At 44.0% G+C, this 65,147-nt stretch overlaps 1 protein-coding gene across 1 annotated transcript; it reads right to left on the reverse strand.

Moving 5' to 3' along the window:
* Positions 1 to 485: 485 nt before the first annotated feature.
* On the reverse strand, positions 486 to 38,028 carry SORD (sorbitol dehydrogenase). Its single transcript, XM_081105384.1, has 9 exons — positions 37,854 to 38,028; positions 24,995 to 25,028; positions 21,107 to 21,271; positions 16,880 to 17,039; positions 12,705 to 12,823; positions 7,118 to 7,183; positions 5,983 to 6,158; positions 3,189 to 3,310; positions 486 to 2,280 (listed from the first exon to the last, which is right to left on the reverse strand). Exons 1-9 carry the CDS (start codon positions 37,914 to 37,916, stop codon positions 2,115 to 2,117), a joined length of 1,071 nt encoding a protein of 356 aa, XP_080961510.1. The 5' UTR covers positions 37,917 to 38,028; the 3' UTR covers positions 486 to 2,114.
* Positions 38,029 to 65,147: the final 27,119 nt, after the last annotated feature.

Genomic DNA, 65,147 nt, shown 5'->3' on the forward strand with positions numbered 1-65,147 from the left:
GAAGCTGTGAAATCACAGCAGCTTAGAGCCCCTGGGGGGATTTGGAAATGGAAAGTATTCCTCGAACTGCTGTTTCATTTTCCAGAGTTGCCCGTGTGGCAGGCATCGCAAAGCCCATTTAACAGGCCAGGAAACCGAGGCTCCAAGACATTGACGTAGAAGACCCAGCCCAATTATTATTGTGTAATAAGTGACACGTCTTTATCCTTGGCATTCCTGGCTTTCCAGGGGTCCCCTCTGAAGCTCCTCAGTCCCTTGCAGTGTGGTTCAGTGGCTGAGCATTGGCCCATGCACCAAGAGGTCAGGGCACAAGCCCAGGTTACTAACGGCTCAGTCCCCAGCAGGGGCCATGCAGGAGGCAGCCCATCGTCGTTTCTTCCTAGTCGACGTTTCTATCTCTCTCCCCACTTCCCTTTGTCTCTATCTAAAATCAATAAAAACATACATATATTTTTTTTAATATATTTTATTGATTTTTTACAGAGAGGAAGGGAGAGAGATAGAGAGTTAGAAACATCGATGAGAGAGAAACATCGATCAGCTGCCTCCTGCACATCCCCCACTGGGGATATGCCCGCAACCCAGGTACATGCCCTTGACCGGAATCGAACCTGGGACCCTTCAGTCCGCAGGCCGACGCTCTATCCACTGAGCCAAACCGGTTCCGGCAAAAACATACATATTTTTAAAAAGCTCTAAAAAAAAAAAAGGTAGTGTGTGATCTGAGCAAATTAACCAATTTCTCCATTTCCTTAGCTGTAAAATAATCACATGTATTTGGCTTACTGTAAGAGATCATTAATGTTAATTTCTGACAGTCAATGAAATTATATTCAATGCACAAAATGTGTGGCTTTCAAAAATCTTGGACCTCCCCTTTGTGAAAAGATAAACCTAAGCCCATTCCTCCTTAAACAAAGGCAGAAATTATGACAGCAGCCTGGCACTACAAGCAGAATTTATTGCCCAAAGCAGTTTGAGGAATTCCTGGTCACAGTTTTAAATGGTCACAAGAAAATCAGAACCTCTTCGAAGCCACCCTCCATCCCCAGCTGGAGTGAGGGATTGATGGCTGCAGCCCAAGTTAAGTCACAGCTGCTATATCCTCATTCCTGAATAATAATCTTAAAGTCACAAATGGGCATAATGTGATTGACTCTTACACAGTAAACTTAAAATAAGGTCACAATTTTAGAGAGATTATTCAGATAGAAAGACATCAAGAGTCTTAACTGGCTGAGGAGGGGACGGTTTTCTGTTTATGGTTACCAGAATTACATGGAATTGTATAATAATCCTGTGGGAGTTTGAGCCTAGAAGGGGATGCTATTCCTGTGGTGCATCAACCAAACCCTCCTGGCTGATCAAAGGCATGATTTAAGGTCTCCTGTGAGGGCCCCTGTGACTCTCCTTAGGCAGGCATCTCCTGGTTGCCTGTGACAAAGAAGCCTGCAGTGGCTGGGGGTGGGGGTCGGGGGGCGGTTAGGAAGGTGGCTATTCACCTTGCCAACACAATTCTCAGGGGTTGAAAATAAGGCAGACTTCAGTGTTGAGATGTTCCCTGACTATTTCTACATTTGAGGAATACAAGTTGGTTTGACCTCATGTGGGATTTTGGTTTTATAATTACCCTAGACCCAGAAGGCTAGTCCCTTATTCTCCCTTTGACATCAAACCAAATAGCACCTATGTCTAAAAACACTGTGCTCTCAGCTAAAACTGCTGACAGCCCCTCATCCCAGGTCCCAAGGTGCAGATTTTCCTGAAAATCAGCTTCTGGACCAGTTACGTCTTGATAAAGTTGTCTCTTCATAACTCAGCCTCCCCACCCCCCACTTGACCAGTCACGATGGAAACAGGAACTCAAGGGACAGATTTCTTCCCTCACTTGACTCAGCAGAAACAGGTCATTCTGATTACAAGTTTCTCCAAACTATCCCTGTTTGTGTGTTTAAGGCATACCAACTGCTCTGGGTAAGGCTCTCTGCTTATAATGAATTATTTTAATCACCCTTACTACTTGAAAGAAACTTCTGCCTTAAAGCCCACCCTTGCCTAGCCATTTAGCCCTGAGATGCTGAGAGGGTGGGAATGAGGGCAGAGCCCAATTAACATCAGGGATTCTGGTCATTGGGGTCGCACTTGATCATGACTTTCAGCCCCAAACCCTTTTTGGATGTTTCAAAGGCCTCCAGCGCTTTCTCCAGAGGAAACCTATGGGTCACTAAAGACTTCACATTCACAGACTTGGATGCAAGCATTGAAATCGCCATCGGCCATCTGTAAAAAAATCGCAAGTGTTACATTCAACCTTCAGGAGGAAAGAGCCAGGCCCCCAAATGTATCAAGCACATCAGCTTGGCCATATTCACTGACGGCACTATGGCTCTGCCAGGCCAATTCTACAAACCAGAAATGGAGGGCGTGATCTGAGAACTTATCAGTCGGGAGTTCAGAGGCTGTTCCCAAATGCCCACTGGCCCCTCTTCAGTGTCTGCCGTGAAGCCTAGGACTCTTTTGGCTGAAGGCATGGGCACATGGAGGCCACTGTGAAAAGGCAGATAAGCCTTAGGGAGGCCGGCCAGGATAATCCAATCACACCCCTAGCAGCGCAGCCTGAGAGAGTTTACCGGAAAACTGGCACTCTGGTGAGGGAATGGTTAGACTCTAAAGGTGGGAGTAAGGGACACCGAGGAACATGGTCCTAGACAGAGCTCCCCGGGGGCGAGGGCGCAGACACAGAATGTGGGCTGAGGCACAAGAAGTCTCTCTCACTTCCCAGAGAGGACCCTGGGGCTCTGGAGTAAGAGGCAAGGGACTTGAGGAGTTCTTGCTGTTGTCCTTTCCCTCCTTCTTCCCTTTGAAGAGGGAAAATGGTCATCAGGCCACTTAAGTAAATGGAAAATAGAGGGCCTGACAGATACCCAAGAAGAGCATGTTTTAAAATCCCCCTCCCTCCCTCCCCCCTCCCTCCCTCCCTCCTTCTCTCCCTCCCTTCCTCTGCCATCTCTGCCCTCCTGTTCTTTTACCAGGAAGGAATCCTCTCTTTGGACCTCTGTCATGTCGCATGGCTATCCATGTGACCACAGAGAGCTCGTCATGAATAAATAGTCAGAGACTCTTAGTCCCAGAGGCCTGCCCTGGTCTTGTTGGCCACTCGCCACCCCACTCACCCACAACATACTCACGTGTTGCAGTATCGAAACACGCCCTTGATATCCACTTCTCGGATGGCTGCATGCACTAGGGGCACATTGGCCATCTCGGAACCCAGTCCTACAAGCATCAGGGTCCCACCAGGACAAGTGGCCTGAAGAGGAAGTAAGAACAAGAAAACCTGAAAGATAAGAAAATGCAGACTTCCTGCTCATGGCAGTGTTACAAATATCTTCTAACTGCATCAGGCGAGTATCTAGAAATTACAGGAATGATTTTCTCTATTCTGCTGAACTCTTCAACATGGTGACCAAACTCAACAGAGCAGCTGAGTAAACATCATCTTCCTTAAAAATCCTGAAATAATACACTCCACCACTGGAAGACAAGCAAAACGGGAGCATTTTCGCTGTCCACAACGTCCCGTGAAATAGCCAAGGTCCTCCAGACCCCAGTGAGAATCTCCCCTACAAACAACATTGATCTTTAGCAACCCTGGCATGTTTTTCAACGCTTTACTAACTCATACCAGATGTTGGCTTCAGCTACTTCCTCATCTCAGCACCTGCTCCTCCTCCAGTGTGCCCACCCACAGGACAGGACTTTTGTCAAACCTCTAAGGAACCACCGTCTTTGGGGCGGGGGGGGGGGGGGGGGGTGTGGACTATTAAGCACTATACAAATGAGGAGGACTACTGGAAGTTTGTGGTTTAAAAACTGCCTCATACGTGCAAGCTGGCATTTAGAAATATCTCTGTTCCAGAAACATTCATCCCGATAGTATTGGTCATAAAGGATTTTGTCTTCCTTGAACATCTATCTGCCTACCAGTTCCCTCCTGGATGAGGCCAGAGAGTGCAATTTCTCTTGACAATCTCCACATAACTCCTGCGTTGTGCCTGCTCCGGAGAAGCAGGGAAATGTTGCTGTATCCACTGGAAAAGTGGGAGCGAGAGGTCAAAGTTGTGAGTGAGGCACAGAAAACTGAGAAATGTTCTAGGAAAACTGCTTCCCCACTATTTCCTCTTCACCTGGTGAGGAGGGAGAACACCCTCACACTGGCCATCCCAGTTTGCTGGCCACAGACGAATGCTTGGGCTACCTGATTGCTGTTTCATCGGTGTGACCTCTGCCCGGAGGAGGTGACATCAATTCTACCCTACGCATTTGCCACTTCTCCTCATGAACATTACCTAGTCATGATCTGGCAGGAAAAGGACGCTCAGGTATGCCCATACAAGGTGCCTCCACCTAACCTGCCTGCTGATGGGGCAGCCTGTAGCATTCTACAGCACCCGTCATGCCTGATGGCTCCACCTCCACTCAGGAGAGGCTCAGGCCTCAGGCCTGGTGAGGCTCTTGGGTCACATTTACCTTCACGCTCACCTCAGGTAGCCTGGTAACTGGGCTCCCACTGTGAACAGCTGGAGATGCCAGCTGTTCCCAGATGCTCTTCAGGCAGGAGAAGAGGAAGGAAAGCCTCGAGTTGAGAAGCCATGTCTTTTACTGCCTCTCTGTGCATTGGGGTGGGGGTGGGGGCGATGGTGTGCCTGATCTGCCAACAACTTGAAGACAATAGACGTACCTCACTCACTATCATAGACCTCGAAGTGCCCAAGACATGTCATGAACTGACTGATCATACCCATCACCTCTGAGTTTTGGTTTCTCTGGGTCCCGGTGCGAGGGTGCCACCTGTTCCTTCCTCCTGTCACCATTTAATCTGTCCCTGATGCCATGGGCATCTTGGTAGGAGGAGGGCTTGGCAGCTCTGCCAGGTACCGGGCCGGAGGGCCATGCCACACTGACCTCAGGGGCCAGCTTTCCCTGGGATGTCTTGCGTGGTTCGAAGTGCCCTTGTGTGTGACCCAGCTATGACTCAGAAGGAAGGAGGAAGCCCCGCTGCTGTGGGGAAAGAGTCTGGGAGGCGGCAGGAGTCCCAGTGGTGGCAGGTGCAGCCGTGCTCTCCCCAGCCCCACCCCTCCCACCTGAGCATGACTGCCCGCGGGCTTCTTGTCCTTTCTTTCCCTTCCTCTCCTAAGCAGTGGACAGAGTAAGGAACGCACAGGCATCGGGGAGTGTGCTCAAGGCAAGCCACTAGGCTTCTCGTAAAATGATGACTCATTTCAAGGCTTCTGTGCAGACTGGGGATGTCGCGTTTATAAAACACTTAGCAGAAGACCTGGCACACGGCGAGGCTTGGAACCTGGAACGTATTTTTCGTCTCCTCGTTTCCTCATACTTTGACATGTCAATGCCACTTCCCCTCTCCACCTCCCTGCCAACTTCTCATAAATTGCAGGTGAGTCCAAGAGGGACTTACCAGGTATGGATGGCGTATCCCCTCCTAATTCTGGGAGAGGACATCAGTAGCCAACTGTGACTCTGAAAACTCAACTTTGCGACTAACTGAACTATTGGCTGTCACTTTCTGAATGACTTAAAGACCACAGTTTCCCTCAATAAAACAGTATAAGAGTTTCCCGCACTTAAGACACGCTTCCCCGTTCCTCCTAAGGATCCTTTATCAAGAGTACAACTTTTATGATCACAGATATGGTCGGGACAGAAAACCCTGACGTGTGGGTCACTTATCTTCCAAGGACTGTATATCTGTTACCTTGTTAACCCTCACAAATACCCAATGAGAATGCTAGGCAAGTGCCACTACCTCCACAGGAGAGATACGAAAACAGAGATACAAGGAGATCACTTAACTTTGATGGGGGACCACAGAGCAAGGCAGTAGAGAAGCTTGATCCTAGGACCCCTGACTTCTCAGTTCACCACCCCCATGGACTCCCGCCCTGCCCGCATCCCACTCACGTAGATGCCCGCCTGGATGGCGGCCTCCGCCCCAGTGCACTCGATGGTGACTTCTGGCTTGCACCCCAGGAGACCTTCCACTTTACTGGCGATTTCCTGCGGGCTCTCCTTGGTGATCTGGAGGACAAAGTCAGCCCCGGCTTCCTTGGCTTTAGCCAACCGAGAGGCAGACAGATCTAAAGTCGAAAAAAGGTTTTCTTCAAACTGAGAAACGGATGTCGGATTAGGAAGAAGATGAAGGCGGAGGCACAGCCCTGGCCCAGCTGGCTGAGCGCAGCCCCGTGCGCTGGGCTCCACCCCAGTCGGGGGCATGCGGGAGGCGGCCAATTGACGTTTCTCTCCCTCTTTCTCTAAAATCAGTAAAAACATATTTTTCACACACTCCCACACACACACACATATCTACTTACACGCGCACACACACTCTCCTCAAACACACACTTTCACAGATGCCTTCTATACACTCTGATAGCTTCTCCTCACACCCTTCTGCATTCCCTCTACCCTATTCATCCACACACCTGCACACCACACAACTCTACACACTCATCCTCACATACTGTGATAACCTCTTCTCACACATATGCACACTCTCAGACACCTTACACACACAAATATTCTAACAGAGGCCTTCTCCACATACACACACCCTTTGATACCCCATGTGCTTCCAAACACACTCTCACATGCTGTTGGATACCCTCAGCTCACACATATACACTCATGTCTCTCACTCATAGCACACACCTCACACACAAACATCCCTATAAATATATTATACTTCCCACTAGCTTCACATCACATACATACACACAAACACACCCCCTGTCTCCTGGACTTAGGCAAATGAACCAAGGGCTGAGCCTCGTTTTAGGACTAAGTAGGCAGTATGGGCATCTCAGGTCCATACATAAAGAGCCAGGTCTTCTCCCAGCAGCTTCAAAGAAGAGTGTCCTCCTGAGCTCTGACTTGGTCGCCCCCTGAGTGGGCTTCTCAACCTTGGGACCCAGAGAAAAGGGGAGAAACCCCTTCAGAAACCTAGTACCCACTGAAGGGAATAGGTCTTATGCTTCTGCCTCAAACTATAGGCCCAACTGTTTCCCCCTCGAGGATATTTTTAAAAAGAAAACCTTACCAGTCACCACCACTTGAGCTGCGCCCATTGCCTTGGCCACCAGCAAATTGACCAATCCAATTGGCCCTAAATAAAGCAGGAAATGGAAGACGTTTGTGAAAGATGAAGCATCAGTTCTTCCCCCTTTGCATGCCAAACAAGAGCCATATCTTTTGTATACCTCTAGCATCTATCCTAGTGCCTGATACATAAATGAGATCTTAACAACAGTTTACTGAATCATGAGTAAATAAGTACATGAGGAATTATTGGCTTGTAGGGTTGGATTCTGCTTGGTATTCTCCTTAACAGAGTTATAAACTTTCCACTTACTCTTTGGTACTGTGTGGGGATAATGTCAAAGAACCAGAGGGTTCAAGGAAGCATACATTTTCTCAGAGGTTATCTCAGGTCTGGATACATTTTCCTGTTCTCTCTTTGGCCCTACCTCCCTAGAACCCATCACACCTTCCCAAGGAGAGATATATTGTTTTATGTGCCCTGCGAGGATCAGCCTGGAGTATCGTTAAGTGAGCTGGCTCCCTGAGTTGAGGCAGCTGTTCAGGCAGCCCCAAGATGTTCAGCCCTAAGAATCAGCTTGGAGACCACCTGCTTCCCCACAGTATCTACCTGCTAGATGGCATGATGGTTTTAATACAAAAATCCACAAAATAAGGCTTTTCAGAAAATCTTTGGGAATTTTCTTTTTGGAAAATAATTTTGTGAGTTCCCCTAGAAAGCAAAACATTGGAAAATACCTGAAATGACCAACAAAGGGATTAATTAAATAAACTACTGTGGGATACTACAGAGTTAATAAAAAAAATTATGTCATAACTCTTTTATATCTGACATGAAAAAAATGTTAATATATATTTTTTAAAAGAGTAGTTAAAAAAATAAAGTATATTGAACATGATCTCAGTGAAAAAAAGAAAAGAAAAGCTCTACACCAAAATGTTAATAGTGATTCTCTTGGGCTGATGGGTCTATGGGTAAATTTCTGTGTATGCACATATGGTGTGTATGACTTGTCTTTTTTTTCCTTTAATCCTCTCCTGAGGACATGTTTAGAGAGAGAGGGAGAGAGGAGAGAGGGAGAAAGAAATGATTAGTTGCCTTCCATATATGCCCCAACCGGGGATTGAACCAGGTATGTGCCCTGACTGAAAATCGAACTGGCAACTTTTGGTGTACAGGATAAGGCTCCAACCCACCTGAGCCACTCCAGCTGGGCTGACTTATCTTTTCTGCCTAAGACAAAAGGTATTTTAAAAATCTGTCACCTGAATCTGACGGCCTGCTCGCATACTGAGGCAAGTCTGTTCTATACCCATCACCGTACTTAGGAAGCACTATGGTCATGTATTTGGCTCTGCCAAAGAAAAATCAGCGCCCAGCCAGTGTTGCTCAGTGGTTGAGCATTGACATATAAACCAGGAGGTCGTGGTTAGATTCCTGGTCAGGGCACATGTCCGGGTTGCAGGCTTGGTCCCAGTGTGGGGTATACAGGAGGTAGCTGATCAATGATTCTCTCTCATCATTGATGTTTCTATTTCTTTCTCCCTCTCCTTTCTTCTCTGAAGTGAAAAAAAATATATTTTTTAATAAAGAAAAGAAAAATCATTCACAAAATTGTATGAGGATTAACTCAAAATGGATTGAAGTCTTGAACATAGACCTGAAATTATAAAACTCCAAGAAGAAAATATAGGCAGTAAGCTCCTTGACATCAGTCTTGGCAAATTTTTTTGGATTTGACACCAAAAGCAAAGGCAATAAAAGCAAAAATAAACAGGTAGGACTATATCAAACTAAAAAGCTTCTGCACAGCAAAAGAAACTATCAATAATTTAAAAGGCAATCTAGCCCTAACCGGTTTGGCTCAGTGGATAGAGCATCTGCCTGTGGACTCAAAGGTCCCAGGTTCGATTCCAGTCAAGGGCATGTACCTTGGTTGCGGGCACATACTCAGTAGGGAGTGTGCAGGAGGCAGTTGATCGATGTTTCTCTCTCATCGATGTTTCTAACTCTCTATCCCTCTTCCTTCCTTTCTGTAAGAAAATCAATAAAATATATATATATATTTTAAAAGGCAATCTACCATATAGAAAAAAATATTTGCAAACCATATACTATTTTGTTAAGGGGTTAATATCCAAAAGATATAAAGAACTCATACAACTCAACATAAATAAATAAATAATTCAATTATTTCCTGGTCAAGGGCACATACCTGGGTTGCAGGTTCAATCCCTGGCCTGGTGAATGTATGGGAGGCAACCAATCAATGTGTCTCTCTCACATCAGTGCCTATCTGTCTCTCTCTGTCCCTTGCTACTTCCCTTTCAATCTCCCTAAAAATCAACAGAAAAAACTTCCTCAAATGAGGATTAACAATAACAACAACAAAAAGTGGGCAGAGGATCTGAATACACATTTTTTCAAAGAAGACATACAAATGGCCAATAGGTACATAGAAAAAGTTGTTTAACATCACTAATTATTAGGGAAATGCAAATCAAAAAAACAATGAACTATCACCTCAGATCTGTTACAATGGCTGCTATTATAAAAAATAAGAAATAGCAGGTGTTGGGAAGATGTACAGAAAAGGGAACCCTCATACACTATTGGTGGTATTTTAAATTGGTGCAGCCACTATGGAAAACAGTACGGAGATTCCTTAAAAAAACTAAAAATACAACTATTAAGTGATCCAGCAATTCCACTTCTGAGTATTTATCTGAAAAAAAGAAGAACAAAAAGAAAAGAAAATACTAACTCAAAAAGATGTGTGTGCCACCATGGTCACTGCAGTATTGTTTACAATAGCCAAGACATTGAAACAACTTAAGTGTCCATCAATGGATGAATGGATAAAGAAGATATGGTATATATACAATGAAATATTACTCAGCCATAAAAATAAGGAAATCTTGCTATTTGTAACAACATGGATGGCCTTTGAGGGCATTATGCTAAGTAAAATAAGTCAGACAGAGAAAAACAAATACCATATGGAGAAAGATAAATACCATATGATTTCACTTTATGTGGACTCTAATACAAACAAAAAATCCCAAGCTAAAAGATATAGAGAACAGGGTGGTTGCTAGAGGAAGGGAGTGAGAGGGTGAGTGAAATGGGTAAAAGGGGTCAAAAGGTACAAACTTTCAGTTATAAATAAGTCCTGTGGATATAATGTATAGCATGGTAACTATCCTATATAATCAAAGGATAATATGCAAATTGACCCTAACAGTAGAACAACTGGGAATGACTGGTCATTATGACACACACTGACCACCAGGGGGCAGATGCTCAATGCAGGAGCTGTCCCCTGGTGGTCAGTGCACTCCCACAGGTGGAGCTCTGCTCAGCCACAAGCCAGGCTTATGGCTGCCAGCACAGTGGTGGTGGTGGGAGCCTCTCCTGCCTCCTCAGCAGTGCTAAGGAGCTGACTGCAGCTTAGGCCTGCTCCCTGCTGGCAAGTGGACATCCCCCGAGGGCTCCGGGCTGCCAGAGGGATGTCTGACTGCCAGTTTAGGCCCAATCCCCCCGGGGAGGGGGCCTAAGCCAGCAGGTGGACATCCCCCAAGGGGTCCCAGACTGCAAGAGGTCACAGGACGGGCTGAGGGACCCCCCCCCCCCCCCGAGTGCACAAACATTTGTGCACTGGGCCTCTAGTCCTATATAATAAAAGGTAATATGCAAATTGACGGGAACAACTGGTCGCTATGATGTGCACTGACCACCAGGAGGCAGACGCTCAATGCAGGAGCTACCACCTGGTGGTCAGTGCGCTTCCACAGGATGAATGCTGCTCAGCTAGAAGCCAGCTCATGGCTGGCCAGCACAGGGGACCAGGCCCAAGCTGTTAGTTGAACATCCCTCAAGGGGTCCCGAGCTGCCAGAGGGATGTCTGATCTCTCAGTGCGCAGGCCTAAGCCAGCAGGTGGACATCCCCCAAGGGCTCCTGGACTGCGAGAGGGTGCAGGCCAGGCTGAGGGACACCACCCCTGCCCCCCCCTCCCCCGAGTGCATGAATTTTTGTGCAGCAGGCCTCTAGTAGTTAATAATACTGTATTGCATATTTGAAAGTTGCTAAGAGAGTAAATCTTAAAAGTTCTCATCCCAAGTAAAGGAAACTTGGTAACCATCTAGTGCAGGGGTGGGCAAACTTTTTGACTCGAGGGTCACAATGGGTTCTTAAACTGGACTGGAGGGCCGGAATAAAAGCATGGATGGAGTGCTTGTGTGAACTAATATAAATTCAAAGTAAACATCATTACATAAAAGGGTACGGTCTTTTTTTTTTTTTTTAGTTTTATTCATTTCAAACGGGCCGGATCCGGCCCACGGGACATAGTTTGCCCACGGCTGATCTAGTAATAGATGTTAACTAGACTTATTGTGGTGGTCATTTTGCAATACTGTTGACCCTTGAACAACAAAGGTTTGAACCAGGCAGGTCCAACTTATATGCTGATGTCTTTTTAAATAAATACCTACAGTACTAGAAATGTGTTTTCTCTATCTTATGATTTTCTTAACATTTGTTTTTCTCTAGCTTACTTTATTGTAATACATGTAACATGAAAAATATGCTTTAATAGACTGTTTATGTTATTGGTGAAGCTTCTAGTCAACCATAAGCTATTAGTAAAGTTTTGGGGGAATCAAAACTTATATGTGGATGTCCCTAACCCCAGTGTTGTTCACAAGTCACCTGTATATACAAATATCAAGTAATTACATTGTACACCTGAAACTAACATTACATGTCAATTATACACCCTCCCTCCCAAAGTGTATGAGGAACACCAGATCATACCCAAGAGGAGTAGGAGCATGTTGTCTAAGTTACCAGCAGTTAGAAGTCTAGAGTGATTCCATCTGAGGCTACTAGGGTTTGTCGGGTGGAGGAGAGAAGGCAGCTTCCCAGCGCAAGCAGAGTGCTGGCTCATGGAGGGGCTGGGCTCTACTCCTTTCACTGGTGGTGAGCAGGGCCCACCTCGCTCCTGGATGGACCAAAGGCCACTTCTCTGGTATGATTTGGAAGTTCCAAAGTTGTTCTTTCCTTTACTATCAAAAATAATTCCCTAGCCAGTTTGGCTCAGTGAATAGAGTGTCGGCCTGTGGACTGAAGGGTCCCAGGTTCAATTCCGGTCAAGGGCACATACCTAGGTTGCAGACTCAATCCCTGGCCCTGGTTCGGGTGCATGCAGGAGGCAACCAATCAATGTGACACTCTCATTATTGATGTTTCTATCTCTCTCCCTCTTCTTTCCTCTCTGAAATCAATAAAAATATTTAAAAAATATTTCCCTTGTTTCCTGTCAAGGGTTGAAATGTAACCCAGGTTGCATTCTTTAAACAAATAAAAGGGTCCTGTTGCCTAGGAAATAACATCATTTCTGCAGATATTCATTTATTTAGCAAAGTGCTAGCCACCGGGGGAATGGGACATTATAATCCTTTCCTACCCAGAAAGATCCCAGGACCAATTTCAAATTTCATCCTTTGGAGGGGGAATGAGATGGGCAGAGGTGCCCCCACATTCTCCCTTAATGAACTCATAAGTAGGGTATCATCTGTTTCTTACCAGCTCCACATACAAAGACCTTGTTCCCCAGGGTGACTCCAGCTCGCCGGCAGGTATGGATCCCCACAGACAGTGGCTCAATCAGGGCCCCTTCCTCAAAGGTGACATTGTCAGGAAGCCTGGGGAGTCAGCCGTTCAACACACTCAGTTAGTCCCTCTGGGTTGACAATCATTTACTGAGCATTTATGTATGTGGCGGGCAATGTGCTAAGCAATTCATGTAAATTCACTCCTGTGAACCCTCAGATTACATGTGGTAGGTAGTATTATTCCTATTTTACAGACAAGGACACTGAGGCTTGGAGGATTAAATAACTTGCTCTAAAGGTTCAAAACTAGTGGGAGGCTCAAAGGGTTTGGAATTGAAACCAGATACAGCATACCCATAAGCCTCCTCCCAGCATCTCTTTTTTTCTCAAGCAATCCCGACTATCAGCAGCTTTGAAAAATAGTGATTTAGAAGCTGGCGTCACTCTGTTCACTGTTTCCCCATTACACGTTCCAGAAGAACCACATCAGACAGCAGCAGCTGCCTGGCTGTCCCGGGCCTGGTTAAGGTGGGGAAGGCCCCTGACTGTACACAGCTGGTTAAATGCTGTGTCACCTTCCTTCACCACGGGGTCTTGGTTTTCACTTCCAAGACCACTGGTATCTTGATCCTTTTAACCATCCTACTGATGATGACAGCAAACATTTGCCTAAGGCTTTACAGGTTAGCCAGCTTTCTCTTCCATTATCTCATTTAATCCTCACCATGACCTTGTCAGGTGAGAAGGACAGGCTTTATTTTTACCTTCATTTTACAGAAGAGAAAACTGAAGCTCAATGACATTAAGAGACTTGCTCAAGGTTAAAATGCTAGTGGGTGGAAAACGCAAGGTCTGAACCCAGGGCTCCTGATTCCACATTCTCTGCCAGTCCCATTATTGGCTGACTCTTGGTACAAATAGCTCTGTAGTTAATATTTAATTTCTGCTAGTTCTTAACCGTCCAGTATTTATTTATTCAGTGCCCCAAAAAACTCCACATAAAAACCCTCAAGTTAAAAAAACAACAACACCAAAAACAAACCCCTCAAGTTCCAGCCTTGGCTGGTGTGGTTCAGTTGGTTGGGCAGCGTCCCATGCACTCAGAGGTCACTGGTTTGTTTCTTTGTCAGGGTACATGTTTGGGTTTCCGGCTTAATCTCCAGTAGGGTGTGTGCAGAAGGCAGCTGATTGATGTTGCACTATCGCATCAATGTTTCTCTCCCTCTCCTTTCCTGTCTCTCAAAAAATCAGTAAAATATCTTTAAAAAAGAAAGAAAGAAAGAAAGAAAGAAAGAAGGAAGGAAGGAAGGAAGGAAGGAAGGAAGGAAGGAAGGAAGGAAGGAAAGAAAGAGAAAGAAAGAAAGAAAGAAAGAAAGAAAGAAAGAAAGAAAGAAAGAAAGAAAAAACAAACAAAACCCTCAAGTTCCAAAAAGAAATAACAGTGGCAGCCAAACCATGTGCTCATCCTCATTACCTCTGTCACTGTTCACAATCCCCAAAGAATAAATCGCAAGGCCTGCAGATGGCCTGGCTGCCACCCAACACCCTTTTCTTCCCTCCCCTCTGCTTCTCTTACATCATTTCCCTACTCCTATCCACCCTCCTGCTCTGAGTGCTGTCATCACCCCTTCTACTCACCCCGTCAACTCTATGGAAAAAAGTTGGAAATGGAATCATGAAAATTCCCACTCTCATGGACTGCCAACCACACCCTCTCAGACCCATCTGCCCCTTCCCAGTTGGGCCTTCCCTAACGCTTGCATTGGATCTAAGCGGAGGATGGCCTTCGGTCAGGAGCTGCGTGCTTCTCTCCTCTTCACTCTGACTTCCCTTTGGAATGCGAACACCAAGGATAAAGGGACTGGGGATGGTGCAAAGAGAGGATTGCAATCTGGGAGATCTCACACATGCAGCCATAGCCAGCAGCATGGAGGCAGAAGCGCCAGGGGAGTCCTGGGGCTCAGCCCCTTTGCCACTGACCTTGAGAGAGTTACTGGGTCATCCTTCCCCAGCTTGTTCACTGGGGGTTGAGGGAGGAGGGGGATGAGAAGGAAAGATGAGTGTCTTCCCAGCCCTAATCTTTCATGACTATAAACACCAGAGAATGACAAGGCGATTTGGTGGTTTTCACAATAGGGTTCAGGGAACAGGCAAAAGGGTTAAAGAATAATTAAGCCAAGGAGGAAGCAGGAAGATAAACTGAATAAGGTGGGTAGGAAAATAAAGAGACTGGTAGAGAAACCAGCGAGAAGGGCTTGGGCCCATGGGCTGGGGACACAGCCAGAAAGAACCCTGGGAGGAGAGGAGAGGCAGGGGTTGCATGTTCCCTAGAGGGCCTCCCCCTTCCGCCCATCACCATCGCCATCCGGAGCACCCTCCCACAGCATTCCCTACAAAGCATCCCTCACCCGTCCCCAGCCCAAGGCTGTCTTTCCAGGCTAACCCTGTTCTAACCCCTGGACTCAAGGCCATGGCTATGACATATGATGGCACCATTTATTGAGCACCTCCTTTGTGCCAGGACTCATGTGGAGCACTTGATATACTTTTCTCATTAAATCCTGTCAATTCTATGCATTTCATCAGATTGGTTCCATTATCATCTCCATTTTACAGGCAAGGATACTGAGCTTACAAAGTTTAAGTAACTTGTTCAAGGTCACGCTGTTGGTAAATGGCAGAGATTAGTGGTTAGTTTCAAGCTTTACCTCTTTGTTCTTCTGTCTTCAACAAAAACTTTGTTTGGCGCCCTGAGTTGGAAAGGGCCCAGGAAAGGTGGTTCTGGAACCACTTGCTAAAAGGTGGACTCTGCCCACAAAACCTGTTTTCTTCTAGAGCAGGTTTGGATGTTGACTTAATTAAACTCATCATGAGGCCTCTGGCCTGTGACTCCTCTCAAGGTTTCCAGTGGGCACTTGAAAACTCAGATCTGTCAGGCTGCCCTTGTGATGGGCATCAAGCCTCCATCGGACAAGCCCATCCTGGCTGACAGCGCCACCGCTGGGGCCGGGCTGGGGTGGGAGGAGTCAGAAGGAAAGTGGCACAGCAGCACCCCAGAGCTCCAAGGGCTGGGCCATGTAGGAGGTACAGCACTCTGCTCCTGCCAGCCAGACACAACTTCTCACCCCGAAACCATTTTGAATGTTGGGGTCGTGCAGTGAACACAGGGCAGGAGTTCAAGAATCACAGCTTGACTCCTGGTTCTGCTCTGTGCCAAGTCTGTTAGCTTCCTCCTGCCTCTGCTAACTCTTGCAATAAACTGCACAACTGGGCCCTAGCTGGTTTGGTTCAGTGGATAGAGCATCGGCCTGTGGACCAAAGGGTCCCGGGTTTGATTCCAGTCAAGGGCACGTTCCTTGGTTGCAGGCTCCTCCCTGGCCTGGGCCCTGGCTGGGGCTCGAGCAAGAGGCAACCAATCGATGTATTTCTCTCATGTTGATGTTTCTCTCTGTCTTTCCCTCTCTCTTCCACTCTCTCTAGAAGATCAATGGGAAAATATCCTCAGGTGAGGATTAACAAAAAAGTAAAAATAAATAAATAAATAGACTGCACATCTGGTGCCCACCTCATCATTGTCCTTGTGGAGGTAAGATAAGGCATGCAAATGGCCAGGCACACAGTAATAATAACTGTGACATTACACGCATTGTCTTAATCATCTGAAGCAGAGGAAGGTTAAGTCATTTCCCCAAAGTTACTCACTAGGAGGGAGTGAATCCAGGGCCCAAAGTCATGTGCTGGCTCCTTGCCAGGCCTCCTCAGTAAGCCCCCCACAAGGCCACTGCTGTTAAAAGCTCTCCCTCCTGTAGCTGCAGTGGAAACCAATAATGGAAGATGAACCACAACAAGTTATCACCAGGATGGCTGCAAAGGAGTGAGCGACTTTAGCGACCATTTTCTACTGCTGCTCTGGGTGAGGGAGAGCTAGACTGAAAGGCTAAAACCAAGCACTGTGAGTCAGCCCTAGTGCTAGTCAGCTGCCCCCCCCCCCCCACCCACCCAGGAGAGCAGGCCCACTATGGAGACGCCTCATGTCTGGAATTAAGAGCTAAAAAGAACCAAGTCACCACAGGAAAGTAGAAGAAAGAACACCAAACAAATGGAGGGAGAGAGGTGCCAGGTGGCAAGGCTGGGCTGGGCACTGACTTGTAGCAGAAGTTGGCATCGTGTTTATAGAACCGGCAGAGGTTCCCATCATCGGGGGGCGTGGCACAGAAGAAGATGGTTGGTGACAGGTTGTATCGGCCAATCTTGCAAAATTCATCGATTTCTCGGGGAGCACCAGGCTCGATGGCAACGCGATCGCCTGGAGAGGAAAACAGGAGCAGGCACAGAGGTGCTGTGAGGGGGCACAGGCTCATGGGCAGATACCAGAGAGGAATACCCAGGGTGTCCTAAGCAAGCCCAGGCCGTTAGTGCTTCCAAAGGAAACACAGGACACAGCACAGACACACTCTGGGAGAGAATGACCATCCCACTTCTCCACAGATGGGTCTGGCGTGCCCTTTTACTAACTCATGGACCAGACCAACCTTCCCTCCAGCTCCACAGCCACCTCCCAGCTTGGGGAACACAGAACCAGTCCCATCTCTAAGGCAAGCCAGCTCCACTTCCCGTCTCAAACTGCTGCAAGAGAGGCAGCTAGTGTGTGGAGTTTGCAGACACTTTTTTCTTGACCTGTTTTGAAAACATGGGGCAAGGCCTTTACAAAAGCCATACAGTCTGGTTGTGTTTAGACAATAACTAGGAATCAACTGATTCCTGGTTAGCAAAAGCATTAAGGCAAACGAACCGCAGAGGCCTCCGACTCGGGTACAGCGGAGAGTGACACTCAGGCTTGTGAACCGCCCGCTCTATGGTACTTCTACTCTATGTCTCACTGGGTCTGCTTGGAAACCAAGCATTAGAATTGCTCTTCTCTCTTATTAGGAAAAATTTCAAGCACATCGCAAAGTTGAAAAACCTGTGCAGTGAACACCCAGATATCTTCCACCTAGATTCTTCAATTAACATTGAGCAACATTCACTTTATCACATACCCATCCATCCATCCATCATTTCAAAATAGGTTGCAGACATTAGTACACTTCACCCTTAAATACTTCGGCCTGCATAGCTGAAGGTAGAGTTCAATACTTGTTTATGGTTGTTTTTTAAGATAAAATTTTGATGTTGATGAAATGCACAAATGTTAAGTGGATCACCAGATAAATTTTGATGGATGCATTCACCTGTGTGATGTGAGCCCCTGTCAAGACACAGAACATTGCCACTGTCTTGGAAATGTCATTTCTTTGTGTTCCTTCCCAGTCAATCCCCACCTCCCCCCAAGAGGGGTGTACTAGTGGTATTAGGGCCCTCCTGAGCCTGAACAATGTGCTGTTAGCAGCCAGAGAAGAGCCCTGGGAGGTCTGCCTTTTACTAAGTGGTGATACATTAGGCCATTTCTTGTGTTTTTGTGTTAAATATACCCAGAGAATAGTGTAGAGTCCAGGTATGTAGTTAATGCTCATTAAAATAGTGTTGGTGGCCGGGCTGGTGTGGCTCAGTGATTGAGCATCGACCTATGAACCAGGAGGTTGAGGTTTGATTCCCAGTCAGGGCGCATGCCCAGGTTTCAGGCTCGATTCCCAGTGGGGGCATGCAGGAGGGAGCTGATAAATAATTCTCTCTCATCATTGATGTTTCTGTCTCTCTCCCTTCCCCTCTCTGAAATCAATAAAATAATATATTTTTTTAAAAGATAGATGGCCTGTCCTGACTGGTTTGGCTCAGTGGATAGAGCATTGGCCTGAGGACTGAAGGGTCTCAGGTTCGATTCCGATCAAGGGTATGTACCTTGGTTGCGGGCACATCCCCAGTAGGGGCTGTGCAGGAGGCAGCTGATCGATGTTTCTCTCTCATCGATGTTTCTAACTCTCTATCCCTCTCCCTCCCTCTCTGTAAAAAGTCAATAAAATATATTTTTTTAAAAAGATAGATGGCCTGATTGTATATAAATTAGGAATTCTTCCATGCCTTAGATTTATTGATTCTTTAATATTTATGTTTAAATTTTATAAACAAGTATATCAAGAACTACTCAAGGAGTGGTTTTATTCTTTCTAGATTAGTTGATGAGAGCTTCAAGTCAAAGTTAGCAAATGAAACAATTACATAAAAATTTTGTATACTAAAAGACGGTACCCACAGAAATCCCTGTGACCACTAAGATGTGACCTTCTACCTGTATGTCTCTTCCTTCTATGCCCTCTACTTTCTCCGCTGCCCAGTGAACTTTCTCCAAACTATGCTTTTAGTGTTGACAATGAATTCTCCAACTTAGTACTCAAGATCTTCCATGATTAGGTGGAGTTTATATTATTCAGTTTTGTCTTCTAATTATTATTACATAATAACAACAATAATACAACTCACAGTTGTATGGTGCTTTTTAAAGAGGGACTTTTGTACAGATTATGCAAATTATCATCCCACCTAACTGCCCAAGACAGAACCTCTGCTCTGAGCAGCACAGAGTTTATTAACAACAGATATAAAACTCTTGCCTCCGTAATTTTATTATGTTGTTCCTCTTAACTGGAATATTAGCTTCTGATCTCTTCAGAAATTCAAATACAAAACCTTGCTCAAGTCTCCACATGCTGGGCAGCCCAGTGACTCTGCACACTTTTTCTAGTGTCAGAAAGACCAAGGCAGGCATCCTAGCTCTAAGGCTAGCTAGTGTATGACCCCAGGCAATCTCCATGCTTCACTTTCTTCATTTGGAAAAATAATGCCTATCTTTTAGAGCTGTTTCAAGAACAAAGTAAGTAGTTTTATGGGCAAGTATTTAACATGGAGAATAACAATATTAAATCAATAAATGTTATCTGCCCTTTCAGAATTATTATTGTGGGTTTTGTTTTGTTTTGTTTTTGTTAATCCTCGCCCGAGGATATGTTTCCATTGATTTTTAGAAAGTGGAAGAGAGAGGGAAAGATAGAGAGAAACACATCAGTTGGTTGCCTCTTGCACCCACCCCAAACAGAGCCCGGGTCAGGGAGGAACCTGCAACTAAGGTACCTGCCCTTGACAGGACTCAAATCTGGGACACTTTGGTCTGCAGGCCGATGCTCTATCCACTGAGCTAAACAGGCTAGGGCTCATAATATTATTGTTAAATGTCTGGCTCAAAGACAGACCTATCTGCTCCATGAACCTTCCTAACACACTTGTGTCCATGACAAATGCCTTTCTTTGAACTTCTAGAGCCCATTCTTTACTGGTTTCACCACTTCACCCTATGGGCTTGTTCTCTAATTGTTGGTATATATATCCTGATGTCTGGTCTCCCCAAGTAGATCAAAGCATCCAAGGATCTTATCTTCTCCTTTTTCTATAGCCCTCAAAGCACCTGGTAAAGGCTGGATCTATTGTCGACACTGACTAAGCACCTGTTATAACTTAAATTTAGAGACACCCCCCCCCCCCAACACACACACACACTTCTTGTTATGACATATATTTAGAGACCTCGTCTCACAGGTGAGAACCAATCAGTGACTGTTTAGAAGCTATGAACCTTCCACATTGGAAGAACCCTGCAAAAACTCAGGGGGTTTCTCAACTTTACCGATGATAGAGGGCCTGACTTAACATTCCTGAATGAGACACATGTCTAGCTTCTTCAGAGCTGGTCTATCTCTCCCTATGTAACTGGGCTCAGAGAGCTTTCTAACTAACATAGGACGGCACCTCCTACCAACCTCCCCCTTCCTCCAAATAATCTAACATTATCTCCAGACTATATAGTGGCCTCATCAGGAAAGGAAGGTTAAAGCCAACAGCTAGCTATGCTAAGACAGCTTGGATTTAATTCACTGTGTTGGGGAATATATCATAGTCTGCCTCAGCCAAGAATTCCTCCCTCTGAGAGCATGAATTAAGCAAATCTAGAAACATATTGGTGGTTTTCTAGTTATCCAATAAAATCAAAGATTGCTTTGCAGGCCCTGGTTGTTAGTATGTGGAGGCATATTGTGGTTCCTGGGCCTGGAACGCTTTCCCCACCCTGGTACCTGGCTTATTTCTTACTTGCCTGCTTGGCTTAATTGTCCCTTCCTCAGACAAGCCAGGGGTCTGAGTAAAATACACCAATTGCACCCTGTTTTCTTCTCTGCTGTCCTCAACACAATTGTAATTAAGTAACTATCTGTGTGTCCCAGCTCTGTCTCCCACTTGGAAGATTAAGGTCCATGTGTTTCGGGACCAAGGCTGTCTTGCTGACTGTTGCATCCCAGTGTTTAACAGGGACCCCGGCCCCGAGAAAGCATGCATAGATATTGATGTTGAATGAATAAATTAATCCATTAGCTGAAGGGCTTTGCTCACCTTGTTGTAGGTGCTTTACCAATGACCCCACTTTTACGACTGTTCCTGATGCTTCATGACCCAGAACCATTGGCTTTTTCACAATAAAATCCCCAATTCGACCATGCTGCCAGTAGTGGACATCTGAGCCGCAGATTCCAACGGAATGCATCTTCAGCAGCACCTCTGATAAGAAAAAGGAGACAGAGAAAACAAGTGAGGGCGGGAACAACCCTTCTATTACCCCGAGGCGATTCTCTAGAGCAGTGGTTCTCAGCCTTCCTAATGCAGCGACCCTTTAATACAGTTCCTCATGTTGTGGTGACCCCCAATTTCATTGTTACAAACTGAACATAATTAAAGCATAGTGATTAATCACAAAAACAGTATGTAGTTATATATGTGTTTTCTGATGGTCTTAGGCGACCCCTGTGAAGGGTCGTTCGACCCCCAAAGGGGTCTCGACCCACAGGTTGAGAACCACTGCTCTAGATGAAGGAGAGGGCTTGGCTTCAAAGGCCAGGTACACAATTTAGGCCACAGAGGAAGGCAAGCTAAACAGCAACCCTGATTGAGTCTTGCAAGGCAAGAAAGCTTCCACACCGTAAAATAACTGCATATGAGGGTTAACTCTACGTGCCAAGCTGGCTAGGCTATGGTGCCCAGTTGTTTGGTCAATCGCTAGATGTGGCTGTAAAGGTATTTTTCAGTTGTGATTAATATTTAAGATATGGAAACAACCCAAATGCCCATCAATGGGTAAATGGATAAAGAAAATGTAGTACATATACATAACAGAATATTATTCAGCCATAAAAAAGGACATGTTGCCATTTGCGACAACATGGATGGACCTTCAGGGCATTATGCTAAGTGAAGTAAGTCAGACAGAAAAAGGCAAATACCAAGTGATCTCATTAATATGATATTGTAGAATCTAAAAAACCCAGGAACAACAACAACAAAAATAAGCTCACAGATACATAGAACAGATTGGTGGTTGCCAGAGGCAGAGGGTAGGGGATAGATGAAATGGGTGAAGAAAGTCAAAAGGCACAAACTTTCAGTTGTGAAATAAGTCATGAAGACCTAATGTACAGCATAGTAACTATAAGTAATAATCGGTGTTTTCTGAAAGATGCCAAGAGAGTAAATCGTAGAAGTTTTCATCACAAGAAAAAACTGTAACCACATGAGGTGATGAATGTTAACTAGACATTGTGATGATCACTTCACAATAGATACAAATCTGAATCATTATGTTGAACACCCAAAACTAACATAATGTTGTATATCAATTATACCTCAATTTTTAAAAACAAATAATCATTAGACTTTTTGTAAAGCAGATTACTCTCCATAATGTGGATATGCCTCATTCAATCAGTTGAAGTCCTTAAAAAGACAAGATTGAGGTTTTCTGAAGCTCAAGACTGTGACATTTTACCTAAATTTCCAGATTGCTGGTCAGCCCTACAAACTTCAGATTTGCCAGCCCTGATAATCATGTGAGCCAATTCTTTATTTTTTTATTTTTTATTTTATTGATTTTTTACAGAGAGGAAGGGAGAGATAGAGAGTTAGAAACATCGATGAGAGAGAAACATCGATCAGCTGCCTCCTGCACACCTCCTACTGGGGATGTGCCCGCAACCAGGGTACATGCCCTTGACTGGAATCGAACCTGGGACCTTTCAGCCTGCAGGCTGACGCTCTATCCACTGAGCCAAACCAGCTAGGGCATGAGCCAATTCTTTAAAATAGATCTTCCCCCTGCCCTCTGCATACATGTACAGTAAATCTATATAACAAATCTCTCTCAGTTCAGTTTCTCTGGAGAACTCTAATACACTGCATAAATAAGATATTATTAGGAGGAAGAAATTTATTAATCATGTAAGAGAAAAAAACTGTTTTCTAGGAGATAACTGTTACTAGACAATTAATAGACTATGCCTGATTCTTATCTTACAAAAGGGAGACTGGCAGAATCTAGGCTTGGCAACACTTCAGGAGCTATCAAGCTATGTTTTCATGCGTGTGGTTTTGTTAACAATGGCCGTGTTAATTTAAGCCACTCAAATATTTCAACTGGCATTTCAACCTTAATAGGTTTGACTATAGTGAGATTTGGTGGTATTGTTGTTGTCCGGTTTCCAAGTTTAAAATAATACTACTGAGCCCCTTTGCTAAAATAAGTCCTAAAGGATTACTGGCCTAGTCTGACTGAGATGACCATGTTACAAGTATCTCCCTGAGAAAAACAAAGAGACCCACAGCTGTGCTGTGCACTCAGGTGTCTTACACTGTCCTTGCCACCAACCTGAGGTGATCCACCAGGTGTGGCTCTGCAGAACTTTCTCCACTTTTGGTTTGAGTGAACATAGTAAGAAATGGCAGGGTGAATTCTGAAATCTAAGGTAGGGAAAGTCATTTGAGTTAGGGAAATTATCTCAGAATTTCCTCTCTTGAAGTTACCAATTTGTAATAAGAGGTTAAATTCAACTTGCTAGCCCGGTTAGTGTGGCTGGTAGTTGAGCATCAATCCATGAACCAGGAGGTCACGGTTTGATTCCCTATCAGGGCAGCACATGCCCAGGTTGTGGGCTCAATCCACAGCAGACGGTGTGCAGGAGGCAGCCAATCAATGATTCTCATCATTAATGTTTCTCTCTTTCCCTTTCCCTTCCCCTCTCTCTCAAATCAATAAAAACATTTTTTTTTTAAAAAAACTTACTTGCTAGAACTCTAGATGAAATGTACCATTGTTTCCCCTTCCAATTCAGGGACAGAAAGAGGCAAGAAAGTGAGAGCAGAATGCTGCCTCCAGGAGAAAAGCAGTACCAGGATCCTTTGAGTCAAAGGCAGCCCTTGTTTGGCCACCTCTAGAATCAACACCAACTTTTCAAGACACAGTGAGCTGTCTCTTTCACTTCTCTAACAATGATATCTTGGTGAAAACACATAAGTCCTAGATATACATTACTTGCTAAATACTGATAGAAACAGCTCTTGTCTGTAAACCAATAACCCAACTGAACTTTGAGTAGCAAAGCTCTGGGAACTCCAGGAACACTTCCTTCAATCTGATGTTCACCCAGAAGCTACAGTTGTGGGGTAAAGTGAGACAGCACATCCGAACTCAATCAAGGACAGAAAGGGGACCCGACTGACTGGATGTGAGATCAGCTACCTGTAGACACCCTGCCCCTTGCTCTCAGCCTTACTGACAGATCACCAAGTGGAAACTCCAGGGATGGGAGGGATTGGAAAACTGTCAGCAGGGATCTGCCTTAGTCAATAGGGTGGCATGACTTGCCCAGGTAGACACCACCCAGGAAACATGTGTGTCATTTCAGCCACAAGCTTGCACAGTGAGAGGCTAGAGTGGAACAAAGGTGGTGGAACCCTGCCCCAGTGTGCACACCCACTTTCGGCACCTGGATGATTAGGGCAGTGGGGCAGGGTTCCATGCAGCCCCTCCCATCCCCACTGGACAGGTCCTGGTCTTCCTGGCATGATACTCCCTTTTCTGACCAAAACATTAAGTTCTGCAGTCTCATTCCTTTTCAAAATTTGGATTCTGCCACCCAAATAGTAGCTTATAGTGGGTATAGAGTATCCCAAGGTCAAAAGAACAATTCTGCGTTTGGTCCATAAGATGTTTTATGCTCAAAAGTCAGTAGTCTGATATGGTAACTCTTCTCATTCTACCACTGTCTGTTTTATTGCATCAGCCAAGTGGAGTGTATCCAATTACGCTGTGGACAGTGGATGAGGTGGAGCCTAACAAAAGCATAGCTTTAAATAGAGGCAAAAGTATAAATTGTAGCAGAAGAGGGTGAGGGAGCAATGCCCATGTGACTCCAGGGGAAATAAGAAAATATGTTGAATATTCCAAGGACCTACCATTTGGGCCTGGTTCAGGAATAGGGTAGTTCTCCTAAAGAAAATAAAACAGAAAAATCACTTAGTATGCATAATAAATTTACCTTATGAACATTTTCATTTTTTAAAAAATTAAAATGGAGTTTCATTCAAATGTTTCTTTTTAGAGTTAACACAGGCTCAGGCCATACCGTTGCTGGGCGGCTGCCAGAGGGGCTACACTGAATAGTGCTGCACTCACATCACTCAACGATGCACTTTGCCTAGGGCTCAAAGAAAAGTATGCTGAATGCATCCCCAGGTGAAAGGAAGTTTGGGCTGCCACCTAGATTTGCATTCCTTATCAGCTCCTTCCCTCCTGAAAACACACTGTTAGATACAGATTTGTTTGGTCTGGCAAACTAGGGCAGGGAAAGTGAGAGGGTGTTTCCAGCAGCTACATGAGAGCAGCTCCGAGGGCTGGAAAAGTGTGAAGCTACTCTTTTCCCGCTCCACCAGGGCACAGACCAACGCTCGGCCCTCTCTTTCAAAACACCCTTTGTGGACTTTTAGAGGCCCTCTGGGAATACACGGGACCTGTTCACAGGTTCAAAAAGCAATCTGATTATTTCCGTGTTCACAGCTATTATTTATTTTAGAGAGAGGAAGGGAAAAAGAGAAAAATTGATTTGTTGTTCCATTTATTTATGCATTTCTTGGCTGATCCTTGTATGTGCCCTGACTGGAGATCAAACCCACAAACTTGGCATATTGGGACAATGCTCCAACCAACTGAGCTGCCCAGCCAGGATACAGCTATTATTATTATTTTCCCTCAATGTCAACTGGCTAGGAAATTCCTCGTGATGAGGAAAGAGAGTGAGTGGGCAAATCCAAGTGGTTATTTTATTAACTAGAGGCCCAATACACGAAATTCGTGCAAGGGTAGGCCTCCATGGCCCCGGCTGCCTCACGGCCCTGCCCCCCTCCCACAGGTCATTCCAGGTCATTCTGCCATCCAGTCTAATTAGCCTATTAGCTCTGTATTATATAGGATTCTTTGAATGCAGCCTAAAAGAGGAAGAAGGGATATGAAATGTTCACAGCACCTACTATGTGCCAGACAGTGTTCTGGGCTTTACACACATCATGGCACATGGTCCTCACCGTAGCCCATAATTTGCAGATGAGAAACCTGAGGCTGGGAAGTTCAATAACTTGGTCAAAATCATACTGCCAGAGTGGATATATCAGGGCTAACCCCAGGTGTGTCTGATTCCCAAGCCTGCTTCAATGCATCCCAGTGCACCCCCAAGGTGGAATATGCCTTTTCTCCTTCAGGGGAGGTGACGCAAGGAGCCATCTATTGGGCGCCGAAGGAGGTCGGGGCTGGGCCACACACAGAGCACTCTGGGAGGGACACTACTCAAAGCTTGTCTGCTGAAAGCTTCCCCAAGATGCTTTCATAGGTAAGCAATACACAACATGCGGCTATTTAGCTCACAAGATAATAACCTTAATGCCAAAGACCATGCCTTCAATCTCTTCAGAACCAGGTAGTGTGCTGCCCCAAACCTGGTGTTCTTGTACTGGTTAAATATCTATTCTCCCTAACAGCGTTTCCAACGGAAGGTCTGAGGTTCTCGCTCATCTCAGATTACCAGCCCTTTCTGTTGAAGTAGCTCAGTGCTACTTTGAACTCCTTGTCTCCAGTGAAACCAAGCCCAAAGTGATCACGCTAACGCTGACCAACTGCTTTGTATCGGGTTCTGTGCTAAGTGCTGTACATGCATCACCTCGTTTAACCCTCACAGCAGCCTATGTGGTACCTTCTGTTATCATCTCATTTTCCATATGATGAGACTGAGAAGGGTGAGACTTAGCAAACTGCCCGTGGCACCGCTAAGGCAGTAAATGGTAGGGCTGCCTGATGTGGGCAGAGGGGCTCATGGCAGTTTTTCATCTCTTCATAATTTAAACCTGCTACATCTGCAAGGAAGGAAGACAGGCGTGAGGGAGGGAGGGAGGGAAAGAAGCGGGCAGAGAATCCATTTAGAAATGGGCAACTCAGGATAGCTATCACCAAAATCTTTTTCAAAGAAGTTGCTGGTCCCACACCTGACATTATACAACAACAGGGACTGCTGTATAGTTGTTTCAGTGATACTGAGTGAAATTTTTTTAACTGCAGGTTAAAACAGGCCTTTATTTCAAACATGGAAATGCACCCCACTCTGCCCCCTAAAGGCACTAGTAGGAAACTTCTCAGGTATAGAGAAAATTCCTCAGCATACTTTTCGTAGCTTGCCTCCAGCCAGGCTAGGCCTGAACACCCCATTTGAGAGTGGAGAGGGGGTAAGGTTCCAGCTCACAGCAACTGCTGGGCACACCGAGCAGGCCCTGGGTGTCACTGACATTACTACCGTAGATATCTGCTGGAGTTAACAGAGGGGACCAGCTTTGACCTTCCCACAGGAGCAAGACTGCAGTGACCTTCCAAGACACTAGGGGGTGCTGCGCCAATAGCCTGGTTTTTCTTGAGTAGCAAAACACACTTAATGATGAAGCGATTATTATTTTTTAAATATTATTTTTTATTGATTTCAGAAATGAAGGGAGAGATAGAAACATCAGTGATGAGAAAGAATCATTGATTGGCTGCCTCCTGCAAGTCCCACACTGGGGATTGAGCCCGCAACCCTGGCATGTGCCCTGACTGGGAATCAAACAGTGACGTCCTGGTTCATAGGTTGATGCTCAACCACTGAACCATGTCGGTTGGGCTTTATGGAGAATCAACTTTCCTTTTATGCCCTTTTTCTTGCTGACTCTCATCACCCTTACAACTCAGCTTGGCTCCTGACTCCCCTCTCAGCAGGAGACATGCCACCTGAGCACAAGACCATGTTAAAGATCAGCCCTTAAGTTTGTAAGTATCAGCCCAAGCCCAGCTGTGGCGCTCACAGAGTATTAGAAAGTTATCACAGCATGGTTACTAACAAAACCTTGCTTTTTGTTCATGGTTCCTTGTTTTTTGTTGGTGATGTTGGCTACAATCCTGTTTACTCAATCTCCTTTTCTTTCTCAGGTTTTGATGGTGATATTCTTTCATTTATCCTATTTCCCATTTACCAAAGTTCGTTAGGTCCTCTGATATCTGGAACTTTCACTCTTATTCCCAAGGCCCAATCAGGCACATTCAAGATTTCCTAAACCCAATTTCTTATCTGTGAGTCATAATAGCAAGAGATGAGTTGAGTAACTGTTCTTTATTGTGGTTATGTCAGTTTTCCAGCATTTTTTCACTTTAAGTCATAAATAGTTCACTGCCGGAATCCGGTCCACCCTTGCTGCTTGACACAGTCGCTGCAGGGAAGAAACATCTGCACAGCTTATGTTTCAAGGGACCTGGCGTATATGGCATATGTTTGCTCCCCCTCTTAGCGCTGTGTGTTTTAAACAGACCACCTCCCCGAGAAAGGTTGTTTCCCCAGGTTAGGGGTTAACAGGACTAAGGAAGAGAATAAATCAGTAAATCCCCCTAGTGTTACAGAAATACCATGTACTACTTATGAATAACTTGGACTAAGACTGTTGGCAATAAATTGGGGACTTGTTGGGCCACATCCCCAGGGGTCTGCCCACCAGGGAAAGCACCAAAGCCTATACCCCTGGAGACCCACCGACACAGGGCAGTCCCAGGGAAGGCAAGCAGCGAGGCTGGGAGGACATAACCTTTACTGGGTAGGATAATCTCCTTCAGTCACTTCCTCGTAGCTTATCAGTAGATCAGTAGAATAGGGACCTTGGAATAGCCCTTATAATGGAACACAGAGATTAACCTAGACATTATTAAAATCAACAGAACTAGATAGAGACAGGATTATGAAAATGAAACTAGGAACTGTAGAAGGTTTCCCGAAACATACCATGATGTAATTATAGAGGCACACTTATGGTATCAAATAGTATAAATATAGATGATATAGAACAATAAAGAGAGAACCCAACCATGCTGATCAACTGAACGCTGCCTCTGTGTCCTTCCTTCTTCGCCGACTCCGTCCACACCTTTGGGAACCCCTGGACCTGATGGGGCTGGACCGCAACAGTTCACATACATATTCTCCCTTCTATCCCCTTGAGGTCTTCCCATTTTACCCTCTTCCCCCGCGGCTCCCCCCCCCTCACCTGAATAAATCATGGAAATACTGGGGGAATATGTAATCACCTCAGGTGCCTCTAGCATCCTAAATGTTATCTTGCCTTTCCTAAATATAGTTTCTCAAATTAGCCTAAATATGTTTCTAAATATATCTTTTTTTTTTTTTTATATTTTATTGATTTTTTACAGAGAGGAAGGGAGAGAGATAGTTAGAAACATCGATGAGAGAGAAACATTGATCAGCCGCCTCCTGCACATCTCCTACTGGGGATATGCCCGCAACCCAGGCACATGCCCTTGACCGGAATCGAACCTGGGACCTTTCAGTCCGCAGGCCGACGCTCTATTCACTGAGCCAAACCGGTTTCGGCTCTAAATATATCTTAATGGTCCCCTTTCCTCTACTTCTGCCGGAACATCTGAGGTCACACCCTTTGTATATTTTGCATGGGGTGTAGCACTGGTCTCAACATGAGAAGAAATCAGAAGAAAGTGCCTTTTCCCTCCTCCAGCCAACCTGAGTGGTGCAGTGCAGACCCTAGAATCGCCTGTCCATGTACAAACCCAGGCTCCCTGCCACCAGCTCTGTGACCTCGGGGTAATTACATAACCTCTTTGTGCCCTGAATTTCATCCTCTGTTTAATGAAGATAATCATAAAAGAGAGTGCCCAACTCAGAGTAAATAGACAGCTTGTTACAAAATAAAACCAAAGTTCTTTTCCTATAATTAGCTCCCAGTATGGTTGAACCAGCTCTAGACAACCTCGTCCTTTTCCTTTTGAAAGGGCAAAGCTTTTATTGTTTGGGAGAAAAGTTGTATTTCCCTTGTTTTCTTTCTTTTAAAAAAATATTTTTATTGATTTCAGAGAGGAAGGGAGAAGGAAAGAGAGAAACATCAATGATAAGAAAGAATCATTGATCGGAGATCATCTGGCCCCCACTGGGGATCGGGCCCACAACCAGGGCATGTGCCTTGACCAGAAATTGAACCACAATCTCCTGGTTCATAGGTTGACACACACTGAGCCACGCCCAGTCGGGCTGTGTTTCCCTTGTATCCATGTCACTACTAGAGAATTTGACTGCTCCTTTAAAGGCTGGGATATAGCCCCAACCGGTTTGGCTCAGTGGATAGAGCGTCAGCCTGCGGACTGAAGGGTCCCGGGTTCTATTCCAGTCAGGGGCATGTACCTTGGTTGCTGGCACATCCCCAGTAGGGGTGTGCAGGAGGCAGCTGATTGGTGTTTCTCGCTCATCGATGTTACTAACTCTCTATCCCTCACCCTTCCTCTCTGTAAAAAGTCAATAAAATATATTTTTAAAAAATAAAAATAAAATAAAATAAATAAAGACTAGGATATGAAAGAATGTGAGGTTAAGACACCAGCAATGTTTTGGGCTTCATTCTATCTATTGTAAATAAGATGTAAAGCCACACCCCCTGCCTCAGAGTGAGGGGCAACAGGCATGGCTCGAAGGTGGTCATCCATGCCCCAGGTCCTCAAAGCCCACCTTCTCCCACCTGCCAGGTCTCCTGTCAGCCAGTTGGCTGGCTGTCCTGCACACTTAAGGAAAGCAGAGCGGGAGGCCTTATTTTTGCTCTCCTGCCCCGTCAATTTCCCTCTCTTAGAATGCCTAAAGGGTGTTTTAAGGGTGGGAGGAAAATCCAAAGGTTTCCCAGTTGGCCATTTTGTCCTAAGAGGCTTTGTTCTTGGCACTGGTCCTGGCAAATGGGATCAAAGTAGAAGGGTCAGACATGCTCCCAAAGTCCACCCAGCCAGTCTCCAGCCCAGGCTGTCAGTGCTCCAAGCCTCCTGAATTCTCAATCTCACTTTGTGCTCATTTGCTTACCTCCCAGGAACCATTTCACTACTGGGTGATCCCTCTCCTTCTTCAAGATCCCACATGAGATGAGAAGTGAGGGGAAACAGGCATTTGGAATGACTTCCTAATTCCCGTGGGAATTGGGGGAGATTTAGGTTGGGATTGTGGTATTTGGGGACATCCAGGTGGGCTGCCTAGTAGGCATGAATCATGAACTCAGAATGAAACAAAAACCTGCAAGAAGGCTTCTCTATCCCCACTAGCTGGGAAGGTGACCCCTTCCTCTCTGAGCTTCCCCAGCACCTAGAACTGAACCCATGCAGGATGGGTAAAGGATTATTTAATCCTCAGCTGTGATGAATAAATAAAATAAAAAATAATTTCCTCCTAATTCAAAATGTGTGAGCATAACCATACATGAACTTGCTAGACAATTATTTTTTCTTTTAGGTACAAAAATGGTTATTTATTTAGAATGAGAAATAAAACCACAATGAATCACAAATGTTAAGAAAGCTGATAGTGATTGTCGAAGAGAAACCAAGATGGCAGCATAAGTAAACACCTGAAATTGCTGCCTCGCACAACCACTTCAAAAATACAATGAAAAGACAAAATGGACATCATCCAGAACCACAGGAAGGCTGGCTCTGGAAAGAAAGAGAAAAGCACAGAGACTCAGAGGAGGTGCGGAAGTAAAGTGCGGAGGTACGGAGGTGCATGTGGAAAGGGCTGGCAACTGAGGACGTGGTTGTCTTTTTCAATTGGGAGGGAATCTCAAGCTCCTGACTGCTCTAAACTCCAGTTCCAGGTGAGTCTCTGGGGACCCAGACTCATACAGGGAGAAACTGGACTGTCTGGCATCAGTCGGAACTCGAGGGCGGCTTTCTCTCAGAGGTGCTTGCAGTGATTACTGGGACACTGAGACTCGGGGCCTTCTTAGGGTAGGACTGAGGATCAGCCATAGCTGTTTGCTCCACCCTGTTGATTCCCTGAGACCCTGCCCCACCCAAGCTGTGCACAGAGGTTTTTGCATATGAAAGGCCTGGCCCTTTGTAATCTGAAAATTACCTAACAAACTGCAGCTGGGTCAGAGAGACCCAGAACATCCAAAGAAGGCCCAAGGCCCACAGCAGCTTGAATTGCTTCACAGCTGGGCCTCATCTGGGCACCTCCAAACCCCAAACAAAGAAGAGGAATCTGCAGATCTCTCCATAGCTCCTGCTGGGTAGCCTCAGGAAGAGGCTAAATTAGCATCTCCGTAGAGATCCAAGAGCCAGTGTACCCAGTGGTCAGAGTGGGACCATCCAGATTACAACTCCTCAGATCCATAAGGGACTCAAGGGGCAGACTCAGTGAACACCAAAGCCCCACTGAAGCAAGTCTTGCCCCAAAAGGGTGTCTCCAGCACAGAAGTTCTCCCACTGCAGACACAGCTGATTCTCACGGCCAATTGGCCTGGAGGTCAATTCCTCCCAGTGATACCTATAACAATCAAGGCTTAACTACAATAAGACTGTGCACAAAAGGATGCACCAAGAGTGTCCACCTCAGGTAATTGGGGAGGCTGAGCCACTGGGCCCTATAGGACACCTAGCACACAAAGCCACTTTATCAACACAGGGAAGCATAACAAAAGCAGAGACAAAGAAACAGGTCACAAATGACAGAAATGGAGGAAAGCAAACTACAGGATATAGAGTTCAAAACCACACTTTTAAGGTTTTTCAAGAATTTTCTAGAAACTGCCAATAAATTTAGTGAGACCCTCAAGAAATCTAGTGAGACCCTCGAGGTTATGAAAAAGGACCAACTAGAAATTAAGCATACACTGACTGAAATAAAGAATATTATACAGAGTTCCAACAGCAGACTAGAGGATCACAAGAATCAAGTCAAAGATTTGAAACACGAAGAAGCAAAAATCATCCAACCAGAAAAACAAAAAGAAAAAAGAACCCAAAAATATGAAGATAGTGTAAGGAGCCTTTGGGACAACTTCAAGCAAACCAACATCTGAATTATGGGGGTGCCAGAAGAAGAGAGAGAGAGATATTGAAAACCTATTTGAAGAAATAATGACAGAAAACTTCCCCTACCTGGTAAAAGAAATAGACTTACAAGTCCAGGAAGTGCAGAGAACCCCAAACAAAAGGAATCCAAAGAGGACCACACCAAGACACATCATCATTAAAATCCCAAGAGCAAAAGACAAAGAGAGAATCTTAAAAGCAGCAAGAGAAAGAAAGCCAGTTACCTACAAGGGAGTACCCCTAGGACTGTCAGCTGATTTCTCAACAGAAACTATGCAGGCCAGAAGGGAGTGGCAAGAAATATTCAAAGTGATGAATACCAAGAACCTACAACCAAGATTACTCTACCCAGCAAAGCTATCATTTAGAATTGAAGGTCAGATAAAGAGCTTCACAGATAAGGAAAAGCTAAAGGAGTTCATCACCACCAAACCAGTATTATATGAAATGCTGAAAGGTATCCTTTAAGAAGAGGAAGAAGAAAAAGGTAAAGATACAAATTATGAACAACAAATACACATCTATCAACAAGTGAATCTAAAAATCAAGTGAATAAATAATCTGATGAACAGAATAAACTGGTGAATATAATAGAATCAGGGGCATAGAAAGGGAGTGGACTGACTATTCTCAGGGGGGAAAGGGGTGTGGGGGGTGTGGGAAGAGACTGGACAAAAATTGTACACCTATGGATGAGGACAGTGTGTGTGTGGGGGGGGGCGGGTAAGGGCAGAGGGTGGGGTGGCAACCGGATGGAGAGGAGCTATGGGGGGGGGGGGGGAAGAGGAACAACTGTAATAATCTGAACAATAAAGATTTAATTAAAAAAAGAAAGAAAGAAAGCTGATAGTATGACAAAATTCAGAAGACAGAAATAATAACAACTCATATCTTCATGGAACTCATTAATGTTTAAACTTGATCCTGCTCTTTATAATTAAAGATCAACCCATAATCCTAAAATTATTTTCCCTTTAACTTGTTCTCTTCATATACAGCTAATTATAAAACATTCAGGCCTGAATCAAATGCCTGGAGAGGTATATGTAAATTCTATAGATAACTCTCCATAATATTCAGCTCCCTGGACACGAGGACTGTATTGTTCCTGTTCTCCCTATCCAGATGCTTGTGCCCAAAATCTGGTAGAGCTGGCTATCAGGAATAAGGGAGATAAGTGTTATCTTATCAATGAACTTTTATTGATATGTGATACAATATGTACATAAACTAACAGGAGCTTTAGAAATGTTTACAGCATTTTGACATTACTGTAACATCCAAAAGTAGCAATACAAATAAACTGGCCCATGGCCAATTGAGAGAGAAAAATAAAATTGGTCCATCTCAGAAAGTTTGTGAAGCACCAGGCCAGTGTCGCTCAGTGGTTGAGCATCGACCCATGAACCAGGACATGGTTTGATTCCTGGTCAGGGAACATACCCAGTTAGGTTTCTGGCTTGATCCCCAGTGGGGGGAGGATTTAGGAGGCATCCAACCAATGATTCTCTCACATCATTGATGTTTCTATCTCTCTCCCTCTATCTCTCTCTGAAATCAATAAAATCATATTAGGACCCCTTGGCAATGGGCAAGGAGACACCTGACTGGTGGTGTTGCTCTTATGTCAATCAAGGACAAAGCAGATGTATAGTCCTTAGTTTATCCTAGCTTGATGCCTGTGTTGGTGGCCAGAGCTGTTTCATGCCTGAAGCACATTGAAACAAATAAATAAATGCTTCGTCCACAATTTAAAAAAACATAGTGGGGAAAAATAAAAGTTTGTGAAGCATTGTGAGGACTGAGTATTCTAAAATTCTCATAAATATAGAAACTAACTCATGCTTTGAAGTTCACGTGATCTGAGATTAATCCTTAGTAAATAAAAGTCAGCCTAACTTACTTGATTTAAGTAAAACAGACATGTCTTTTTTTTTAATCTGTGTTTTACAGAAATAAGTTCATGTTAATAACTGACTTCGATGTCTATGAAATATTTCTAGAGGTTAAGTGATTTTTTAAAAAAAGAATAGTGGAGGCTATGGGAAACCCAAGAGTGTGACTTGGTTCTTCCCTGCTCCCTGACTTCCCACTTTCCGGGCTTTGCATTTCTCCAGACATCATAGTGCATTTAAGCTGGACTTTGATGAAGGAACGTAGGAGTTAACATCTTACACAATGGCCAGTGTTTGATAGATAAAAGTCACTTCAAGCAAATGCCAAGTTTTTAACTGCTTGCTTTCACAACAAGCTCCCAGCAGACAAAGACTTGAGATATTGTTTAGAAAGGACATAAAATAAAAGAAACACTACAACTTCATTGAAAGGGACCTTACCAGGCGCCTAACCATGGACATCTACCCCTGTCTCTGATATGCACCTCTGCCTATAGGTGACATCAAAGACTCCTCCAGAATGAGAAGCTGCTGACATCAGAGGAAGGCAGCTGTCCCAAGACATCGACAAAGCCTGTATAACTATGGATTGGCAGTGAACTCATAATTCATTATTTGATTGTCTTTACCTGTTTGCTAATGTTATTCATCAAATACCTATACTTGTCCTTTGGATTTTTCTATATAGTTCCACTGCTTAAGATTACTGAACATATGTAAAATAACTGTTAATACTCTTTTCATGGCTTATGTAAATGTTATACTAGATGCCAAACACAGAAAAATGAGACAGAAGGCAAACCTTGGGTCATAATGGTTCAGAGAACAGCAATAATCTAGAGTGCTTTTTTTCACAACCAAAGGCCATAAGACCTGACTGCTTTCCATTGACCTGCCTTTCCCTTTTTGGGAAAATTCCACTCCAACTCATATACCATGGTTATGGTATTGCCCCGTCCCCAATGGTCAAGACAATGTAGATACTGAGACTTCCTAGGAACAAGCCTTCCTAGCTCTGGGAGACTGACCACACCATCAGAACAAAAGTTTGGTCATCAACGCATCCTTCAGATTGATACGTGACCAAAAGGGGAAATTGTAAATGAAAAAGGACTTCTATGGAAAGTAACCTCACAGGGTGATGTGATCCTAAATTCCTAACTGGGAAGGTCATGGTGAATAGTCACACTGCAGGTATATAACTTCTTTTTAAATACGTTTTTGTTGATTTTAGCAAGAGAAGGAGAGAGAGAGAAACATTGATGTAAGAAACATCAGGCTGCCTCTTGCACACCACCACCAGGGATGGAGCCCACAACCTGGGCATGTGCCCCAAATCGAACCGGGGCCCTTTGGTGCACGGGACTACACTCAACCAACTGAGCCACACCAGCCAGGGCTATAACTTCTTTAGTAAAAGGCTTATCTTTGCCTTAAGTAAGCCCTGGCCATTCTTTCTATGCATCTAGGTTAACACACCTTCAACATACACTTTCAGACCCCCTTCTTCTAATATATATCCACCCCTTTCGGACCTCTCCTAAAGCAGACCACCCTCAAGAGAGCACAAAATCTCATTTCTTGTTCCCTGGCATATGTTTTTTGGATGTTTCTTAAACCAACACCTTCAACAAGCAGCTCAAGCAGCATCCATCTCTAGGACCTCCTTCCTGGGCCAAGGGCCCTTCCCTGTAAGGCTTTACTCTCTCTGACCTCCATCAAAGCCCTCACACTGTGTTATTGTTGCTGCATCTGTCTATCCCAGGGGTAGGCAAACTTTTTGACTCGAGGGCCACAATGGGTTCTTAAACTGGACCGGAGGGCCGGAACAAAAGCATGGATGAAGTGTTTGTGTGAACGAATATAAATTCAAAGTAAACATCATTACATAAAAGGGTACGGTCTTTTTTTTTTTTAGTTTTATTCATTTCAAATGGGCAGGATCCGGCCCGCGGGCCATAGTTTGCCCACGGCTGGCTATCCCCTAAAGCAGACAGATGGTTAGGGGCAGTGTCCTCCTCCTCTCTGCCCACCCAGCTGAGTAATCTGCTGAGTCTCTCCAATCTCCATCCTGGTGAAGCATGTTCTCTTTGAGGGGGAAGGATATGTTAGCGAAAGGGCTGGCTGGCACCCGGCCCACTTACCCACTGCCATCCTAAGCCCATCTGAGATGGACTTTGTCAAGGGAGCCCTGGCACACTCCCAGAGCTGACTTTGCAGCTCCCCAAACTCCTAAACTTTGGCCTCAGGAGCCAAGGAGCAGAGGCAGGGTCTGGGTGAAGGAAAAATATACATAATCCTTTTAAAGGGACAGGGAGCAGGGTCAGAAAGGGAAAAGGCTGGAAAGTGAGCCAGTGGACGAAGGGAGGTAAGGAAGAAAGGAGCTTTATAGATATGGAGACTTTCAAGACCCAGGAGTCTGGCAGAGGCACAGGGAACGCCAGGAGTCCTGGGGATGCAGGCTTGTACTGGAAGGAAAGCGGGGAGGAGCTGAGTACCTAGTTAAGTGCCGGGCACTCTCCTGATCATAATAATCCTGCAAAGGAGGTTTTATCAGCTCCAAGCAAAAGGGGTTAAATACGAGCTCTACAGCTTTTACATGTCCCCCTGGCCCCCCTTTCTGCCCTGCACTGTCTGCCCAGAGAAATTTAGGGCACGTCCTAAGTCAGGCAGCCTCCCGGTATCCCTGCTGAGAAGCGCAATGACCGAGGTGTACTAGCAATCACCTCGCAACCTTCCCGGGCTCCAGCCACGTGCCGGCCTCGGGCTCCGTTCCGGGAGGCGCGCGCCACCAACCCGGCCGTTCGCATCACATGCCAACCGCCTCCCTCCCCCTCCCCCCAACATGGTAACCAACTAGGATCCCAGCGGCCGGACCGAGGAGCAGGGCCGGGCCGCGCTGGAACTGGCGAGCGGGCCCACCTGGGCTCCAAGGCCAGAGGGCAGGGTCGGGCTCGGCTCCCCACTCCCCTTCCCGTTTTACCAGGCGCAGGTCCCCGGGTCCGTGAACCACCAGAGACAGGTTCTCGGGCTTGGCCGCCGCCATGTCGCTCTCCCCCCCGGGGTGGAAGCTGCAGTCCGCAGGACGCTTGGAGGTTCTGGCGGCTGCCCGGCCGAGGGTCGTGGGTAGGAGGCTGGAGGCCGGGTTTGGACTTGAGCGAGGCGGCGCGAGCCCGGCGGGGGGCGGGGCTTCCTGGTCCCTGACAGCCTGGGCGGGGCTAGTGGGAGGGGCCAGCCCCCCCCCCCCCCCCCCCCCCCGGGTTCCCCTCGCTAGAGCCCCTGACTGATGAGGTCCCTGGGAGAGGAAGCAGGTCCGCAGCCTCCATCTGCTGCACACCTTCTGTCAGCCTCACATCCAATCAGACATTGCTGCCTTGAAAGCAGCTGGCACAGGCAACAGCCACCGGACCAGTGTTCCGAACTTGAGCTGCAGAAGAATGGGAACGCGCCATGTGAGGCAGGTTCTGGGAGCAGCACTGAGACGCTGAGAGCTGAAGTCTAGATCTGAGGAGAGGCCTGTGGGTCTGTCCATACCAGGGAGGCTGCCTGACTTAAGACGTGCCCAAAATTTCTCTGGGCAGACAGCGCAGGGCAGACCCAACAGGCGCCTCACTGATGTTGGCCTGGTGTCTCCAGCATCCAGCAAAGCACCTGGCGCAAGAAGGAGTGAATGAGTGAACGGGTCCATTAGTGTAGAGAAGCTGTGACATGGAGAGCATGTGAGATCTTGCTCCCTGGCATATAATGTCTTCTGCTTGACTCAAACTCGTAAAAATTCTCAAAAAGAAGAAACAGCTGTGAAATGGAATCTGTGAGCCTCTTTCTCCTCACTGGCTCTACTTCCTATGACAGAAGCAGAATTTCTGTCTAAATTATTCCTTCAAGCCTCTCTCCGCTTAGAAACAGTGAAGTTTTATTCTAACCAGAGAGAGCTGCCCAATGGACAGGCCGAACTCCCCCCTTTCAGAACAGCACTCAGGGGTTCATTCCCTATAGCCTCTTTTCCAGACACTCTGCCAGCTGCTTTACCTCCCCCAGGAGGCCTTCCTCCAGCCCTTCAAGGTGAGTCTGTTTGGCACTTACTGCATGCCCACAGATGGGACCCAGCATGTGCTTTCAATTCTTCCCCAACGCACTGGAGGCCCCCTGACAGGCAGGCCTCATTTCTTAAACAGAACCTGGTAACATGTTCTGTACAGTATAGGAGCGCAAAAATTTTTTTGATGATGAATGTGGATCAAGCTCTAGAACCTCAAAGGGCAAGTTGATAGGTTTCTTGAAAATTTGACATTTTTAATATTAAAAAATGTAAGTTGTTATTATAGTATTTAAACAACTTGTTGTGTCATGTCTACATAATTTCCTAACAGAGACCAGCATTCACAGTGGTGAGGAGCAGACTTTTCTAGGCATTTTACTGAATGAGGGATAAAATGCTGGCTTTGCCTCTGCTGGTGGCCTGCTTGGCACAGCTTCTCTGGATGGCTGCCTGCGTTTCCCAAACAGCACAGCACTATGAGGCACCGTCTCCACGGAATACAATGTTAATGTAAAAAACCATCAAACCCTGTAAAGAATTTTTGTGAGCTTATTTGAGCCAAACTGTCAACATATGCCGGGAAGCAGAACCTCAATGAATTGAGATAATGCTCCAGAGAATGGCGGGTTACATCTGTATTTATACATTGCAATCAAAGGAAAGGTACATAGGTGGGTTACATGAAATCTAGTATTGGTGATAGACTAGAGAGACGGGAAAAAGCAAAGGCAGGGGGGACAACTTCTGGGATTGGGTAAAAAGTAAAATGATAGACACATACTTAGGTGGATGCAGGAAAAATGAACATGATAATGAAGGAATTTGTGGTATCTGTCCTGGCTCCTAGCACATTAGGTTGTGCCCCAAGGGGTCCAGAAAAAGGGAAGTTACAAGTTACCCAGGCATTTCAAAGGGTATGTTATTATAGATGCAAAAAGACAGATAGGCTCAGTTAAGGTAAAGGTTGACCTTGTCAGTGAAAATACCGGCCTAGGATATAACTGCCCACCATAACTGCTTTTAGTTAACGTTTAATTTCAGACCATCCTTTGTGGTTTTTAGGTCTCTGAGTTTGCAAGATTGCCATGCAGGCCTCCCCTGAGCTTGTCAGGTTAGCATGCGACCCCTTTCGTCCACAACAACTTCAACAAGTTGTCAATACATTTCTGCTATAAAAACTTATTTGGAATTTAGAAATTAATTTACAGGATGCATATCCTCTGGGGTCACTTATCTAGAAGAAGGGAGACTTTAGCCCAGGGAACATCTTATCATAGACACTGGGTTACTTCAGGTCTGGATTATGCCATGTACTAACAAGAAATCTTGATTTCCAGATTTCTCCATTTGGTCATCAACTATTTAATTACCCAAACCCAGTTATTTACAACAAAAGAAACAAAAAACAAACCAAAAAACAACCATGAGATTTCTTGCAGACCTTGGAAATAATGTTACCAATGAAAGTTAAACTATAGGCTATGGATAAGATGAATGAACTTCCCTGAGGAACTACTAGTAATAATGTCACAGAATAGTAAGAAGCTAGGAAAATTCCAAGACAAGCAGAATAGGGAACCTAAGACAGTTATACAGCACTTTGCAGCCACCTATAATGGTTTGCACTTCTCCCAAACTAGAGGGGAAACAGCTTAAATCACCTACTCATGGAGACGGATAACAGAAATTCAATTATCTTATCTCTAGGAAGGAAAGGTCAGGAGGTCCTGGTCCAAACCGCATGACCAGCAACCTTGGTACTTGAATTCTGGCTAGGAAAGAATTCAGAGCCAAGACCCAAATTGTAAGAGAACATTTATTTGGTAAATCACAGAGGTAGAAGTAATTGCTATGAGAAATGGGCTTAGGAAACAAGTTACAGCAGTACAGGAAGGGGCCTTGGAGCTGGGGAGTGATAAGCTAACAGTAACGTGCCTGGGGAGTGAGGAGGGAGGAAAAGCACAAGGAGGGAGACTGCACTGGGTCCTCCATTCTAGGGTTTTAAGGGTGGAGATTTTAGGGGAGGTCCTAGGACAGTGGTTCTCAACCTTGGCTGCACATTAGAATCACCTGGGAATCTTTTTAAAATCCTGATTTCTGGGCCTCATCCTCCGGAAATTCTGTTTCTTTGTTATTAATGTTGTGGCCCCACCCCATAACAAAGAAACGGAATTTCCAGAGGATGAGGCCCAGAAATCAAGATTTTAAAAAGCTTCCCAGGTGATTCTGAAAGGGCGAGGACTACGCCCTCCATCTTGCCCCAGGGTAAGGGCTATGCCCTCCATCTTACCTTGGCCATGCGCTCGGCAAGGCTTCTTCCCGGAAGCCCAAGCCTCTGCTAGCCACACCCAGGACTTCTTTAAACTAACCAATGACAATCAAGGGAAGTCGCCATAGATATGACCACATCCTGTGTAACAAGACACCGACTTGCACCTGGCCAATTGGCAGGGCCCACAGTCCTTTCTCCTCCCCTTGCTCCAACCCCCCTATAAAACCTCTCTCCACAGAGTTCTCTCTCTCTGCCACTTGGCTTGCCGTTGCGTCGATGAGTGTGGTTGGGGAGCCGAGCTAGCTCGAATAAAGACTCTTATGCTTTTGCATCGGACACGGCTGGCTCCCTGGTGTGGTTTTTTGGGGATCCTGAAATCTGGGCATAACAATTCTAATGTGCAGCCAAGGTTGAGAACCACTGTCCTAGGACCGTGGTCAGCGAGCCACATGCGGCTCTTTGGCCCCTTGAGCGTGGCTCTTCCATAAAATACCACTGCGGGAGCACACGTACAGTGCGATTGAAACTTCGTGGCCCATGCACAGAAGTCGGCTTTCGGCCTGGGCGAGTCTATTTTGAAGAAGTGCTGTTGATATTTGGCTCTGTTGACTAATGAATTTGCCGACCACTATAGAAGATCTCAATAGATATTCAGTAGTTTTCCAGGTGTGTCCATTCAGGGTTGTAGTCTCCACTGATTGATTGGGGAGCACCAGGGCAGGGGGTCATTATTCAATGCAGCTGGTCCTGATTTCAGCTGTAGCTGGTTTTGTTGCTTATCTGGGCCTGGAGCTGAAATACACTGAGGCACAGATCTTATATCTAGGGAGGAAAGGTAAGGGGATCCTGGTCCAAATTGCATGACCAGTGATATGCTAGGGGAGGAAAAGTCACCCTGGGGGCTAGATCCCATCCTACAATCAATTGTGCTTTGCTAGGCACCTGGGGCTTTCCATCCTGGTGACCTTCTGTACCTGCCCCTTGTCCTTGCTCTGCTCATGTCTGTCTAACTGCCTACAACACAACCATAATTATGATGAGGGATATGAAGAAAAAGGTAAGGATATCATGAATTATGCAACAGGGAATCCTAGTCCAGCTTGAAAGCAAGGGAATATTGACCCCCAAAAGTGACATATGAGCTGTACTTGAAAGTTTTGGTTAGTCATAACAGTGAGGCAAGGGAGAGAGTGTGTGTGTTCCAGGCTGAAGGAGTCCTAGAGGGGGTGGAGACCGTCATTAAAAGGCAATAGTGTGGCAGGGCCACAGTGAACAAGGGGACCCAACTCAAGGATGCACATAGGTCTTCTAGTGTTTCACATTTTTGGAAATGTGGGAGGAGTGCAGGAAGAAATGTAGTGAGGGAAGGGAGACTGAGGATGATGAGGAGGATAACTTCAGGGAAGGGCCAGTGTGGGGTGTAGGAACCTGGGTAGACTAGAAACAGCATTTGCTAAGATAAGGAAAGAGCTACAGAGATGGGAGGTTGGTACATACAGGGTGATTGATAAAATAAGTAAATATATGAAGGATGATGAGATTGTGGATTTTCACTGTTGGAAAAAGGAGGTACAAATATGGAAAGAAAAAAACAGAATGAAGCTTGTGTGGTGTTGCATAAAATTGAACAGATCAGTGTAAACTCATGCTTTTCAATGTAAGATAGAAATAAATGTAGATCTAAATGTCTGTATGTGTTTTCACATAAATGCCATAGCTCTGTCTACTGAAAGAGTTTGGAAACAGTGATATCTGATAGCAAAGAGCATATCTAGCACCTAAACCTTGGTTCCTAAATACTATTCTCCACTACAAGGAATGACGGCTCCTTAAAGAAATGACTTTATTTAGGTCTGGGACATGAAAAGTACAAGGTAAACCTGGTAAATCTTATTGTGCCAGAATAGGCATTCCAAGAATCATGAAACACATCAAAGGACACAGAAGCCAAGGGAGTGAGTAAGCTAAGAGACCTACTGGCCAAAGCAGAGGCATTTTGAGCATTAAAAAAAACAATAATAGTAACAGATTATAACCTATCCTATTAATAAAACCCTAATATGCAAATGGACCAAACAGCAGAATGACCACTCACTATGACACGCACTGGCCACTAGGGGGCAGATACTCAATGCAGGAGCTTCCCCCTGGTGGTCAGTGCGCTCCCACAGAGGGAGCACTGCTCAGCCAGAAGCTGAGCTCATGGCTGGCGAGCACAGCAGTGCTAAGGACCCCTTGGGGGTTGGCTGCCTGCCGGCTTAGGCCCACTCCCTGGACATCCCCTAGGCCAGCAGGTGGGCATCCCTTAAGGGGTCCCAGACTGTGAGAGGGCACAAGCCAAGCTGAGGGACCCCTCCCCTAGTGCATGAATGTCATGCATCAGGCCTCCAGTTGAATATAATAAGAAATCACAAGACCATACTGAGAAAAAATAACTAATCAATTAAAAGTATGACAAAGAATGAGTAGTTACATAATGCAAAGTACTGCCTACTCCACAAAGCATTTCTTAATTACACAGGGAAAAAGAATAACTTTATAGTGGAGAATCCTTGGGTATACCACCTTAATAAAGTGAGCAAAGTTAATATCATCAGCCATGGGACAAATTGAAATCATGTACCATTTGATAGGAAGCATTGAAAATAAAACAGCATTATTACTGAGATATTCATGCAAAAAACAATGCATAAGCAGATTCTAATTATGAGAGAACATTAGATAAACTAAATTGAGAGACACCCTACTATAATTGGTCTGTAATCTTTAAACATGTCAATGTCATGAAGTCAAAGAAAGCCTGAGGAAATGTTTCAGACTAAAGGAAACTAAAAAGATATAACAACCAAAGGTGACACATGACCCTGAATTGAATTTATATCCTATAAAGGACACTATTAGGGCAATTGGTAAAATTTGAATAGGGTCCAAGGATTAACTGGTAGTAATATTATATATCAATGTAGGAGTGCAAGAATAAACTTTTTTGTATTGTACTTGCAACTTTTCTATAAATAAAAATAAATTTGAAGGAAAGTTCAATAATGTGTTTGCCTTTATAAGAAAACAGCATAAAGCAGAGATAAAGAAAAAGTTAGGGAAGCAATAGTGAAATATTAGGGGAAAAAATGAAATGTGAACTTGGAAGACCTCAGGAAGGAAAGTGAAATAAAACAAAGCAATTGAAAAAAATAAAAGCAAAACCAGAAGTATCATAAAGAAATAAATACAGCCCTAGCCGGTTTGGCTCAGTGGATAGAGCATCAGCCTGTGGACTGAAGGGTCCCAGGTTCGATTCTGGTCAAGGACACATGCCCAGGTTGTGGGCTCGATCCCCAGTAGGGGATGTGCAGGAGGCAGCTGATCAATGATTCTCTCTCATCATTGATTCTTCTATCTCTCTCTCTCTCTCTCTCCCTCTCCCTTCCTCTCTGAAATCAATAAAAATATATTTTAAAAAGAAAGAAAGAAATACACTGACAAAAACAGTGAAAGACAGAGGACAGGATTGAGAAAAGTAAGTAAAATGAAATGAATAAGTTTAAAAGGAGAATCCATATCATTCCATATCATTATAGATATGGAAGACCGGCAAAAAAGATCCAGTGTTGCATAATGGATTCCCTTATGAAGCAGCCCAAAATTACAGAATAGAAAGCAATTTCAATGTATCATTCAATAGAATCATTCAAAAATAAAAATGTTTGAATCTACATATTAAAAGGTCATACTATGTCCAAGGAAAAGTGAAAATGAAAAGGTCAACACTGAGAAGCTTTTGCTTGATTTCAAAGATAAATAATTACTTGTTTTGGCCTTGGCCAGGCAGCTCAGTTGGTTAGTGTTATACCAATACACCAATGTTACAAGTTCAGTCTGGTCAGGGTACATACAAACAGCAACCAATGAATGCATAAATAAGTGGAACAACAAATCAATGCCTCTCTCTCTCTCTCTCTCTCTCTCTCAAATCAATCAATAGTCTTCTATCTACACTAATAAAAGAGAAACATGCAAATTGGTGTCACTCCGCTATGCCCACCAGCCAATCAGAGTGGCTATGCAAATGAACCCAACAAAGATGGTGGTTAATTTGCATACGCAGGCACAGAGTGAAGACTGAAGGCTCTGGCCAGAGTGAAGACTGAATACTGAAGATTGAAGACTGAAGACTGAAGACTGAAGAGGCTTGGCTTCTCCGCTGCTAATTCCGGTCAAAAGCACATGCCCAGGTTGTGGGCCAAGCCTCAACAAAGCCAAGCCTTGCCAGCCAGGCCTAGGGACCCTACCCACACATGAATTTTGTGCACCAGGCCTCTAGTTTAAAAATAATAATCCTTTGGAAAGCAAGGTAAATAATCATGTTGCTTATAAGGGAGGGGGAAAAAATCAGGCTTATCTTAGACTTCCCTATAGCAATAGTTATTGAAAGAAGCGATTCCTAAAGAGTCCTCAGGAAAAATAAGTGTCACCCACACATCTTATACCCAGCCAAACCATGGTTTATTTAAAATGGCACACTGATCCCTAGCTGGTTTGGCTAAGTGGATAGAGCATCAGCCTGTGGACTAAAGGTTCCCAGGTTTGGTTCTGGTCAAGGGCACATACCTTGCTTGCAGGCTCCTCCGCAGCCTGGGCCCTGGTAGGGACTCGTGCAGAGGCAACCAATCAATGTGTTTCCCTCTCTCTTCCACTCTCTCTAGAAATCAATGGAGCCCTAACCGGTTTGGCTCAATGGATAGAGTGTCAGCCTGCAGACTGAAGGGTCCTGGGTTCGATTCCGGTCAAGGGTACATGCCTGGACCCTGCAGGCTTGATCCCCAGTGGGAGGCATGCAGGAGGCAGCTGACCAGTGGTTCTCACTCATCATTGATGTTTTTGTCTCACTCTCCCTCTCTCCCTTCCTCTCTGAAGTCAATAAAAATATTTTTTTAAAAAATCAATGGAAAAACATTCTCGAGTGAGGATTAACAAACTAAAAAATATAAATAAATTAATTAGTTAAATGGCACACTGAGACATTTTTGAATATGCAAGAATTCAAGAAATATTGTTTCTATGAGCCTTCCTTGAAGTAACTACTAGAAGATGAACTTAGTCAACCAAGTGATGAATGAGAAATCTATAACAAAAAGAGGGCTATATAGAGTGTAAGAGAAGGCAAAGCAAATATACTAATTTCATTATTTGTTCATATTATGATATAGATAAAATAATGCCTAAGAAATGAAGATTAGATGTGTAAGTTATAAAGTCACCCACTAAAACAAAAATATTAGCCAATTTTTCAGAAAAAAAATACAAAAAAAAAACCCCGCCCTGATTGGTTTGGCTCAGTGGATAGAGCATCGGCCTGAGGACTCAAGGGTCCCAGGTTTGATTCCAGTCAAGGGCATATACCTTGGTTGCAGGCACATCCCCAGTGGGGGGTGTGCAGGAGGCAGCAGATCGATGTTTCTGACTCTCTATCCCTCTTCCTTCCTCTCTGTAAAAAATCAATAAAATATATTAAAAAAAAATACATACCACCACATTTTCAAAGTTTTAAAAGAATCTATAAAATAAGTCATCTAAAATAGGTTCCTAGACCCAATTCCAACCTGAGGGTAGAAGAGGGCTTCCCCGACACTAACCAACAATTCTCAGACACAAGTAGGGTGTCCAAAAATTACCAATTGTAAGTTGAGGTTTTTACCTGTACTTCTGATCTTTGGGCTGTAAATCAGAAGTTCCCACAAATTCAATTAATTTGCTAGACCAGCTCACAGAACTCAGAGAAACATGTTACTTACTAGATCACCAGTTAATTATGAAAGGATAGAACTGAGGAACACCCAGATGGAAGAGATGCATAGGGCAAGGTCTGTGGAGCTTCCATGTCCTCTCTGGGCATGCCACTCACCCAGCACCTTCAAGTGTGCATCAATCCAGAAGTTCTCAGAACCCTCATTTTGGGTTTTCATGGAGACTTCATTACAGAGGTATGATTGACTAAATCATTGACTATTGGCAATTGATTCACCCTCCAGGCAATCTCCTTTGGCCAAAGGTCAGGGGTGGGGATGGGGAGGTAGGGAGTAGGACTAAAAATTCCAATTCTGTCATCACATGGTTAGTTCTGGAAACCAGCCCTCAACCGTAAGTGCTTTCCAAAGGTTACCTCATTAAGATAAGACACTTTTTTTTTGCTCTTGAAATGTGCAATTCCAAGGGTTTTGTGAATGGAAAACCAAATAGATATTTCTTATAAATCACAAAAAAGTAATCATATAAAATAATCTGTAATCAATTTGATAAATATATAAGGACCAAACTACTTTTCCAAGATATATTTTTTAGTGATTTCTTTTTAAGAGAAAGAAGAAGAGAGGGAAAGAGAGAGAGAGAAACATTGATGTGAGGGTATAACATTGATTGGTTGCCTCCTGTATGCCCCCTACTAAGGACTGAGCCTGCAACCCAGGCATATGCCCTGATCAGGAACTGAACCAGCAACATTTCAGTGCATGAGACAAAGCCCAACCAACTGAACCACACCAGCCAGGGCTGGACTACACTAATTTATTAAAAGAATTCAGATTGAATTATAACGGAAAATCCAACTAAAGGTTATTTAGAAGGAACCCAAAAGTAAATAATTCAGAAATCTTCACAATTGCACACAAGAAGAAATCAGGGGTTGTAATTTTAATATCAGGCAAGGTTAATACCAGGACAAATAAGTGTTAAGGTGACAAAGAATAGTTATTTATAATGATAAAGAATGCAATTCACAATGAATTTTCCAAGTTATGAATATCTATGCATCAAATGACATAGCATCAACATGAATATTAATTAAAACATAAAACCACAGTATATACAGGGAAAAATAGAAACACAGTACAGTAGTCCCCTCTTTATCCATGGGAGATATGTTCCAAGACCCTCAGTGGATAGTACTAAACCTTACACATACTATGATACATACATACCTATGATAAAGCTTAATATATAAATTAGTCACAGTAAGAGATTAACAACAATAACTAATAAAATAGAACAATTATACCCCTAGCTAATTTGCTCACTGGTTAGAGCATTGTTCTGCAGACTGAAGGGTCTCAGGTTCAATTCCAGTCAAGGGCACATACCTGGAGTGCAGGCTGGATCCCTGGCACTGGTGGATTGGGATGTATGCAGGAGGCAACCAATTGATGTGTCTCTCTCACATAGATGTCTCTCTCTCTGTCTCTTCCCTTCCCTTCCAGTCTCTCTAAAAAATCAATGGAAAAAATATCCTCAGGTCAGGATTAACAACAACAAAAACAGAACAATCAGAACAATATCCTATCTAATAAAGAGGAAATATGCTAATTGACCATCATGCCCTCACAAGATGGCAGCACCCACAGCCACAAGATGGCAGCACCCAGTCCCCTCAGCCCAGCCTCATCCAACCTCAGTCCCCCAGTCCCCTCAGCCCCGCCTTGTCCAGCCAGAGTCCCCCAGTCCCCTCAGCCCCACAGGGGAAGGCAGTTGGAGGCAATTGGGCCAGCAGGGGAGTGCAGTTGGGGACAATCATGCTGGCAGGGGAGCAGTTAGGCCAGCAGGCAGAGTGGTTAGGAGCAATCAGGCAGACAGGCAGGCAGGTGAGTGGTTAGGAGCCAGCAGTCCAGGATTGTGAAAGGGATGTCCGACTGCTGGTTTAGGCCTGATCCTGTAGGGGTCAGGCCTAAACCGGCAGTCAGACATCCCCCAAGGGGTCCCAGATTGAAGAGGGTGCAGGCTGGGCTGAGGGACAACCCCCCTCCCCCGCACAAATTTCGTGCACCAGGCCTCTACTACTGTAATAAAAGTTATGTGACTGTGGTTTCTCTCTCAAGTTTTGTACTCTATTCACCCTTGTCCTTGTGATTATGTGAGATAGTACAATGCCTATGGGATGAAATTAACTGAGGTGGATGATGTAGGTATTGTGACTAGCATTAGATTGCTCTAAGGATTATCTGAACACAAGCACTGCAATAGCGTGACAGTCCATGTGATAACTGAGACTGCTACTACCTAATGCAGTGATGGCAAACCTATGACACGCGTGTCAGAGGTGACACGCGAACTCATTTTTTTGGTTGATTTTTCTTTGTTAAATGGCATTTAAATATATAAAATAAATGTCAAAAATATAAATCTTTGTTTTACTATGGTTGCAAATATCAAAAAATTTCTATATGTGACACGGCACCAGAGTTAAGTTAGGGTTTTCCAAAATGCTGACACGCCGAACTCAAAAGGTTCGCCATCACTGACCTAATGGGAAGGTATGTATTCAGCACAGATATGCTGGACAAAAGGATGATGTCCCAAACAGGACAGTGAGAGATTTTATCATGCTACTCAGAATGACAAAAAATTTTAAACTTATGAATTGCTTATTTCTGGACTTTTTAGTTTAATATTTTGAACCACAGTTGTCCTCTGGTAACTAAAACCTCAGAAAGTTAAATTGCAGATAAGGAGGGACAACTGCAGTAAGAACCTTAAAGACATAGAAAGTCTACATTGCATTATTAAAAACAGATAAAACTTGGCATTCTAAAAAGAGAATACACTTTCTTTTAAGTATCCATGAATAATTCATAAAAAATGACCATATTTCAAGCCAAAAAGTTTCTGTAAAGAACAAATGGCACAAATAGTACAGATGATATCTTCTAAACACAAGTCAAAAAAAGAAAAAGTGAACACTTTTTAACTTGTTTTATGAGGTCAGCATAGCCATGATACCCAAATCAGACAAGGACGTTACAAGAAAGGAAAATCACAAGCCAATCTCTCTCATCTTTATAGATGCAAAAAATCCTAAACAAAATACCAGCAAATTTTCAATAATACATTAAAAGCATGTGTGGCTTTTAAAAGCTAAACAATGTGACTTGTTATGCAGTCAGGTTTCAGCCCATATTGTACATGATATAAGATGTTATCACCAGGAAACATAATAGTAAATTCCCAACTTAAATGTTTCTCTGGAAGCTTGGTTTTTTCTAGTCATTTTAGCATTATATAGGAAGAGGAGGAACTTTGAAATTATGAAATCACAGTCCTGACTGGTTTGGCTCAGTGGATAGAGCGTCGGCCTGTGGACTGAAGGGTCCTGGGTTCGATTCCAGTCAAGGGCATGTCCCTTGGTTGTGGGCACATCCCCAGTAGGGGGTGTGCAGGAAGCAGCTGATCAATGTTTCTCTCTCATCGATGTTTCTAACTCTCTATCCCTCTCCCTTCTTCTCTGTAAAAAATCAATAAAATATATATTTTTTAAAATTATGGAATCACAGTTCTATAATTTACCAGCTATGTAATTTCAGGCAAGTTCCGAAAAGCCTTAGTATCAAATTTTCATCTTCAAAATGAGAATAACACTAGCTACTCCTTAATGTTCATTTATGGAATTAATGAGACAGTATTTATATGGGCAATATATTGGGCCTTCACCCCAAGGTATCCTCACAGTAAGAATAAAATCAATAAGACTCAAATAAAAGGGATGAGATGAGACAGACCAGTAGAAATGACACAGCTAAAGGGATTATTTGTGAATGTGTAATAGATGTATTACACAGGAACACCCAGATCAAGAAGATCATACACCATGATCAAGTGGGATTTATTCTGGGGATGCAATGTTGGTACAATACCCATAAATCAATAAACATCATACACCACATAAACAAAATGAAAGATAAAATCCACATGATCATATCAATAGATGCAGAAAAAGCACTTGATAAAATTCAGCACCCATTTATGATAAAAAATCTCAGCAGAGTGGTAATGCAGAGAACATACCTCAACATAATAAAAGGCCATATACAACCAACCTACAGCCAATATTCAATAGGCAAAACTGAAAGTGTTTCCCTTAAGACTGGGAACAGGACAGGGATGGCCGCTTTCACCACTCTTATTCAGCATAGTACTGGAAATCCTAGCCACTGCAATCAGACAAGAAGAAATAAAAGGTATCTGAATAGGAAAGGAAGAAGTAAAACTGACATGATTTTCAGACGACATGATATTCTATATAGAGAACCCTAAAGATTCCACCAAAAAGCTACTAAAACTGATAAGTGAATTAAGTAAAGTAACAAAATAAATATCCAGAAATTAGTTGTGTTTTTTTATTTTTGTTAATCCTCACCTGAGGAAATTTTTCATTGATTTTTAGAGAGAATGGAGGGGGAGAGACAGAAACACCGATGTGAGCATCTACTGGCTGCCTCCAGACAGGAGATCGAGCTTGCAACTGAGGTATGTACCCTTGACTGGAATCGAACCTGGGACCCTTTAGTTCAAGGGCTGACACTCTATCCACTGATCCAAATCGAGAAGGGAGAGAGAAAGAGAGAAACATCAATGTGAGAGAGAAACATTGATCAGTTGTGCTAGGGATTGACTCTGCAATCTGTGTATGTGCCCTAACCGGTAATTAAATGATAGACCTTTCAGTGTACAGGATGATGCTGCTACCAACTGAGCCACACTGGCCAGGATAGTTTTGTCTCATTTTTATTTTATTTTATTTTACTATTTTACTTTATTTGTATTAATCTTCATCCAAGGATATTTTTTCCATTGATTTTTTTTTTTTTTTTTTTTTTTTTTAGAAAGGGTGGAAGGGAGGAGAGACACAGAGAGAAACATCAATGTGAGAGAGCACATAAACTGGTTGCCTCCCACACGTGCCCCCACCCAGCACTGGGGATTGAACCTGCAATTGAGGTATGTGCCCTTGACTGGAATTGAACCTATGACCCTTCAGTCTGAGGGCCCATACTCTAACCTCTGAACGTAACGGGCTAGGGTTGTCTCACTTTTAAATGGATCATGAAACAGCAGAGCATAAGGGAGGCAGGAGAATATTCCTGGCAAAGGGAATATCAGGAGTCAAGGCTTGGAGGTGAATGTTAAGGATATTGGTGAATGGGCAGATTCTAAGAACATTAGACAGAGGGTTGTGAGAGATCGGAACCAAAGGGTAAGGGAAGTAGGGTAGAGTAGGGTAGTTGGGAACCAACACACCAATGGATAGGTAGCTATCCTTTGTTATCAGGGGCTGAAGCTTGGTTATTCTCACACCCTCCAGGTTTTATTTTACTAATACACTAGAGCTGTGGTCGGCAAACCGCGGCTCGCGAGCCACATGCAGCTCTTTGGACCCTTGAGTGTGGCTCTTCCATAAAATACCAGGTGCGGGTACACAAGTACAGTGCAACTGAAACTTCGTAGCCCAGGCGCAGAAGTCAGTATTTTGTGGAATAACTGGTATTTGTGGAAGAGCCACGCTCAAGGGGCCAAAGAGCCGCATGTGGCTCACGAGCCACGGTTTGCCGAGCTGCAGTTTGCCGACCACTGCACTAGAGGCCCGGTGAATGAAATTTGTGCACGGGGTGGTGGGGGCTGTGTCTCTCAGCCCGGCCTGCACCCTCTCCAATCTGGTACCCCTTAGGGGCAGTCGGACATCCCTCTCACAATACGGGACTCCTGGCTCCTACCCGCTCGCCTGCCTGCCTGCCTGATTGCTCCTAACCGCTTCTGCCTACCAGCCTGATCACCCCTAACTGCTCCCCTGCCAGCCCAATCGCCCCCAACTCCCTCCCCTGCCAGCCTGGTTGCCCCCAACTGCCCTGCCCTGCCGGCCTGGTTGCCCACAACTGCCCTCCCCTGCCAGCCATCTTGTGGTGGCCATCTTGTGATGACATCGCTCGAGGGCATCGCGTGAGGGCGTGACGCAACCTAGGCTTTTATTACATAGGATATCATCTTTAACAGATATAAAGCTGTCAACAATACATATCATCTTTAACAGTTCCAAAGATCAGTCAACAATTGGACATACTAAGTGCCCCCCCCACCCCCCCGCAAGCAGTATACTAACTGATTAATGATCAGAAGCCTAGGTGTTATTATGAAAGCCTCCACTAGCCCGTCTTCACCATTCAGAAGCTCTGTCTTCAAGGAAGCTGGTTGAAAGAAATACAGAAAACAAACCAGCTCCCTGTCACCTTTGTCCCGGTGGCCAGAGTGTTGTGCCCAGATTTCAAAGTTCCCAAGACCTCCAGGGAGCCAGTCAGTCCGATGCAAAAGCAAAGAGTCATTTATTTTCAAACCTAGGTTTGGCTCCCCTGCCACACTCACCGATGCAACGGTAAGCTCCAGTGGCCGAGAGAGAGAGGCCTGATGGGACAGGGGGTTTTAAAGGGGGGTGGAGTGAGGGCAGGAGAGGGGACTGTGGGCCCCGCCGATTGGCCAGGCGCGAGTGGGTACAGGATGTGGTCATAGTGATGGCGTGCACTTCCCTTGATTATTATTGGTTAGTCCAGAGAAATCCTGGGTGTGGCTAGCAGCGGCTTCTTCCCGTGAGGAAGCACATGGCACCGTCCCAAAATGGAGGACCCAAGGCAAGATGGAGGGCGCAGTCCTCGCCCCTCCAAGGGCGAGCTGAGCCCAGGCTCCAGGGGCCAGTCCGGTTGCTGGGGGTCCAGCAGATCGACCAGTTCCAGCCCAGACAGGAAGTCCACGTCCTCCGTCTCGTTCCCGGGGGCGCTGGCGATCGCCTCCTCCTCCATCTCCTCGAGCGAGGGCACGCGCCCCGCCCCGCCGCCACCGCCGCTGCTGCTGCGTGGGTCTGGTCCCGGGGCGGCAGGCGGGTGGCAGCCTGCGCCGGGCTCCCACCGTGGGCTGGGGAGTCGGTGCCCGAGGCCGCCAGCAGCGTGGTCAGGCCCCGCGATGACTCGCCCTTTCAAGAGTCACAGAGACATGCAGAAAGGAGAGAACCAAGATTCCTATCTGTGGCTTGACTTTGCCCCAGCCCAGGCCCAAGTGATGTCTGAAGTCCCTGGGAGTCTGGATACAGGTCAGGGCTGGGAATCACCACTGAGCCAGGGTCCTGGTTCAGTGTCAAAGTCTGTCTGTTTCCCTCACCTATTTTCCAAATTTTCTAGGCTCCCGCAACCTGGGAAGAGTTTTTAAAACAGGGCTGTCCAATAGAAATAAATGTAATGTGAGCCCCATAAAAAAGTAAAAAGAGCCCTAGTCAGTTTGGCTCAGTGGTTGGAGTGTCGGGCCACAGACTACAGGGTCTTGGGTTCAATTCCAGTCAAGGGCATGTACCTGGGTTGCTGGCCGGATCCCCGACCATATGCGGGAAGCAACCAATCCATGTATCTCTCTCACATTGATGTTTCTCTGTCTCTCCCCATCCCTTCCACTCTCTCTAAAAATCAATAGGAAAAATATTCTCAGGTGAGGATTAACAACAACAACAAAAGTAAAAAGTGCCCTGGACTGTACAGCTCAGTTGGTTGGGCATCATCCTGTGAGACCCCCGAAGAGGGACCCTCACTCTGTCACACAGATCGACGGCGACCCCAATCAATCGCAGGAGACGTCACTTGATGCAAACAGCAAGAGGCTTTATTCCAGCGCGCTGGGGCCCAACTCGTAACTCACGCAGGAGCAGAGGAGCTGGACCCCGAGCAAAGAGTCTTTCAGATATTTATAGGCAAAAAGCACACATCAGGGAGGGGTTGCATGCAGGAGGGTAAGAGGAGAACAAAGAAATTCCAAAGGGGTCTGGTTTGTGTCTTGATAGGGCATGGGCGTGAGATTTACTCATCATTTCTGCCTGGTGTTTTCACAACCTGCTCTTTGTGTTGGGGCTATTTCCTGGAACAGCCTTAGGGAGGGCGTCATTCCCTCTGTTCCTATCTCTAGTGGGGGAAGCCTGGGGAGTTGAGATAAAACAGGCAGCTAGGCCTGGCAGCTGGGCCTGTATAGTCTGTAACATTCTTTTATTCTTTCAATCCCGTGCACCACAAGGTTGCTGGTTTGGTTCTGGTCAAGCCATGTGCCCTGGTTGCGAGCTTGATCCCCATGCAGGAGGCAACCAATCCATGTTTTGCTCTCATATTGAAGTTTCTTTTTCTCTCTCCTTTCCTCTCTCTTTAAAAATCAATTAAAATGTTTTTAAAAAGAAACAAGTGAAATTTATTTTAATAACATATTTTATTCTACCCAATATATCTAAAATGTTATTTTTAATAACTAATCAATATAAAAAAATTTTTGTGTACTAAGTCTTCACAATCCAGCTATATTTTACCCTTATGTACATCTCCATTCAGACTAGCCACCTTTCAAGTGCCCAGTAGCTATATCTGGCAGGTGGCTAATTAGACAGCATGGGTCTGGAGTAACTTGACTTGCTTCCTCCTTCCCACTCTACCTTCCACTCCCATGAGGTTCAGAGATTTGAGTGGTGGCTCAGAAATGTTCAGGGGCCTTGTGTCATGGTGATGCTATGAGTCCACTGGAAAAAACTAAGTTGCTCTTCTTCTGAACCCTCCTCATTTATCCCATGTCCTTCTTCTTTGCGCTCTCAGCGAATTTGGTCTGTACTGGATTATAGGACCTATTTCACTTTGCCCTACAGTCAGTTGTTTATGTTTCAAAGTCTCAAACCAGATTACTAATGCCTTCCTGGTATTTGTCCTATTCCCTGTCATCTCTCTTTGCAGTAGGTTTAGCCTTTAGTCATCAATAAATGTTTGTTGAATGAATGAATGAGACAACCCTTACAGAATCAATGAACATGTATATGGAAATCTTTATTTCATCTGGCACTTCCAGGTCCATACAACCCATTTCCTGATAAACAGTGAAACCAGTCAAGGCACTGTTGGTTCCAGCCTAGAAACTGAAGGAAATATTTGCCTTTATCCTCTGGGATCTCACGCTCATGAATTCAACAAATAGTTCCTGAACAACTCCTATGTTCCAGCTGCAAAGATGAGTAAGAAACAACCTCAAGTCCCTACATATCTAGTAGGGAGGGGGCCTTTGATAGGTAAACATAAGTAATTATAATTTTGAGTTGAGTAAGTTGAGTGCTATAAGTGAAATAAAGAGTCCTTTAAGGAGAGGGCACAAGAAGGGGGACTTGCAAAAGAAGCTTCATTCAGATTATCCTTTGAGATGATACTTGAAGGTAGGACAGGTGGGAATGAAGGGAGGGAAAGAAACAGTTTTTAAAAATCTGACAAATGAGGAAGAAACAGAGGAGGTGTGGTGAAGAGACTAATTAGGACAAGGAAATGAAACTGACTCCAAAAATAAGAGCAGTGTGGGAGAAATCAACAGGGGTGAGGGCTCCCTAACAGGCAGGCACGCTTGCTTAAGAAGGCAATGCCGCAAAGAAGAGCTCACCAGGAGGGGGTGAAGTAGGTCTGTGTCACAGAGGCAAGGACTGCCAAAATGAAGAGCCCTTGGGTCAAGGAAGGAGAAATCTCCTTAAGAATGTTACACAACCAGATCTGAGCAAAGCCCCAAAGTGAGAGAGGTAAGAAGAGATCAGGTAAGCCAGATTAGAGAGGTAAGAAGAGATCAGGTAAGCAGGAGATGTGGGTGATATTGTGGCTAGCTAGTCCTGCATGCCCCGGAGATCACAGGAGCCGTCACAGCAGGGAATCAAACACCAGCCTGGGAAATTAGCCCTGGGTGGGAAGATGGAAGGAGGATGGAAACAGCAATTGATTGGGTTGGACTTTACATTACAAGTTGTGATAGCCTTTTCCAAGCCCCTAAAATCCGGATTCATGCCTGGAGGTGTGTAGGTAGCTCTGTACACACAGAGTGGGAAAGTTGTATCCACAGCAGTGGGGAAAATTCCAGCATGCATCAGGGCAGGTGTATAAAAGGAAGCAGAAAAAAAAAAGTAATATAATAAAAATAAAATAAAAGGAAAGCAGAGAGAATCTGATTTAAAGACAAGAGTGATTTACTTTCAATTTTATTTTTAAATTTTAAAGTACTTTTTCCTAAACTTCTTAGGAATGGCTTTTGCTACATCTCACAACTTTTGTATTTTATTACCATTTAGTTTAAAATATTTTCCAATATCCATTGTGATTTCTTTTTATACATAGGTTATTTACAAGTATACCTCGTTAATATTCAGATATGAAGATTTTCTAGTTATTATTTTTCTACTGATGTCTTGCTTAATTGCACTATGATCAGAGACATACTTCGAATATTTTAATTCTCTGAAAGTGTTGAGACTTGCTTTATGTCTCAATATATGCTTTGTAGCAGATTATATTTTCTAAAGTCAGTAGCAGGTAATATTTTCCAAAACGTCCACAACAGTATCTCCAATGCCTCATGATTTTTGCTAAGTGATATTGCCACTTCTCCATCAAGGGGGAGGGGGAATCTATCTTTCCATCTCCTTGAACCTGGGCGGCCCTATAACTAACCAAGAAGAAATAGTTGGTCGGATAGCTTTTGCTTCCAACTTCCTTCTTTTAATTCTGTAATTCTGTCAATTTTCAACTTACACATTTTGAGGCTAAGTTATTGGGTGACTACAAATTTAGAGTTGTGTATCTTCCTGGTGAACACAAGCTTTTATCATTGTCAAGTAGTCCTCTTTATCTCTAGTAATGCTTTTGCCTTAAAGTTTACTTTGTCTGATCTATATATATAAAAGCCTAAGTGACCTTTCTACTGTTCGACCATTTAACTGGTAGCTATGATGTGCACTGACCACCAGGGGGCAGATGCTCAATGCACAGGCATGGAAACATGGAACAGACTGATGAATCTCAAAGGGAAGTGCGGGGCGGGGGGGGGGGGGGTAGGGGGGAAGCGATTAACCAAAGATCTTATACGCATACTAGAGGCCCAGTGCACGTGCACTGGTGGGGTCCCTCGACCTGGCCTGTGCCCTCTCGCAATCCGGGACCCCTTGGGGGATGTCGGAGAGCAGGCTTCTGCCCAATCCCTACAGGCCAGGCCGAGGGACCCCACCAGTGCACCAGGCCTCTAGTATTAATATAATTATACCAGCTTTCTTTTGGCTAGTGTTTGCATACTTAACATTTTCTATTCTAATTTACTTTCAACATTTCAAGATCCTTATATTCTATATTATATACATATGTGTATATATGTGTATGTATGAAATATTTTTTTTCAACATTCTTATATTTTAAATTTTTATAAACAGCACACAATTATTTTAAAACCTAAACTGCCAATAGTGGTCTTTTAATTGAAGAATTTAGTCCACTTGCCTTTAAAGTAACTATTGATATATTTAAGGTAAATAATTAACATTTCCATTATATATCTTTCCCTAAAAAGGGGAAAATTTTTTCATGGCAAAGAATGTGGGTAAGTACATTGATGCTTTTCACTTTAAAAACTACTCCAAATATATTGTTTCTGTCAATTGAGCTTTTTAAAAGCTTTTGTTCAAGGTCTCAACTATATAATTATCTTGGATAAATACATTTTTACCTTCAGCTACTCTTGTCTCTTCCAATCCTTTAGGGAAAAAAAATGGAGCTACCATGAACTCTTTGTGTCTTACAGGAGATAATACAGAACTCCATAAATCTACCCTATATCCCTATACACAGTAGTCCCAAATTAAGTTTAGAAAACACTAATTTGATGGTCATGCATCATCTATTTTGTGACAGAAACCAGAATATGCTAGTAATAATAACAATGAAGCTATATAGCTTTATCATGAAGCACTTACTAAGTGCCAGGTATTGTTCTAAGCACCTTATGTGTATTATCTCCTTAATCCTCACAATTTGCCTATAATTTTGGCAATATGGTCCCTATTTTCCACAGATAGGTTAAGTAACTGGTCTGAGATCACACCCACTGTAGCTAGAATTAAAACAAGACAGTCTGATTCTGTGCTCTCGGCCATTCCTTTATATCATTAGTGAGATGTGATGCCCTCTCTGGTGCAGAAGGTATGAGTCCAAGTAGCATTTCTAAGCAGGCTTGCTTTGGCATAGTGCAGAATGAGAAGTAAACAGAAATAAACAGGATCGGTACTCCAGGAAAGATGGGTGTATTTGAATAAAGGTATAAATAACTTCAAATGGTATATAGTAGTAACAGGATAACAGACATATCACTGGGCCACTAGGCCTTTCACTTGAGTATTCAGGGAATCACTCATGTTAAATAGGAATTTATGTTAAATAGTATTTCTGGGAATAATTTGTTCCTAGTAAAAATTTATATACTCATAGGTCTGGAAGGTCCCTTAGAGATCAATTATTCCAAACCACTCATTTATAGTAGTAATACTTATTATCTTTTGCAAGTGGCATTCTAAGGGCCTTTTACTTTTTAAATTATTTATGTATACGCTTATTTTTTTATTTTCTTTTGAGAGTACATTTGTTACAGCTGGGGGCAGTGAAACAAGGAAGGGCTTAGGACAGAAGAAGGTACAGGAGAGCCTAGGCAGGGCTGCTTGGGCTCACTGGAAAGTTTGAGAAAAGGGGCCTTGGAGACAGGTTCAGCAGTTAGCCAGCCCAAGCTGCCTCTGCCCATTGCCCCCCTAGTTGCCAGTCTCTTAGGGACCCTTAGAGTTTAGGAGACATATCCTGAGAGGAAAGAAAGGCGTGGATGTGCTCCTGAGAGGGAGAGCCCTTTTCTATGATGTTTAATTTTTTTAATAATTAAGAACACATCACACATAATCAGAAAAATAAAGTGGTTATTCCTGTTAAGACAATTTAATGAAGAAAAGGTTTTTCAACAAATGGTGCTAGAACAACTGGATATGCACATACAAAAGAATGAATTTGTACTCCTACATCACACCATATACACTGCAATACTACTTGGCAATAAACAGGAATGCAGTACTAATACTTGCTATAACATGGATTAACTGAATACGTTATGCTAAATGAAATAAGCCTGTCACAAAAGAGTAGGTTTTATACAACTTAAAATGAATAGAATGGGCAAACCTATATAGACAGAAAGTAGATTAGTGGTGGCTTAGGGCTGGAGGAGTGAGTGTGGGAAAGGGGCATAGGCAATGACTGCTACTGGGCAAGATGTGTGTTTTTAGGGTGATGAAAATGTTCCAAATCAGATCATGATGATGGTTAAACAACTCTGTCTAAAAACCATTGAACCATACCCATTAAAAGGGTAAATTGTATGGTATGTGGTATGTCTTAATATTAAAAAGAAAAAATGGCTATTTGATTAAATTGATGCAATATGATTTAAGATGACATTCATTATTAGTAAACATTAAGTATATTTTCAGTCAATACTTTACGGACATAAAGAACTAGTATCTTCCGATTGATTCTGTCCCACAGAAAAGGTCAGCAGCCTGTTCATCATCAAAGCCGCAGTTATGATTAGTTTGGAAGTAAGAGACACAAAATAGAGTGCCTTAAACAAAAAAGTTGATTTCTCTGTCACATAAAAGTCTTGAGGTAGGTGACCCAGAGCTGGGAGGGCAGATATCTCCACAATGCACTCAGAACCCAAGGATCTTTTCAGTTTCTGCTTTGCCAACCCTCAGGTATGCTCTTGTTATTGGCCAGCCTCCTGAGTAAGAGGGAGAGGACTGTCTGATAACTAGAGCATCCCTTCTCAGCTCTAGTCAGTCCCATAAGAAAGACTGACAGATAAGCAGTGTTGAAGCAAAGCAAGAGAATTTATTAAGGAAGCAAGGCTAGCCCTAGCCGGTTTGGCTCAGTGGATAGAACGTCAGCCTGCGGACTGAAGGGTCCAGGTTCAATTCCAGTCAGGGCACAAGCCCTGGTTGTGGGCTCCATCCCCAGTATGAGGCATGTAGGAGGCAGCTGATCAATGATTCTCTCTCATCACTGATGTTTCTATCTCTCTCTCACTCTCCCTTCCTCTCTGAAATCAATAAAAAAATATATTCAAAAAAAAAAAAAGGAAGCAAGGCAAGCAAAAATTTTAAAAAATACACTTGGTGTACAGCACAAGTAGGCACCCAGCTAATCTGAATGTCCCATCTGGTAGAAGTTTAGGGATTTCATACTTATCTACAGGTTTCAAGGTTCCTCTGCTAAACATCTTAGACAATAGACCAGCCGTGGGCAAACTACGGCCCGCAGGCCGGATCCGGCCCGTTTGAAATGAATAAAACTATTGAAAAAAAAGACCGTACCCTTTTATGTAATGATGTTTACTTTGAATTTATATTAGTTCACACAAACACTCCATCCATGCTTTTGTTCCGGCCCTCCAGTCCAGTTTAAGAACCCATTGTTGCCCTCGAGTCAAAAAGTTTGCCCACCCCTGCAATAGACTAAATTTCAAGGTCCCCCTTTTACTTTGTTGTGGCTTTTTTTCAGAATTTATGAGAGCATTTGGTGATTTTATCTTATCAAGTCCCAAAATTGCTGACTTCTTTGTTCAGTAGGTAAAACTCCTTCTTCTTTCCTCCTACCCCCTTTCCTATATTCTCTGGTTAGAGAGGAAAGGTATTAATCATTTGCTCTTAAGTGTCCTTGGTTGGGGAAGATAAGGTCTTGCAATTCACAAGCTGGCTGCAAGCTGCCCAAACAGTTTGGCCTTATTTCAGTTTTCCCTACCACTTACCCAGGAATTTTCCTAGCTTCCTACTATCCTGCCACACTTCTATGGTTCAAATAGTAACTATCACCTTTGAATTCCAAGCAACAGAATGAAAGACGCAGAAAAAATGGGGGAGATAAAGGATATATGCCATGTCTTTAAGAAAGGTTCCCAGATGCCATTTCCACTGTGCATCGTCGACCAAAACATGTGACATAGTCATATTTAATTTCAAGTGAGACTGAGAATATGGTCTTTATTCTAGGTAGCCTGTGCCCAGATAGGAATTAGGGGTTCTATCATCCTGGAAGAAAGGGAAACAGACATTCAGAAATCACTAGCATACTCTACCATTGATCCATAACTTATCTAATGACACAGGCCCTTCCAAAAGCTAGAAAGAAAAATAACCTGCTCACAAAAGATGAAAGAAATGATAGCAGTATAGTCTTGAAACTTATATAATCTTTTAAAAAATATTTGTATTGATTTCAGATAGGAAGGGAGAGGGAGAGAGAGATAGAAATATCAATGATAGAAAATCATTGATCAGCTGCCTCCTGCATGTGCCCTACTGGGGATCGAGCCTGCAAACTGGGCATGTGCCCTGACCAGAAATCGAACCATGATCTCCTGGTTCATAGGTCAATGCTCAATCATTGAGCCACGCTTATATAAACCCAGGCTTGTATAATCTTGTTACCCAATGTCACCCCAATTAATTTAATATAAAAAGAAATAAGATGAACTAAGAACTACACACTAAATTAAACAGTATGAGAAATGAGTATGTCTAATAGTGAAAAGCATCAGAGGAGACAAGTTTGCAAAAGGGTGGAGAAATACCAAAAGTTGGGGGAGCATTTTTTCTTAAGATGGGAGCCAGAGGCAATATCCATCAGATATGCTATGGCAAATAAAAAGGAACGGTTTAAATGAGCAATAGGTAAAATCTGATTGCTTTTACTCCTATTAAGATAGTAGACTTTGGCCCTAGCCGGTTTGGCTCAGTGGATAGAGCATCGGCCTGTGGACTGAAGTGGTCCCAGGTTCTATTCCGATTAAGGACACATGCCTGGGTTGCGGGCTCGATCCCCAGTGTGGGGCATGCAGTAGGCAGCCCATCAATGATTCTCTCTCATCACTGATGTTTCTATCTCTCTTTCCCACTCCCTTCCTCTCTGAAATTAATAAAAAATATTTTTTTAAAAAGATAGTAGACTTTGGTGGAACTCTCCAGGGGAGCAATGGGCAGTGGCAGCTGGTCCCAGGCTATCCCTCTGAACCTGTCTCCTAGGTCCCCTTTTCTCAGACTTTCCAGTGAACTGACAGCAGTTGCCTTGGCTCACTTCTTTCCCATAACGTCTCTAGAGAGCCAAAGCAGTCACGCCTAGGTTCTCTCCTGTTGCTTCTTCTATACTAAGCCCATCTTTGTTTCACTGTCCCCAGCTTTAATAAAAATACTCTAAAAAAATAAAAAAAATAAAAGACAATAGACTTTTAACAAAACAGTTTAACTTTGCCTATTTTATTCATATGCTTTCGATTCCTGGAAGGTTTATCAACTGGTTTTATTGCTTCTGGCAGTATTTCATATATTGCATCTGACTTTTTCTATATACACCTATGATACAGTCACTTTGGGAATCACTTCTGTTTTGTTGTAGTTTTTTTATTTACTAGATACCTCAGAAAAACTGCCTGACTGGTGTGGCTCAATGGTTGAGCATTGACCTATAAACAAGGAAATCACAGTTTGATTCCTGGTCAGGGCACATGCCTGGGTTATGGGCTTGATCCCCAGTAAGGGTGTGCAGGAGGCAACCAATCAATGATTCTCTCTCATCATTGATGTTCCTGTCTCTCTCTCCCTCTCTGAAATAAAATATATACATGTAAATAAATACTTGAAAACTGCCAATGTACACAGCTTGTAAATTTATTTAATCCTTTTAATAATTAAAGATCCACAGACAGCCTTGGTTTCTACATAAGAAACATAATCAGCTGAATGTGACTAAAATAAAGCCTTCATGAAAGACAATATTTATTATGTTTCAGGAAAAGATAATTAACGTTTAGGGATTTTTTTTAAAGTTTACGAGTTCAGAAGAACTTAACAAAAAAAAAATGAATATAAATAAATAAAAGTTATTGTATGGGAAAAACAGAACTTTCAAATGCTGATGCTGAGATTAGTGTTAAAATCTGTATAATGAAATTTAAGTCATAGGAGAAAGGCCAGAGCCCACATACATTCAAATGATCCAAATGCTAAAAAAATTTTAAAAAATTAAAAAATGTGCATTTTCTTTAGATAATTCTACAGCTGATATGTACTTCCTAGGAGAAAGTACAGTTTTAACAAGATGATAGTTTCACAAATAATGTCATCTACAAATCTTCAAAATGCAATAAATCTATCAGATTCTATACAGTATGACCATATGAATTGAATAAATTACTTCTTGAAATCACTACATCTCAAGACATATTATATCTGACACAGGCTACACCACATACCACATGGAAGAGGAGGGAAGCACTGGCCTAGAAAATGAAGAGAACTATGTTCCAGTTACTGGATCAACCCCCAATTAATCACCCAGGCAAGACACCTTTTGCCGGAGACCAATTCCAGCATGACAGCAGGGCTGCATCTGGGAATGGCTGAAGGCATTTCCCCAAACCTGAAAATGGATTATTGCTTGGCTGCCAGACAGCTAAAAGGCATCTTAATCTACATGTTATTGCCTCCTACTGGCCAAACACCTGAACAGCCATAGGCTAATTCTTCCGTTCTGACAATGCTTGTGTATACCCTTTGAAGTGTATATCTCTATTTACCTCAGGACAAGTTGTGTTAATAAAAGCATGGGGTCCTGGGATGAGGAGAACCTAAGACCTGAGAATTTAGATCTTAGAACTTAGCTCCTTTAGCTAAACTCCTCTGACCCCCAAATGCCTTTCAAAATTATATTTTGTCTCCGGACTCTTTATTAGTCTCTGGACTCTTATTTAACATCTACACACAGCCTTCTCCAGATTCCTGAACCCTTCTTGATGCTGGGACAAGAACCCCGGCACCTTTTCAAGGCCTTCATTTCCTCATTAAAAGCAATAAATGGGCCCTAACCGGTTTGGCTCAGGGGATAGAGCATCAGCCTGTGGACTGAAAGGTCCCAGGTTCGATTCCAGTCGAGGGTATGCACCTTGGTTGCGGGCACATCCCCAGTAGGAGGTGTACAGGAGGAAACTGATCAATGTTTCTCTCTCATCGATGTTTCTACCTCTCTATCCCTCTCCCTTCCTCTCTGTAAAAAATCAATAAAATATAATTTTTTAAAAGCAATAAATGGGTTGGACTCTATGTTCTCTTAGGTCCTTTCCAGTACTAAGATTTTAAGATGCCTTGAGGGTTCATTTCAGATGATATAACATTTGTTTATATTAAATCACTTCTGATACATTTATTATCAGAAACTGTCCATACTTGAAGTCTGAATTATTAAAATGTTCTCCATATTTTCAAG

The sequence above is a fragment of the Myotis nattereri genome, assembly GCF_964212035.1.
Source record: "Myotis nattereri genome assembly, chromosome: 1".
NCBI lineage: Eukaryota > Metazoa > Chordata > Mammalia > Chiroptera > Vespertilionidae > Myotis > Myotis nattereri.

Coding starts and splice junctions, on each gene's coding strand:
- SORD (XM_081105384.1), bottom strand. CDS start 37,916: ATGGCGGCGGCCAAGCCCGAGAACCTGTCTCTGGTGGTTCACGGACCC. Junction 17,040..21,106: donor GGTAAAGCACCTACAACAAG/GTGAGCAAAGCC, acceptor TTTCCTCTCCAG/GCGATCGCGTTGCCATCGAG. Junction 6,159..7,117: donor AGCTCAAGTGGTGGTGACTG/GTAAGGTTTTCT, acceptor TTTCGACTTTAG/ATCTGTCTGCCTCTCGGTTG.